Below are 72,089 nucleotides of genomic sequence, written 5' to 3' on the forward strand. Positions count from 1 at the left end.
ATATATATATATATATATACATATATATATATAGATAGATATAGTTATAGTTATAGTTATATATAACTAGAGTCAGACTTCAGATATATATATATATATATATATATATCTGAAGTCTGACTCTAGTTTTTTGTTGTTGTTGATTTTTTAATGGTCCTGGGGCCTAGGCTCTGTCCTTTAGCTTCTCTGTGCTAACAGCTAGCACTCTACCACTTGAACCTCAGTGCCACATCCAGCTTTTCCTGAGTAGTTCATTGGAAATAAGAATCTCACGGACTTTCCTGCTGGACTAGCTTGGAACTGCAATACTCAGATCTCAGCCTCCTGAGTAGTTTGGATTACAGGTGTGAGCCACTGGTACCTGGCTGACTCTAGTTTTATAAAAGAATCATTGGAATAAATAGGCACATAAAACAATGAACTCAGTAGAAGATACTGGGTGCCAGAAACTAGACATGCACAGAGATAGTCAAGAGATATATCTTTGGTGATTACATTTTATTACAGTAAAATAGGCAATAGATAAACATATAATATAAAAATAATCTTGGATAGTGAAAATTCTTAGAAGGAGAGATTAAGACTGGTGTGGTGGGGATAGTTGGGAAAGAGAAATTCTCAGGATCTTTAACGCAAACGAGTACCAAAAGGAGAAGAATCTCAACCCCAGTGTTGGGGCTGCAGCAAGGACACCCCAAGAAAAGTAATTGTAAGCACAAAGTCACAGAAATAGAAAAACGCTGGGTAAATTCTAGGCACACACCAACTTTTATTGTGTCTGGCATTCTGTAGTTATTTTAGCAGAATGTAAGCTATGCCCCGTGTCCTCTCAGTCTGATGGCAGAGACATATATAAATATACCATCACACTACAGTATGTTAAGCATTTGGACAGAAGCAAGTATAGAGTGCAATGTAAACAAGTACAGAGAGACAATGTAAATAGAAACTGCATAAATACCAGATGAACTGAATACTTTATCTGAACAGGAGAAGAGGGAACTTCTGGTCACCTTTGGACGGTTGTTTCTCCTACACATTGTAGTTCAGGTCCAATTCTCTAACTACAGTTACATTGTCTTTCTTAGGGTCCCCCTCATCATAATTGCTTCAAAGGAAACTTTAGAAGCCAGGAACCCAGGAACCTAGGTCTCAGAGACATCTCTATTCTCAATATTGAAGGATGTGGACATTCACTCTCTTGGGCATCCACCAGAGGCAAAACAAGTTTGGCTGCTGAGATTATTCTTTCTTCTCTGGACATGGATGATAAATGGGGAAACTGAGCTACCATGTGAGAGTTGGGGGCAGGGATTGTGAGTACACAAGGAGTCAATACTGAAGTGCCCGCAATAGTGGGCACTTGGGTGTTGCTGAAAAAACACATGGTATTATGAAGGATAATGGCACATTTCAGGAACACAAGTACTTTCTGATGGTGACTACTGTGTTTGTGTGTGTGTGTGAGAGAGGGGGGGGGAGAGAGTGCATGGACATACACATTAGGGAACATTTGCAGTGAAGGGAAATGTAATTGAAAAGTGAGTTAGGTTAAGTCTATTATACAAAGTATATTTTGAACTATTTTCTTAGAACTTTACCTTTGATCTTGTTGACAATGTGGAATCATGAGAGGCTTTTAAATAAATAGAAGAGACAGATGATAGGATGTGTGTTTTTGAATGGCCAGCTGTAAATGAAGTATAGGAAAACATTCTGGAGGATTAAAACCGAGGGTTTGGAAGACCAATGAGAAAGCAATAGCGATCCCTAAAGAAAGCAAGATTGCAATACTAAATTAAGACGATAACACTTGGAATAAGAATGGAAGGCTAATGAATAAAAAGAACAAGTAGAGAATTTAGTGATCAGTTAGGAAGGCATCAAAGCAGCAAAGGTCATAGACATATCTGGTTTGGGTATGAATTGCTGGAATGAAGAATACATACAGCCAGGTGCTGGTGATTCATGCCTGTAATCCTAGCTACTCAGGATGCTGAGATCTAAGGGACACAGTATGAAGCCAGCTGTGGAAGGAAAGTCTGTGAGACTCTTATATCCAAGTAAACAAAACACACACACACACAAAACCCAGAATTAGAGCTGTGGCTCAAATGGTAGATAGCTAGTATTGGGTGAAAAAGCTAATGGAGAGTGTTCAGATCCTGTGTTCAGGCTGCAGCATGAGCATGCACACACCCATCAACAAAATATTAGAGTCTCCTAATAAAATCACAAGTTATATTGGAATCAATTGAAATCAAGAAAACTGATGTAATAATTATTGCTCTGACCCAGCTGTTAGCTGTCATTCAAGTCAAGTGGGAACCCTTGAATAATAGAGAACATGTATTGCCAGAAAGTACAAACAACCCCCAAGATCTCTGAACCACAACCGGATGAATTCTCTAGTTAACTATTTGGCAGAAGCTAAATTCAGGCATCCACAGAGAAAATGTATTTTGTCTTGTAGATACACTTTCCTTGGCAAAACTTTTTAGTTTGTATACAAGGATTGTATATTTGACATATGGTTGATTTAGGAATTATTGTTTTGCACAATAATTAGATCAGATTTGCATAAGACCCATCAATCAATTATATAGTTAGTAAACATTTGACCAAAATCAAAAAGGCTTATACCCAAATTAGACATGCAGTGATTGGATTTAGAAATGGTTGTACAGATTCTTTCTGAAGTTTTTGTTGCTGGTGTTTATTTTGTATTTTGTTTTGTCTCCATGATTCCATTCAGTTTTCAATCTCTCCTGGGGAAATTAGCTGAACTGCCTAACTTAAAGTTGAAATCCTTTACAGTTTGTGTGGTTGGCTCTATAAATGTCAAGCAGTGAGAAAGAATCAGAATTGTAATGGTAAAGTAACTCTGCATGGTATTCACCAAGAAAGATGGAGTCAATCCTTTCAGTCAGCTTGCTTTTGTGTGTATTTAATTATCTATACATAATTTCATATTTCAAGTACGTGACACTTCATAAAACAGAATTTGACATAATTTAAGCACTTTATATATATATATATATATATATATATATTTAATATTCCCAAAGATAAGCCATAGTTACAGAAGCAAAGTCTCTATTTTCTTTGGTAGAATACGTGTGTGTGTAAATACATGTGTGTGTGTGTGTGTGTGTGTGTAGTTTTACTTTATTTCGAAATGACAAATCATTTGTACATAGTAGCAGGATCATGCAAAACTCACAATTTTGTGAGATTTCCTTTAGTTTCTAAATGATTGTGAAATTATAAAATTAATACATGATTGTTTAAATCCCAAAGTATAAAAAATATAAAAATAAAAATAAACAGAAAAGCCCATAATTGTTAGAAACATACATTTATTTCATGTTTATTCTCCTGTTATAAAGCTATAGATAATATTTACCAAAAAAGCAACGTACTGATTTTCTTTTCATTCTTATCTGTATCTAACAAAATATCTAAGCATTTCTTTCTATAAATAATTCTAGACCTATTTCATTATTTTGGAGTCTGCAAATACTATGAAGTATAGAAGTTCCATGGAGACTAAGTTGCTACTATAGAAAATACTGAATAACCTCACTCATATATTTTTGCATACATTTATGTATAGTACATTTCCTTAGAAGTTGAGTTTCTAGATCAAAATAATAAGATATTTCTGACTTTGACTGGTATGTCAATTTCTATTCTTACTGGTCATAAATAAGAATGCCCATGTGTTTTTTAGTGCACTGTTTTCAGTTATTTTTCCCTTTCAGTTTATTTCCTTTTGTCACTGTTTTACTTCTGTACCCTTTGCCTTGTATATGTTTATCTTATTTGAGGACAGGAAAGGGAAGCACAGAAACAGTGGGACAAAGGGGTAACTAATTCAGCAGTGATATTCACTAGACACTGTTGAAAATGAAAATGAATTGTACAACTTCGGGGGAGGAGGAGGAAGGACAGGAGGGAAAAAACAGGAAGAAAATGAGGGAGGAAGTGACACTATTCAGAAACAAATCTACTCATTGCCTGGCTTACATAACTATCACCCTTTTGTACATCACCTTTAAAAGATAAAATAACATAAAATAAACACAACTTTCCTTTAATGCAGCATTCTTAAGAAGCTTTGGGATCTACTCTTCCAATAAGTGAAATATAGTTCCCTTGTAGTTCCTTCTGCATCTGGAAAATGGTATTTCTTTGTGGTTTGGTTTTATTTTTTAACTTGGGTTTTGTGTTTTTCTTCTGGAAGGAACCATATACTTATATCATTTGCTTGATTTTCCATTTTCTTTTTTTTCTTATTAGTAAGAATTGTTTGCTTTGCTAAGGAATGTTTTGCAAAACCTTACATATTTTGTTGTTCTATTTATATATTTATCAAATTTGTTAAACTTTTGGATTCATGTGCAGTATTTTCAGGAACTAAAATTTTCAATGAGCTGTGAGCTGTGAATCTGTCTTGCTTTATATCTTTTTCAGAAAGCATTCTTACCATTACAACTGTAAAAAGCAGAAATTTCTGTTTGTTTCTTTTATTTTTAATGTTTGTTTGATCCATCTGGAAATGTTTTGGACATAAGGCTTGAAGTAGGGATCTAATTTAAAATTTTCCTAAAGCTAAATTATTCATATTACTCCTGCCCTATGGTTGATCATAAACCAGAATCCCTCATGCAGTTGAGTCTATTTATTGACTTTATTCTGCTAAATATTTTTCCTTGACTACTCATGTGCCAAAACCAGATTCTCTTGGTAATTGTAGACATGTAATCTACTTAAATATATTGAAAGCTTTCTCTCATTTTTCTTCCTCCTTTGGATACTTTCCAGGTATTCTGTAATACTTTATCATAAAATATTTAGACTCAACTTATGTGGTGACTAAAAATTGAAATCTTGTCAATAACATAGAAATTATGGTAAATTTATAGATCAATTTAGGATCACAAAATATCAGTGCTTTACTCACCAAAAGGATATTTCTATTTTTAATAAACATACTATTTATTTATGGTCTTCAAAACTCATTTTAAAATTTTCTTTCCATATAGCTTGTATAATTCTTAAGTTTATTCCTATGTATTTTTATGGTTCAACCCCATATTGTAAATGAAGTCTCTCCTTCAAATATATATTCTGTTACATTTGTATATAGGAAAATGGTTTTGTCTGATTTCAGGTAAATTATTAAATTGATACTTAAATTTCAATATGCTTGTCTTAGATGTCCTTATACAAATAAATGATGTTTGACTCTACCTTTCCAATTCTCGTGCTTCTCACAGGTCTCCCTTTTCTCCAGAAAACAGGGATTTATTTAGGATACTTTTGCCATTCAGAAATGTTCAACATTTATATAGAAAAATCTGCTGGCCTATTATTATGAGGCTTCCAGGTTCTGTGTCTTGCTTCAGATGATCTTTCCATTCCCCAAATACTGAAGACATATTCCATATTTTCTTCCAATATTTATAGTTTTCATTTTACATTGAGATCTTTAATCCATCTGGAATTTGTTTCTATATATTGCATGAGATAAAAATCTAACTTTATTTTTTCCAGATGGATTGCAACATTTCCCAACATCATTTATAAAATTGGTCATCCTTTCTTCACTGGTTTGAAATGCCACTTTAATCATATTCTAAATGGATCAGTTTTGTTATTTTTAAGCAAGAGCTTCAAAACCAAAAAGGAATTAAATTACAGTAGAGAACAAAGACATGAAAAGTGGGCAAAAAATAGACATTGAGAAAAAGCTGTGTACACCTATTTAATGAATATAATAAAATACAAAGGTCAATCATAGAAAAACAGTACAAATGCTTCAGAGAATACATTCTTAAACAGTATCTAGTAAAAAAGAATCAGAGAATGGACATTTATCAAATATAAGGCTGCAGCACTTAATTATTCAAACATTATTTAGATGTTTCAATCATACAGAAAGCTAAAATTATTTGAAGTCTCAAAGCTGTAAACATTTTCCAGCTGCCTAGATTAATCCCTAATCAGATATAGAGAAGATCAAAATGTTCCCGAAGTAAAAGCAAAGTCTAGAATTACAGAAAATTAGTTGTCTCTTTTTTTTCAACCTTGTAACTTAACTGTTAGGTCTTAACATCTGTGGATGTAGAGGTTTGATCTTTGCTATTGTTTGTCTTTTAGCAGAGGAAGTGATAAACAGTTGTTGTTGATATTAAATGCTGAATATGATAAGAGCCAATGCTCAACTCTAAAGCCTGGTAGAAATTCTAAGGAATGCACCTACAATTTGTACCTTCCTAAAACATTGAAAAGTTCTGTTGAATAATAACAATAGCGAATCCTCCTATTTCCTGGATGTGTTTTTATGTTGGACTCAAGGAACTACAGTAGAATCTATGGTATATATTTCTAAGACTTTTCACCAGAAGCTTAGAATGAACCAATGCAATTTTTCAAATGATATCACTTACAGTTTAAGTAGAATTAATAGTATAATCAAAGATTCTTACTAATCTTACCATGCCATCAATAGGGGCAAATAAAAAACACAAGATGGTCACAAGGCATGTTTCCACACAATATTGTTCAACCATATTTTCTCACAAGTGGAATGTTCTGTTAAGAAATCCTGTGATCATACAAATGTAAGAACAATAGAAATGACAACAACTAAATCCCTTTTTTCAGTAGTTGAGAATTGGTATGTGTTATGTGAAAGTTAGAGGTAGAAGGGATAATGTGCATCCATTATAGGAATGATGTGAGCCACTTATTACAAATGCAATGTAAACAAGTCCCAGGATGTTTGCATCTGGCAGATAAATGGTATTTAGTCATTTTATAGCAAACACGTGTATGTCTTAAAACATTACAATGTTTAGCAGTCCATAATGCAAATGTATAGTTCAATAATATAAAAGAAAAAATTAGAAAAAGAAAATATTGAATGCTAATAAAACACGTTTAAAATGCATGTAATTAACTGAATATATTTTTAACTTTTCATCACGATATGTCTTGAACTAAGGGTGCATTTCAAATAAGCTTAACAAATGCATACATATATGTGTGTGTATATATGTATATATATGTGTGTGTGTATATGTGTATATATACACACACACATATATGTGTGTATATATATATATAGAGAGAGAGAGAGAGAGAGAGAAAGAGAGAGAGAGAGAGAGAGAGAGAGAGTTCCTATTATAAATGCAGCCAGCCAGATTAAGGAAATGGGAAAACTAACTGGAGGTGGGGTTAAATGCTGCCCTTAGCAATTTTTCCTGGAAAACCTGAAGTCAGACCATGTGTCTATATTTGCCACGGTTAATTGCCACGATGATCCTGGATACTCTTTGACTTCTTAGCTCTCTAAACAAAGCCAGATTTTGGACAGGCTTTTTCTTTCCCAGGCTTTTGGAGGAGTGCTAATTACAAAATACTTTATTTAAATACCAGAAACTCATTCATGAAACCAAGCCAAGTCTCTGATTTAAAAGCATTTAAAAATATCCTTCCAACAGCCGTACTACTTTATACTTTATTTTTAGAGACTCAATGTTTGTTTTGCTGGAAGAAAAAAAATTAAAACATGAAAAGTGTGCCATGAGCAAATCTTCGATAATAAGCATCACATACATGTTGTCGAAGGAAATATTCAACATAAAACAGCCAATATAAAAACAGCCACTGCTCAGGCATCTTTATAAATAGCAGTTACTATTCTGCCTTCTATTGCTAAGCATTTTAAATAGCATACCTTTAAAAGCTGTCAGGCTCTTTACCTCATATAATTAAAATTTCCTGAACTTAACTTGCATAAAAATTATTATGGAAAATTGAAAATACATATTCCATTCACTTTATGCATAATTTTGCAATCATTATATTATTAAAATGGGAAACACAAGGAAGAAAAGACATACAATTTATTGGAAAAGATACATTATTCAGTATAAAGAAATTGGTCTGTAAAACTTTCAAATATCTTGAATGGATACCATGTCACACAGAGATTTATAGATAAAATTATCCCAAATAGTTATCAATAAGTCTCAGCCAATTAGGAGCATATCCTGCACTAAATGTCCTTTTAGGACATGAGTATAAAAGAGGTTTTGTAGCCGGGCTTAGGAGGCTCACGCCTGTAATCCTAGCTACTCAGGAGGCTGAGATCTGAGGATTGCGTTCAAAGCCAACCCAGGCAGAAAAGTCCGTGAGACTTTTATCTCCAATAAACCACCAATAAACCGGAAGTGGTACTATGGCTCAAGTGGTAGAGCGCTCACCTTGAGCTGAAGAGTGCAGGGACAGTGACCAAGCCCAGAGTTCAAGCCCCATGACCGACAAAACAAAAAAAGAAGAAGAAAGAAAGAGACTTTGTGGGGAGGAAGGGTTTGAGGGAAAGGTAAAGGAGATGATTCTGAGGGGTGAAGAGAATCAAAGTGTGTGTGTATGTGTGTGTGTGTGTGTGTGTGTGTGTGTTGTGTACAGTATAATGAAACTCACCAAACACTATTTTTAAAATGTAGAAGGAGGGACTAAGAAATATAATAGAAAGGATGAACTTGTTCTAAGTATACTGCATGCACCTATGGAATTATAACAGCAAAATCTATTACAATTAATGAATCTAATAAAAGAGTTTGTTTTATAGAAAAATAAGGAAAAAGAAGAAAGAGAGAGAGAGAGAGAGAGAAAGAATGGAAGAAAGATCCCACTGAATTCCTGAGCACTCTGATATAAGAGCAATGATGCATTGAACACAAAATAACAATTCCGGAGCTCTCTGCCCCTTGTAATTACTGCTATGCAACCAACTATATGTTTATAATCTACATTTAAAAACAAAACTCACTTTAAAGTGTTCTGAAAGACCTCCTCCATTCAGAAAGTAGGGAGCATGAAGATAGCGATTGGCTGTGTTAACAACAATGGGAACTGAGGCCTTAATTCAGCAGCAGAGCAAATGCTTTGATTCTAGCTCTGCTGTGACACGTGATACAGCTCATCATCAGCGCCCTGGATGGGGCTCTGCCATCTCCATCCCCACCCCCATACCACCCCGGAGTTCCCGAGTGCCAAGCATGGCTCCAGCAGTTAGGGGAAGTTGGACCAACTGCCGCCATGTTTTGTTGGCGGACCCCAGAAACCATGGTAACACTTAAACATCCTGAAGTCCTTTATTTGCTGCTTCTGGGCTTCTCACATCGGTTCATGTCATTGCATTTGGCAAGGCAGAACACTTTCAAAGTGGGATTCAGCAAAAACCCGATGACCCAGCAAGTCACACTGAGGCTGGAAACTGTGACCGTGCTTACATTTTACCAGTATTTCCTAACTTGCAACCAGGAGATATATACCTGAAATGCCTTGCTGTGAATTTTGTAGTACCCAAGCCAAAAAGCAATGAAATTTCTGTAACAACATATGTGTGCCATGACAGAATTCCACACCAGCCCAGAAAAATGATTTTCCTGGGTAGGCCTGTGCAGGGATGGAATCAGTTTCTCTGTGATAGGAAGCTGGGCAGAGATTTCCACCACTTTCTAGCTGACAGGTGAGGTAATTTTCAAGGCACTTCTCACTCATGCATTCTGCATTCACTGGATGTACATTTTCGATGTCCAAGAGACATTCCAGGAAAGATCGACAGTGGACCCAACGTTCAAAGCTTCTATATTCGCAGGTAATCAACACAACAGTATGTCCCGAATCTTTCCAGGGCATAGCAAGGTAACCTTATCCATAGTTTTTCAAATGGTTCAATTCCAACAAATCACTTAGTCGTTGAACAAGTATATCTGATGCCATCCCATTAAGTTGATGTCATAGCCACTAATCAAAGTTCCTTCCATTCAATTCCTTGATTTGGGGTTTAAGATCACTTTTGCCATTGCTTTGAAAAATGGTTATAAACTAAGATTGGTGGAGAGAGGAGAAGGGCAGGGCAGGGAAGGACAGGAAAGGAAAGGAAAAGGGAAAGAGAGAGACAGCGGTATCCAAAGAAGGAGCAGAAGGCCAAACCTATTTGAAGGCTGGTTGGAATAAGTACTTAGGGTGAGGAATGGGAGTCAGATGTCACTGGTGAGGTCTGCAAAGGAAGGGACAGACCTTCCCTTGCCTCGCCCTCCCAGCCCCTGCGCTCACCCTCTGAAGATTGAGCCTGTCTGCTGCGCTCTGTTTTGGGGCCCTGGGAATGATCTTGCAAGGAAGCGCGGGCTGCCAGCGCCAGCGCCACCAGTCGGTAGATATGCAACACCACCACAAGGGAATTCTTCACAGCAAAGAACACGAGCATATGATTTATCACTTGGAAATAGATCATCAGTATGAGACGCACAACCAGAAAGGGGCCATCTTGTATAAAGACGCTGATGCCAATGTTCCACAAATCCGCACTGTACAGGCAAAAAAACAGAATGGGGAATCTCCTAGCACTCGCAGATGAAGGGCACGCTGCATGCTGTACTGCAAATGCAAGAAACAAGGCATCACATTACCTCTCTGAAATGCAGAAATCCAAGTTGGATGAAACTGGATATATCACTACCAACGAATGTTCTACTTATAAATGATGGGAATTTATTTTGATATAGAATAGATTTTAAAAGAAGAACAACAAAAAACAAGAAGCCCCCTCTAACTCTGCAAACCAAATTAACTGATTTCCATCAACTTAAAACAAATCATTAATATTAATTCTAGTTCTCATTCTGTGGAAGGCCTAATTAAGCAGACTAGAGAGAACAAAGCAGAGAACTGTCTGATTCAGTCGTCCTGATGGAAGGCCACTGAGATGTGAACTGAGGACTTCAAGTCGGAGAGACTGGCTGCCTTTTTTCTTGTAGTGAGATGTTGGTCAATTTAGTTAATCTTCTGGGGCCTCCATTTGTTCCTTTTGAAAACTGGGATACCCATATTTGTCTACTCATTCATTCCTTTCGTTTCCAGTAAAATACCCACCTGCCTTCTATCATGCTCTTTCAGTTATAATGAGTGACTTGCTTGATTGATACATGTGGTAATGGACCAAAGTCATGACTCAGATCATTCCAGATGTGCTCTTCCAGATTTGCCTATTTACTTATTTTCCAGTTTTATCTATCTACTAGTTGACCCACTCATACATTTAAATAAACTTTGTTGAGAAAAGTTAACTGTTTATATGCATATTCAACTTTACTTCTTGCTAAACACACTTTCTAAAGATAGGGAAGGAGCTCAAATAAATGACATGTGATTTCATTTTTACTTAATTTCTTATGCTTTTGTTTCATGATTTACAAGAAAGACTAGTTATAATTAATGATTTTCCGGTTGAATAAGAGGAAATTCAATCAACAGATGAACTTTTTTTTAAATTTCTAAACTGTAAATTCAAATTCAGGGTCAGGGGCAGAAAATAATCCTTTTAGAATAATGGAGCCTTCCACTTGGAGTTTTCAAACAAAGAATGCTTTCGTCTACTGGAGCCTGCAAATATTATGAAGGTACTTTGATATGGGTGAACATAATGTACTGTTTGTTGGAAAATACAATAGTCATTTAGTCAGAAGTAACATTTGGTCTTTGTTTTTCAAACAGCTGCATAACATTATCACCTCTGAAAGTTTACAAAATTCTTTCTTAAATAAAAAATTTCTAAGCAAGGCTATAAACCACAAGATATGAGAAAAAAATGAGGCAATGACAAAGGAAACACTAGCATAAAATCAGTAACTTTCCAAAGAAGTCAGGGTCAAGTAAGCCTCCCCAAGAGTCCACCAAGCATATTGCTCAATGTGAGTGATGGCACCTACTATTCTCTCAGTAGGGCAGCAGATGAGCTAATATTTTACTGGATGACTAATGGAGAATTACCAAATCAAGATTTGGAGAATTCCCAAGCCAAAATTCCAGGATAAGACAAACTTATTGTTAAGCACTCTGGTTAATACAGTTCAATTGAACTTCTTGTGATGATAAAAAAAATATTTTACGTATCTATCTAGCCAATGTGGTTGCCATATGTGACAAGTCAACACTTGGAATGTGGCTAGTATGACTGAGGAACTGACCCTTTAGTCTCAATGAAATTTCAAGAGACACATGTGGGTACCATTTTGGAAAATGCAGCTGTAGATCATCTTTCTTAAGAAATGCCCAGCAAACAGTTTATTTCTCCTTGTAAAATTCTAAAGATTTATATCTTCATTAAATTAAGACCAAACGGCCACCACTGAGGAAAAAAATTTAGCTTTCCATAGATAGTCTTGAAATTGCTATGACACATGGATCTGACAAAGGAGTGAAAAATGATCCTTTGTAAATGTCAATTGATAACATTTGGATGCAAGAACCTTGACAAGTATTTTATAAACTATATCTTGCTGAATCAGCAAAAGAACCGTTAACCCAAGATGCTATGATTATCATTCTTTTCAGGAGGAAAAACTGAGACATAGATATCTTATCTACTTTTCAGGAAGTCTTATAGAACATAAGTTATTGCCATTGTTTTAAGTGAATATAAAACAACATGATTAGGCCAACTCTCACAGAAAAGACCACAAGATTCTACCTCCAAAATAACCAGGCAAAAGCATGGTTGGAGGTGTGGTTCAAATGATTGAGCTCTCTCCTAGCAAGTACAAGTACTTATGTTCAAACCTCACAACCAACAAAAAACCAAACTGTGATTATCCATTCAAGTGTTTGAAGCTCATACACATCTAGAGTTTCAATTAACTTCTAAAGCCAAACAGGAACATTAGGATACCAGAATGGCCACCTTCTCGATTTCTTCTTAGCTTTGATGTTATTTCTAATCAAGGATTGTAATTTCTATTTCTTTGTGACAATAACAAATATATTTACCTGCCAGGTCAAGGGGAAATTGCAACATACTCCAAGTCCATATAAGGAGGATAGCACAGACCAATCCAGGATTATTCCTAGAATGTAACAAATTTTTCAGTTAGTAATAAAAAATATTATCATATGCACAACAGGGAAATCTCACTCATGGCAAGGCATCTTATTAACAAACCTCTTGTGAATTGACAAAATATATTGGTGACAATAAATTTGTGAAGAAACCAGTGGATGAAATGATGGATGAGAAAGAGGTAAAACAAATATCTGAGGCTTAAGAACACAGAATAAGCATGAACTATGACAAAGCAGCTTAATCTCATATTGTCATCTTTAATTTTTCATGGAAACCGTATGTGAGAAAAATGCTAAGATGGGAAAGTTGGATGTCAACATTGATATTCAGAGGCCTGATTCTAAGAATTTCATAGTTCTCCCAAAATTCCAAAAGTATGATTGAAAAGATATTGCCTAGAGACAAGATGATGCACAAATTTTAAAAGCTCAGAATGATAAAGACCATCCATAGGTAGGGAAATGTGGAGAGAGAAATTCCATTAAAAAGATACACACCATGAACATAGCTGGTAGGCCAGGAATAGGCATGTTTGAGTTACCATTTAATTTTTTCTGTGCCTAAACTGGTGCCTGGAAAACAGTTGGCATTCAACATATATTTGCAGGCAGATGGAATGAACATACAAAAGATAGGCCTATGCCTGGGAAACTTCATAAATATCACAGATTTAGGAGACTGAAGTCTTTTGAAGACTAAAGTCAGAAAGAATTAAGGTGACTGAAAGGCAAAGGATAGCAAAGAAGTTCCAAAGTCACATTTATTTCTATCAGAAACACAAAGGAAGTTACCAATTTACAGTCATTGTTATAACAACAGATTTTGTTTCCATCTGTCAAGAGGGACTTTTGATTGGAGAGGGCTAGAACATTATCAGAGAAGAGTAATTGAAAGCAAACTAAATGGAATGATTGAAAGGGATATCTATGGATGCTTCAAGTGTTGGGATCTTGAAAAATTAAATCTCAGAACTCTGAGAGAATTTGTAAATGAGATTTCTAAGCCGTCACTATCTATCTTGGGAGTTAATAGTAGAGACAGGCTGATGACAGAAAAACTGAAGTCTCAGCTTTCAAAAAGAAGCAGAAATATATCTTAAAGTACAAGAAGTATGTTACTATTAATGCTTAGTTAGATTACATAAGTGGTTCTCAAAGGATTTCTGCGAGCCCTTATAGGTGAAGACAGTAATTACTAAGAATGAGTACAGGTTCTCTAAGAACAATTGTACTCAAATAAGTTTATTTTTCCTTGTGTTTTAGAGACAGAATTACCAAGAAGGTGATACGATATAAATTAATAATAGACATTTGGATTTAAAATCACTCCCTGTAAAGCATGTCCCATGGTGTCCTTATTAGTAAAATTTTAAACAATATTTTATATGTGAGTATAGTTTGGTGGAATTTTTTTTGTAACCTGAAACTGGAACTCAGGATATTGCACTCTTCTTTGGCTTACTCACTCAAGGCTGGCACTTTACCAATTGAGCCATACCTCTACTTCCTGTGTTTTGCTAGTTAATCGGACATGAGTTAATGGATTTATATGCTAGAATTGGCATCAAGCCTTGATGACCAGATTTCAATCTTCTGAATAGCTTGGATTATAAACATGAACCACTGAAGCCATTTTTGTTAGATAGATTTCAAACTGTAAATGACTTCCCAAAGGGGGCCCTATAATGAATTGCTATAGGCTCTATCTCTGATTCCAATCTACTTCGCATTTCATCAGTGACTTCATCTCCAGTACTGATGGAAGGCTGTGCCCATGCATACATATAAGATGGAGCTTGGATAGAAAACCAGCACCCTGGAAGACACAATCAGAATTCCAAAAGATGTGAATGAATTACCAAGTTAGAATGGGACAGGACGGCAGACATGGTATTTCCCAGAAACAGCTATGGAAATAGGTCAACAGTTCTGGCTCCAAGTGATCAGAAATGAATTGTCAATTACCTCTCTCTATAGTGCAATAGGATCCAGTGCTCTAATCCCACAGTGATCACTTATCAGCTACATCAGTATGACCAAGTAGTTTAGCATCAATCAGCATGCTTCAGATTATTCATCTGTATTGTGAAGATGACAATAGCAATAGCTATCGGATCTTAGAAGAGAATTTAAGTATATTTTACTACATTTAACATGTTAAGATCTCCTTTGAAATAGCACTTTACACAAGCTAAATATGGGAGAGCCATACTTTGAAAATAAACTTTTCAAAATGTATTTAATTTTGAGACCTCCTCACATTTTTGCTAATAAAATGATATTGATAGAATGACAGCATCTGACTCTCAGTGTTAATATTAGGCCTAAACAACCCATGCACCTAAAGTCTTTACACACATATCAAGTGATAAACATTACTCAAAAGTATGATTCATTAGCATATTAACTATTATTACCATCATTATTTCAGCGTGCTCCTAGCTCTAATATGCTCAAATCTAACTAGACAACATATAATATATAAATATATAATGAATGTATTTTTATATGATACACACAAAAACAAACATACATACAAAAGATGAAAGAATGTGGATATTGGGAAAAATTGATAAAAGTTTCAAAAATAACTTTGAGCAGTCTGAAAAATTGTAAGCTGGCAAATATGGATTATAAGATTAAACAGTGAAATCACTCAAGAATGTAAATAAATCACTCTGCTCAAATTGTAATCAGTGAAGATTTATGAAAAGAAACCTGGGATGGATTTATCGACCACTAGCCCATATGTATAATCCAGCTTCAACAAGTCACCCAAGAAGCATGGGAAACAATGGACTTAAACCCATAAGAAGTGCAATTATGCCCTTTTATAGATCACTTTTCTTCTTGGAAAACCAAGAGGATAAATGACTAGCATGTGGTAAATCATTATATTCAAACTGGCAAGTAAAAAACAATCAAAATAAAAGCTCTATTTTGCCAATTTGCTCAACTATTTCCTTTGGGAAGTATAAGAAGAAATATTCACTGAATATAATTAAGCTACTTTTAAAACAAATCATTTCATAAATATAATAAGAAAATAAAATATAACAAGAGAGAGAAAAAGGAAAAAAGAGTGTTGTTATCCTATCCTGAAGGAAATATAACATCAAGCAAAATAATGAAAAAGAAAACACAATGTAAACACCAGGAGTTTCCTTTGTGTAGCCAGACAAATACAATGATTATCAGAAACCCTATGGAAGTCTTTTTTTTCCAAATAAATGATCTCTGCTCAGGAAAAAAAAGTTCAGAGTAGCAATAACAGACCTTTTGCACATGATGAAACTTACACATTAATAATAGAAGCCTTGGAAGAAGAGAAGACAAAGCAGATAAAAGTATTTAGAGAAATAGTGGATAAAGTTTCTGACATAAAAAGCATAATTTACAGATCCAAGCCCAATAAAACCCTTAGAAAGGCTAAAAGCAAAGAAATCCACCCCAGTCACAGTACAAATTAGTCTATGTTGAGAAAAAGAAATCTCCAAAACAGAAAGAATAACTTGATTCATTATATACAGGGGTACAATGGAACAACAAATAATGACTAACATCTGATAAGAAACATGAAGGACAGAAGGCAATGGAATGGTTTGTATGTGCATGTTTGTATGTGTGAATACTAAAAGAAAACTCAAACCTGTCAAGCCTTCAAACCAAGAATTATATATCCAACAAAACTATTCTTCAGACATGACAGCTAAATAAACATATTTCCAGACAAAGAAAGACAGGTTTCTTGGTAGCATATTTGTCTGATGAAAAGAACTACTTGAAGTTTTTAGAAAGAGAAGGAATCACATAAGCCAGTAAAGTTAATCACCATGAAAAAATGAATAACAATAAAATGGTAAGCATGAGTAAACAAAAAACATGTAAATATGTTGCAAAGCCATATAAGTATTTTCTTCTTTTAAACGCTAAAAATCAAAAAGTTGTAATGAACAATAGTTATCAAAGCATACTATGAGGTTAATATCATAAAAATAGTTTATAATCCATGAGTAAACATTGTAGCATAAAGGATGGGTAAAATGGAGCTAGGAGCCACAAATCAAATGAGGCATGGAGCTACATTCAAATAGAGTAACATTGTTATGCCTTCTTGAAATCAAGTTAGTATTAACCAATGACAAAGTGAGAACAAGTAAATATGCATTCTTGTTAAGCATGAGTAGAGTAGGTCATATTATAACGCGGGTCTATCAACTTAAAAATATTGAAATAGGGCATGGGAATGTGGCATAGTGGTAGATTGCTTGCCTAGCATGCATGAAGCCATGGGTTCAATTCCTCAGTACCATATAAACAGAAAAACCCAGCCAGAAGTGGTGCTGTGTCTCAAGTGGTAGAGTGTTGGCCTTGAGAAAAAAAAAAATCTCAAGGACAGTGCCCAGGCCCTGAGTTCAAGCCCTAGGACTGGCAAAAAAAACCAAAAAGAATTTAAATTATATTCTCAACCTATAATAGAATTCTTTGGAAAACAAATACATTTTTTCAATACCTTCTTTACCATGCTACAATTACTTCCTTCTTAGGTATTTAGCATGCATGTATTTAATCCTAGGTAGGTTTTATTTATATTTCCATATCCCTAACACTATAGACATCTAGTATGTTATGTGCCCTTGCATGATTTCTTCACATTTTTCCTATAATTGCACCGTATCTAAAATTTCTTACAAGTGTTTAGAAACATGCAATGTAAGACACTAGACAATTCTAAGACATTAAAACTACAAAATTGTTTCACTTTTGTAAAACATTTTGAAAATAACAGTCCCCATCAGATCAGATTCTTTTTAAAATAATATGTCAACTGAATAAGCTAAAAGAAAAATTGGTATGAACAAAGCAAGAAGTGATTTTTGTAAAGATAGCCCATGGTTATAAATATAATTTGTACCATAATTGAGATATTAAGTTTACTCAATAAGTTAGTCTGTTTTGCTCAGCTTTATGTTTTGTTATTTGAGAGGCGCAACATAAAGTAAACTGCAGCATTAAAAGCCAGCCTCATTCCAATTTATTTTTATAGCATAGTGCCAAACAACCCAAGCTTAAAGTACATTCAGGCACTGAGACTTAAATCCCTAATGGGAAGAAAGTAGTTCCATAAACAGATGTGATCATGGATTCTGAGTTTATTTGCTTGTGGCAAAAATAAAAGTACCAACTCAATAAGTTTTAATTTATAGGCATCTACACCAGAAAGCCTTTGGGCGCTTTGAACAAAACTGACTAAAAATAAAATTTAGAACAATAAAACTTCATCTGCCCCACACACCATTCACACAAGGGAATGCAAATTCTCCAACTAGAGGAAGGAATGATTTCTCCATGTCTTTTGGAATCATAGCTAAGCTATGCTCTAGAATTTTGTTGTTTTTGTTTTTTCAGATTTCACAATTGACCATGCTCCTTACACATGGGAATATGAAAAGTGTACTAGATAGAGGTACCACTCTAAAAGTTTTGTCAATAACCAAGATCCTTCCTACTTATGGTCATGCCAATAGTCAGAACTTACCTGTTCTTGCCTACAGGGGATATCATATATTCCTTTGTCTGGTAGAAACCTCAAAATCTCATATATATAAAGATATATATTCATCATATGTACACACATATAGAGAGAAATATGAACATACATACATTTATAGGCTGTGTTGGATCCTAGTGTGTATCTAAAGGACAGCAAATTCCAATACCCTAATGTTGAACATATGATATACTAAAAATTCCCATTCTTGCCAAGTATGAAAAGCAAACAAAGAAATGCATGACTCTGACCTTGAAAAGATATTTTCTTCGCAGGGCTTACCTCACATTATTTTCTTTCAGAGTCTCAGTGGTAAATTCCAAGATGTCAGCTGCTGTTCCCACAAACATGAGGAGCAGTTCGGAGAGTTGGTCTCGAGTGATGGTACCTCCAATGGGTAAAAGCCATCTTCCAATGATCAACATTAGCAGGAAAGTCTGATGGAGGCCCAAGGTCCAGACTGTCTCACATACTCTAGATAAGTTATTTACAAAGAGTCTAGCCTGTTCAACAGAAATGTCACACACCGAGAAGTGATTAGGAGCTACACGCTAATGCGGAGAGATTTTCTTTATTGTGGTTTTCAGTCAAGAGTGTGATTTGTAAATGTTTTTAGGATTTTTTCTTTAGCAACTAATGACAGTAACATTCCTTTCAGCTATTAAGCACCAAAATAAAAACTCAAACATCTAATCTGGTCACTAAAATGGGATTTAATTTAGCAAGGAAGCAATTTAATCCTTTCAGTTGCACCATAATGGCAAATGATACTTAAAAAGGCAATTGTGTAATTTTTGGAAATTGTTACTTACTTTATAATACTCTATAACAAAGTACAATATATACCAGGATTTTACATCATTTAATAACAAAATAACAAAAAGAATCTTACAGTTTCTTGTTCAGGTTTTTGAATCTGGATTTATTAACCTGGCAAGATTACTTTAACCAGGCTACAATCTTCCTTTTGCTTATTGTTGCCTTAAAACTCTATTATATCCTACCAGAAAAATTAATATTTATTTGCCTAAAGAAAGAGAATAATTATAAAGTTGTTATTGTTATTCTGAATTGTTAACATATTCAGCTATACATAAGTCAATGAGCAAATTTTATGCTGCCCCTATTCTTAGACTTTGAGAAAAATTCTACATCCCAGTAATATGTGTTGAATGGCATTTCTTTCCAATTTACCATCTACATATGTTTCAAGGAATACTACTGTCCCTCTAAGCTACAACTTTTAAAAACTACAAGGTCTTAGATCAGAAGAGATTATGACAATGATTCCAACTCATTTATGCAAATGACTTAACAATGCTTATAAAAAATCATTTACCCTTCTTGATCACTTGATAATATCTAATACACAAGTACATGAAAGAATAAAAGAAAACCAGGATGTTAATCTGATGTGCATACTTTTTATATTTTTGATGAAACCTCATATAGATCTTATTTAATTCACAAAGAAAGCACCTTAGCAGGATAAATATTCTATTTTCTGATGAAAAATGAGGGACACAGAGACTAAGTAATTCCGTCGAAGTGACATAGATAAGCTGTGCTTAGAAGTGAATTGGTATGGGGGTGGGGAGATGGGAAGGGATGGGAAGGGGAAACAAAGGAGGAGGCAACAATGCTTAATAAGAAATGTACTGATTACCTTGCCCATGTAATTGTAACCCCTCTGTATGGTATTTTCACAATAAAAAAAAGAATTGAATTGGTACCTAAAGTTCCTCTATATCAGAGAATCAATAGCATAACTTCTTGAAAACATGTTTCATTGAGAGGACTCTGCCTTCAGTTTTTCCCTTTACCCCACTGCCAAATATCAGACATGTGAACAAAAAGGAAAATATTCTCATTTGGCTAAAAATCTTTTCTATGTCATGTAGAAATGCTTCAAAGTTTAATAAAGTAGATGTCCTAGCCTGTTCAATAAGAAAAGAAAAAGTAACCAAAGGACTAGAAAGGAACGAAAAATAAGGCAAACTTTGTTCACAGATAACGTCATTGAACAGAAAATCCTAAAGAATTGACAAAAAATACTTGCTGAACTAATAATCAAAGTTATAGAATAAAGTTAAAGAATAAAGAGGTTACTTTTTCTTTATTTATATATGAGTGAAGAAGTCGAATTTTATATTAGAAACACAGTAACATTTGTATTAGCAATATTGGGTATAACTTTAACAAACATGTTGGAACAAAAACACATATACACATTTGTGTATGTTTATACATTCAATATGAAGAAAATTACAAATGCTGAAGAACTAAATCAACAAATAACTAGGGAAATAGTTTCTGTTTAGAAATAGGAACATTAAAAGTTGCCCTGATTTCGGTTATTCCTAGCTTGTTCTATAGATTTAATATAACCTTAATCAGAGTATCTGATTAATACCAGAGTTTCTGGTATATACCAGAGTTTCTGGTATATACCAGATACTGTATCTGATTTATACCAGAGTATCTGGTATAAATTGAAAAGTGGTCTCTAATATTTGTATGTAGCAAGCTGGTTCTACCTGACTGCAAGACTACAGTTATCACTGCAGCATGGTCTATATGAAAGAGTAGACAAATAGATTGATGGAACAGAACAGAAAGCGTAGAAATAACCTCCCATAAAACTGCAAGTGATTTTCCACTGATTAGCAAAGTGAGAAAAAAATCTAGACACAGAGCTTACACTCTTCATAAAAATCAACCCAAAGTAGAACATAGATACAAAGATAAAGTTTTGGAAGATGAGAGAGAACCAACATGGCTTTGTATAGGGCAAAAACTTTCTATACACTATATCCAAGAAACTATCTGAGAAACACATGAATCATAATTTGGACTTCATTAAAACCAAATGTTTCTGTTCTGCAAAAGACTGTGAAAGAGAATAAAAGCTAAGTCACAGACTTGGGGAAAAAATTGCAAATGACACATTTGATAAAGGACGGATGTCAAAAACATATAAGGAACTAAAAAATATCAACAGCAAGAAAATAATGTGACTTTTAAAAAGTTTTTATGTTTGTGGAGTAAAAAAACATATTAGGAACCAAAAAACTCAACAGTAAGAAAATAACATGGCTTTTAAAAAGGGTCTATGTTTGGGAAGTATTGCTCAGTGGAAAAACATGTGTTTAGAATGTTCAAGGCCCTAGGTTTAACTTTCGATATACACATTCTACAACAAAGATCTGAACAGATGGCCCTTTCAGAAAGGTATCTAGATGGTAAGTATCATATAAGAAAATGTTTCATGCTATATGTCATCAAGAAACATGTAAATTCAAACAACATTGTTATGTAGGTAGAATACACTTGTATGTATATAAATATACACACAGATAATTAGAACAGATAAATAAATGAATTTTATAATTAAAATATTGAAATGTAAATTTCATTATATGAATCTCCAAACAAATATTATATGAATTAAATGTTGCTTACATATATTTAAGATCCATGTAATATATTTACATATACCTATCTGGCAAGCAAAAAGTGTTTAACAATGATCATATTTTTGAATTCCTGAGCCAAACAACTAATTTGTAAATTTCCTTATGGGAGAATAATCTGATAAATGGATAATGTGTTCTCCTAAGTAGTTCTACCACCTGCTAGATGATATGGTGAATGGTGGGAAACCCCTCACCGTTTCAATGATATCATCCACTCCATGGATATGTTCACTTGGTTTCCGGGTTTGATTGAAGTCTTCTTTCCTGCTCATGTTCTGTGACATTCCTTCAGACTGAACATTGCAATGCTAAGAATTGTGGAGGGAGCAATGTAAAAAAAAAAAAGCATCACAAAGAAATAGAGTTAAAAATGGCTTGCATGTTTCCAAGAGATTATGAGCACATATATAAAGCTGATATGGGATGCATTAGCATTTCCAAAGATTAGAATATGAGACAGAAAACTTTTTTATATTCAATGTGATAAGTGCTAACTATACATCTCTAATTTTTCCACAGGCCTGTGAGGATGTATATGTTCTGAGCTATCTCAGGGCAGGGCTGTAGAACTTAAGAATGGTAACCAAAGTTCTTTTTCTGAGTCCTGTAAAAAGTATAATACAAACTAACAATGACAACAGCACAACATGTATATTCCTGGTCAAAGCATTTATTTTATGAGTGCTTCTTAAAATAGCATTCTGCTTAAATGAATAACCCAATTACTTTCAATCTTGCCTGTCATGTATTATAACAAGCAAAAAAAATTAGCATGTTCGTGCTCTGTATATTTGAATGTCAGTCTAGAAGTCAATTTAGGTTTATGGAAAATTCTACAATTGACCTAAAAGAAATGACATGTTTTTCCTTCTTCTTTCTTTACTTTTTCATGTGAATTTCTGCAAAGGACCCGTGTCCTTTGTAGATAGAGTAAGGGCATGAGAAAATATATTAGAGAAGAGACAGCACCAGAAAATGTTGCAGCCAATGCATATTTTACAAGCTGGCTTTTTTTTAAGGTTGGAGATTTTTTTCTAACATCTGCAGTGCTAATATATTTGTGAAACACACACACATATATACCACCCCCACAGTCACCATTATGCTTTTATAATCACACATTTGTCTATAGAGAAAGTATTAAAAAGAAAAAAATGTTAAAGCTATAAAAAGTTTTTTTTCTTTTCTCGTCCTTTTCTCTTCTTTATGCTGGTTATTTCACTAATTATTCTATGTGTTACTTTGAAAAGTAGAAAAGAAAATCTTCCAAGAAGATATATTTTTCTACTTATCACACAAGTAACCAGTACTAAAAGAATATTTTTAAAGAACCACAGACATAATCTCTAAAGCAAAAAGCACAGCCAGAGTTCATACTGTGGGGTTAGGTATAGAGTGTGTGCCCATGTTGTGCACACCTAGGGTTACAGGGAATTATATTGGATATAAAACAATTAAATATTTAACATGAATCCTCATTACAGACTAGTTTTGTGACTAAGAACAGAATGGTTAAAATTTAGCCACTTCTTCATGAGTATGAAAATGTATCACATACTGAAAATGGTAACCTTGTTATGGATTTAGAAATGTTATCACTAAAAATTTCATTAATACCTTGGTATTTAAGAATTTATTAAATGGGAATAAGCTAAAGCTATATTATGCTGAACATTTCACTGATCATTCTACATTTTCCTTAAAAAGAAAAAGTAGAAAGTAAAATCTGCCAAGAAGATATTTTATGTCATTCTTTTGTGCAATATGAGTTAATATAGAATAAACAGCATTGTAGTCCATATTGTGATATTAATACTTATCTGCGCCTTTTCTATTCTTGTCATGCTGTTATAGATTGAGGATACTTTTTTAAGTAGCAGCTATGTTAAGACTAAAATGAGCAAGTGATTTGATTCATTAAGCTTAGCATGATTATTTTGTTTCATAGTTACATTGTTTATATTTACCATTGTATGGGTGATTTTGTGAAGATGAGTTTGGTACCAACAGGTGGCCTTCTTCTCTGAGCTATGTCTTTAAAACTTTGAATAGCTTAAAAAGTACTCTTTGAATTGAAATAGACCATGACCCTCATTGAGACCAAAACGGTTCCATTACTTCAATTGTGATATTTCATAAACAGATCTTACTAATAGGGCTGGGCATGTAACTGTGTGGTACAGCACTTGGCTAGTATGCAGAAAGCCTTGGTTTCAATCCCTAGCACCACTCAAAAACAATAAACACACAAGCCACCTTGTAATCCAGTCTACACACACCACTAATACTTAAGGTCACAATGATATAGCCATAGCATGTAGACTCAACAGATTCAAGAATACACGTAGCATATTGATCATCTAGAAGAAATATCTTCATGAAATAGGTTAGGCTGTTTTCATAATGCCAAGTAATAGGTTAGTATATTTGGGATGTAGAGTAAATGGAAAATATGTAAAAGATTAACTCTTTTCCATCTTGGAAAACTCAGATCATTTTGAGGCAAAACCTCTAAAATATATTGCAAAAGTTAATATGGCTTAGTGCACTAAATGTCCATTAGATTCTAATCCCCAGAATTGCTACTGATTGGCTATGTGGCCTTAAGAAAATTACTTAACCTTTTTGAGCCTCAAGGTCTTCTTCTACAAAATAGAACTTTATGTACCAGTAGTCCTACCTTACGAAGTCATAGGGTCTATAAATGGTAAAATATATTTGATAATGCCTTCAAATATGGGGTACTAAAGTGATTATTACAGCTGAAATTTCCTAAATGAGTGAATGGAGAGAATTTCTGTATGTCCCTTTATTCTGCCATTTCTCATTTTATTAAATATAACCTCAATACATTTTTGTCTTACTTTATCTACTTCTATCTCTGTTCACCCTGCCATTTTAATCTCTGGGCATTCATTTTAATTTTCAGTGTCAAATCCATTACTAGTAAAGGTTCAATTTCTTCTCTAGTAAGAAAATTAGAGAGGTACTGCCTGGGGCTCCAAAATCTTTTTTAAACTTTTTTTTTTGGTTAAAAGAGCTTTTTTCATTGAGTGCTATTTGTTGTAATGGAGTTTGACCTGTATATCAATTAACTGTAAGATACATTTATAGTATAAAAGCATTTGGGGAAATGAATTGTTTTTGTGGAAGAGAGGCATGTCAGGGAATTGGATGTGCAGAGGAAAATTGTTGATTTAAATCACCAGAGCTTATTTCCATATAGTTCCTTAACTCCTCGTGGTACTTTTTAAAAAGCTGTAAGAACTTGAATAAACCAATCTGCAGTGATAAAATAATACTCACTGCAAACACACACAGCCTACGACTATGAGATTTTGTGGTGAAAGTGTTTTCTTCATGGGTACATGGTTGGTACTTGCTTGGGGGTTGTTTAATAAAAAGCCCATAGTGCTAAATTCCCATCTGTTTCTAAATTTGGGAGTAAGCATTTCCTGATAAAGTTTGGCTGTTTATACCACAAATTTAGCTATGCTATAAAATGGCCAAATACAGTAAAGTGATCTATTTATGGTCAGATTCTCACAACTCTTGTTGAAAGCATTTAATAAAGAAAGAAACAAAGACTATATAGTAAGTAAAGATCTCTTCTGTACCATCATTGTGTACCTCGAACCATGGAGTCCTCGTGGAATCTGATGAACTCTTTTCTTAAATGGCCTCCCAGAGTTGTATAGGAGCATCACCAGCAAACAGTGGTTTAACCCAGCCTAAAGCGTGCTAACTTGAAATGTCCATGTGGGAAACAGCTCAATAATAATAAGTTCTTTGTAGGGCTGGGAAGGTGGCTCAGGGGTAGAGCCTTTGCCTTGCATGCCTGAGGCCCTGAGTTCGATTCCTCAGCACTACATAAGCAAAAAGAAAAAAAGCCGGAAGTGGTGCTGTGGCTCAAGGGGTAGAGCGCTGGCCTTGAGCTGAAGAGCTGAGGGACAGCGTTCAGGCCCCACGACCGGACCCACCCCCCCCCAAAAAAAAATAGTTCTTTGTAGAAATGAGGACCTTAGCTGAGACAGTTTCTTCCCAGGTCAGGAAGGTCGGATACATTTATGCTTACCTTTCCTCCCATGTCCCATGTGTTCTAAAATGCTTCTCCTTTAATTTCATTTCTCTATAATACCATTCTTAATTCACAAGTACAGCAAGGAGACCCCAAAAGCGAATCTTCAATCATCTGAATAGCCCATATTTAAAAACACCCCATACAAAGCTGTATTTACACTGCAACATACAGATTAAGAATTTTTTTTTTCTTTTTCGTTGGTCGTGGGGCTTGAACTCTGGGCCTGGGCGCTGTCCCTGAGCTCTTCAGCTCAAGACGAGTACTCTATCGCTTGAGCCACAGCGCCACTTCGGTTTTCTGGTGGTTAATTAGAGATAAGAGTCTCACAGACTTTCCTGCTCTGGCTGGCTTTGAACAGTGATCCCCAGATCTCAGCCTCCTGAGTAGCTAGGATTATAGGTGTGAGCCATCCTCACCCTGCTTAAGATTTTTTATTTATTTATTTATTTATTTTTTGCTTATGGCGCTCCACCATTTTACAGAATGTCAGATGACTGAGAACTGCTCATACTTGACATGTCCCAGGAACACATTGAATTTACAAAGGTTAAAACCAAACCTCCTCACTCCCTCTATATTCTAGCACTGTTGTAGGAAAGGGAAATAACCTTAGAACAAGATAATTAACACAGAGGATTAATTAACTATGTACTCTTAAGTCTGAATGAATTGATGCTTTCATTGATTCTTAAATTTTTGACAGATTGTGGAATCACATTCTTTTCCTGATAACCTCTTATTTATTCAGTTCTTGATATTAGATGAGTGCATTTCTAAAATCAGTTAAGTCATACTGTTAAAGTCACTTATTGCTGAATATTCCATTTCCCTGCTTTCCAAGAAGTAAGTACCTGGTTCTCATGATGCATTTCCAGGAGCCATAAAGATGGAACAATGCTAATCAGATACAGAAATATGGCTGGAGAAAACCTGTGAAAAGGAAAACAGACAGAGTTATTTTTACAAAAAAAGTATATATATATGTATATATACATAGAGAGAGAGGGAGAAGAGAAAAGGGAATTGAAGGGAAAGGTAGGGAAGGGAGGAGAGGAAAAGAGATGAAAAGAAGAAAGAGAAAGGAGGGGAAGGGAGAAAAATGCTGATTACATTAAAGTCTACCCTTTTTATCTCAAGTGTTTATTTCCATGAGAGTAGAAGAAAGCACTATGTGATTTCTGCCATATGGATTGTAGAGAAACATAGTAACTGTAAAAGGCACTAGCAGCTGTCATTCTCACTGAATTTCTAATCCAATTAATCGATGTTAATTTTAATATGATTTAATGGGACATTGCCAATTAGTTTCAGGCACAGCACTGGGTATATTATGTTTAAGATGTTTTACAAAAAGTAAATACAGCAATAGTAAATTTCAGACTTATTTTTTCAACATTTTAATGGCAGGAATATTGGCTATATTTCTCAACATAAACCTAAAATTCTGAGAATTCCAATAATAATCCTCTAGAACACAAAAAGAAATTGCAGGGCAAAGAGAAGGAATGAGAAATAAAAATAAAAATTTAATTGAGATTTAGCCTACTCAATTGAAAGAAAATAAATATAACATGCTTTCCAAATCTATTTCTTTAAATTGCATTTTGTTTTAGATTGGACTTGACAGAACATTTCAGTCAACATTGTAAGTCAATGACTTTATTAAGACTTTTATTATACACTTGCATTTTTTGAGATGAACTGTTACCCAAACAATATTATTAGAAATGAGAGAACAGTAAATAAATATAAACGAAAAGGAAAATTTTAAGATGGATTTTTAAGGCTATTAACCCTTTCCTGAACCCCTTTCTGAACCCTTTCTTTCTTGAATTTTTGAGGAGAGAAGGGGAGAAAGGGCAAGAGACAGGAAAGTCTGTTTTTTTTAAAAAAATCAATATTTAATATAGGTACTCCCATATCTTTGATTTCCTGCCAAAACTAATTTTGAAACGAAAGGTTATGGGTCGAGATCTTATTAAAATCTGGCTTGGAAGATGGTTAGATTTCAAGGAAATATCAAAAGCCTATGCTGAGCAAGCTCTTTAAAAAAGAAAAAAAGAAGAACAATTAACTCGGACGTTACAAATCAAAGGAAACAGGAGGAGGGAAGGGTAGATTTCCCCAGGAAATGTGTAAATTTTTGTTCGGATTTATGATGTTGGCTGGACCAAAACATCCCTGACTCCTTCTGGATTAACTTTGAGATTAACTCTCTTCACAACACCCTTACAACAATAATCTGGGGGAAATATTGCACTGAACATATAATAGCTCTTGAAAGAATTAAAAATAAAACAATGATCCTTAGACCCTTCTATGTGTAATAGATACATACTTATATATATATATGTATATACATATTTAGAAAATGATACTTTCCCACTTCAAGATATTTCCTCTAATTAGAAAATTGGTTATGCAAATCCACACACATACACACACACACCCTTGGAGATTTAAGATTTTGTGTGTTGACTAATATAGCAACATTATTATCTTGTAATCTTATATTTAAAGCATCCACATTTTCTTAAATCTGCTTTGTTTTCTTCTACATCTTATCAAGCTGAACAGTAAGTACTCTAACTTGTGTGTATTTAAAACAAAGCAAATAAAAATAAAAGTTGGGTTGTAGATCTGTGGTACTGTACTTAGTAGGAGACTTGGATTTAAGACCCAAAACTAAAAAAGTAAACCAACAAAAAAAATCAGTTTAAAACATTACCCTTTACTTCGATTCTTTGAAGTATTTAACATTAAAAAATGAAAATGGCTAGAAAGAAGAAATAAGAATCAAACTGAGGGCCCAGGAAGTAATTATACTCAACTGAGTCACGGTCTCATTTGACTGGCCTGGGTCTCTATTCTGAACATGGTGCATTAGACCCTTCCAGTTTGGCTAATCTGTAAAGAGGGGCTCTAAACTGGCTTTTTAAAAAACTTCTCCCTAAATAATGTTCTTCTCATGCTTGTGTAACCATGAACATGTTAACATCCTACTTGTATTCTTAGGGGATAGCAGGACTTAATCTTAACTACATTGCTTGTGACCTAACACATGCTGTCCGATTTCCTAGTACACTGCTTAGCTTTCCTTATGCATGTTCCTTGAGGGCAGATTCTGGTGTTCTCTATCTTTAGATTCCTTCTCTACCCATTTCATCTTCTCTTCTCACCCATGGTATTGCTAGTCTTCAATTAATGTTCATTGAACAAATACTTGAATGTTGAGATGCCCACATTTTTTCATTAAAATAAAACTAAGCAAATAGAAAGAATAGAGGCTTTGCTCAGATATAAATCATGAGTAGGTGAATAAAAGCTTTTCTAGTGCTTGTGGTCCTCGGCCCTAGATGTCCACCGCCCGAGGGAAGGATTGGCAGAGGCTTACAGCTTCCTGAGTTCCAGAGAGAAATTATTCTAGGTTTTAGAAGCCAGAGACCTATGACTCCAGCACTATGATTAATACTATTTATTAGTTTATTTTTATTATCTTCAAGTAGTTATTACAAAGGACTCGCCATTTAACAAGGCAGTTTATGAATACAATGCATCTGAATCAGAATCACTCTGTTCAATATTGTTACTCACCTTTCCTGACCTAACTTTTCCCTCTCTTTCTTATTTTTGTAGCATATACATTGAATTTCTAAACTGAATTTTTCCCCATCCCCCAACCCCGGCTCTTCATTTGTCTACCCATCTCCTTTTGGCCCTACCCTACCTCTTGTAAGGACCAGTTTCCTGCTGCTTATTTTGTTGAGTCGACTTTGCCTTTCAAAGGAATTACACTATTTGATTTCTCCCTTAAATCTACCATATTTCAATTAATTCATGTGTAACCATTTGCATATCACCAAAGGTGTTTACTTGTAGGCCTATTCAAGCTTCTATGTATGAGTGATACAACTGCAACCTTTGTCTTTCTGGACTTGACTTCACTGAATCTAACTTTTTCCCGGTCTTTCCCTTTCCTTACAAATGATAAATATTACTCTTTCTTTCTTTTTTTTTTCCGGTCGTGGGGCTTGAACTCTGGGCTGGTTGCTTTCCTGTACTCTTCAGCTCAAGGTGAGTGCTCTACTGCTTAAGCCACAGAACCACTTCCAGTTTTCTAGTGATTTATTGGAGATAAGAGTCTCACATAGTTTCCTGCTGGGGCTGGCTTTGAACCATGATCCTCAGATCTCAGCCTCCTGATTAGCTAGGATTCAGGAGAAGCCACTGGCACCCAGCTTATTCTTTCTAATAGAGGATTAAGTCCATTATGGCCAGGAACCAGTGGTTCATGCCTGTAAACCAGCTATTCAGGAGGTTGAGAGCTGAGGATCACAGGATCACAGTTCAAAGCCAGTCCAGGCAGGAGCATCCATGAGACTCTTATCTCTAATTAACCACCAGAAAACCGAAGTGGTGCTGTGGCTCAAGTGGTAGAGTGCTAGCTAGCCTTGAGCTGAAGAGCTGAAGGACAGAGTTCGGAGTTCAGAGTACAGGCCCAGAGTTCAGGCCCCACAAACAAACAAACAAACAAAAAAGTCCATTATGTATATATACCACATTTTCTCCATCTATTCATCCATTGAGCAGCATCTGGGCTGATTCCATATCTTGACTATGTTAAAATGTGCTACAATGAAGATGGTTGTGCTGGTCACTTTACTGTAACCTGGTTTGTGATTTTTAGGATAAATGTCCAGAGGATGAATTGTTGGGTTATAGGGAAGTTCTAGGTTTAGTTTTTTAAGGAACCTCTATATTGCTGAACTTACTTACTTACTGCTGAACAAACTTACATACCTACCAACAGTGTAATAAGGTTCCCTTTTGGCCACATCTTCAACAGCATCTGTTTTTGTTAGTTTTCTTGATGATGGCCATTCTAATGGGTGAGGTGGAATTTAGTGTTGCTTTGATTTGCATTTCCTTTATGGACAAAGATGACGAGCATTTCTTCATTTGTTTATTGGGCATTTTACTTCTTCTGAGACATCTCTCTTTAGAATATTAGCCCATTTATTAATTTGGTTGTTATTTCTTTGAGGGTTTAATTTTTTTAATCTACTAGCTAAATAGCTAGATAGCTATATTCTGGATATTAAGCCCTTGTCTGATGTATAGTTGACAAATCTCTTATCAGGGAAAGTAGTGCTGGAGGTATAACAATGCCAAATTTCAAACTCTTCTACAGAGCTATAGTAATGAAAACAGCTTGGTATTGGCACAAAAACAAGACAAATGGAACAGAATAGAAGACCCTGAAATAAACCCATAGATCTATAGCCATCTAATATTTGATAAGGGTGCCAAAACATAGGCTGGAAGAAAGAAAACCTCTTAAACAAATGGTGCTGGGAAAACTTTAATATTGAAACGAGTAGAAGATACAATAGGGCTTCTTAGCACAGGTAGAAGTTTTCTGAGTAAAGATCCTTAAGCACAAAAAAGCAAAGAAAGACTTGATCAATGGGACTGCATCAAACTTAAAAATTTCTGCACAGCAAAGGACATAACCAATTGATACTATGTTAATTGTTGCCCCACCAATTTAAAATAGTACAACACAAGGATTCTATTTGTTAAAAAGTTTACCCACTGTTCCTTACAGAATTTCTTGTCTCCACACAAATATTTAGTTCTTTGAGTCCTAGTTGTTTTGTAAGGGCTTTGCATTCAGGGTCTTGTACTTGCTAGTCAGGAACTCTGCCACTTGAGCCATACCTCTAGACCTTCTGTCTTATTTTGTTTTTTAGAGAAGATGTCAATTTTTGCTGGGGTCAGCTTGAGACCATAATACTACTAGCTATCCCTCCCAGAGAGCTGGCATAACTGATGTGAAGCATTATGCCTGGCTTTCTTGTGGGATGGAGTCACACTATTCTTTTTTGTTTGTTTGTTTTGCCACTACTGGTCTCTAACTGCAATTCTCCCCAATCTGTTCTTCCTCTGAGTAGATGGAATTGCAGGTATGACTGTCCCCATTGTAGATTCTTCATTTTGTGTGATTAATGCAATTTGGTTTTGGAGCCAGGGGGTGTGTTTTATAAAAATAAATAAATAAATAAAGCTTGTTCCCATATTTGTCTGTGTAATGAATTAAGCTGCATGCCTTTTCTTAGGAGTTACCATAAAATTTCACTCTTTATTTGCTGATGGCACAGGAAGAAGTAGGCACCAAAAACTTCGTTTGAAGACTTATACCATAATGGGATCTGATCCACTCAAAAATAAGTGATATCGTTTTTAGATACTGGTATGTTGAAATACAAGATATAACACTGTTTTTCATTGTCAGCTAATATTTATTTCTTTTGCTAATATTTGCTTTTTATATATTTTTATTGTAAAGATACCATACAGAGGGGTTATAGTTACATGAGTAAAGTAATGAATCCATTTCCTCTTGAGCATTGTTACCCTCTCCTTTGTTTTGTCCCAGCCATCCCTTTCATCCCCACCTCCCCACTTCCTCTCTTCACTCCCTCCCGAAAGTTGTACAGTTAAGTTTTTAACATAGTGTGTTGTACATCTCATTGTTACAATGGGTCAGACTGTATCCTTTTTTCAGCATTTTATCATACTTATTTTTATTTTTATTTTTTTTCTCTTTTTTTTTTTTTTTTTTTTTTTTTTGGTCTGGTCGTGGGGCCTGAGCTCTGGGCCTGGGCGCTGTCCCTCAGCTCTTCAGCTCAAGGTTAGTGCTCTCCCACTTGAGCCACAGCGCCACTTCCGGCTTTTTTCTTCTTGTTTATGTGGTACTGAGGAATCGAACCCAGGGCCTCATGCATGCAAGGCAAGCACTCTACCACTGAGCCAGCTTCCCAGCCTCATACTTATTTTTAAAGAGCCTAATACATATATCATTAAATGAGTAATACATCAAAGCAGAAAATTCTGAAAATCTAACAATATTCTATTAACAATGAGATAACTGCTTTGAGAAACTCAGACTTATTACAATCACAGTATCTCCTATCCCCTGTCAGCATGCTGGACTTTGCTAGTGCTAATATTTTAAACTGCAAATTACTTTGCTCAGCTACTTATTCTAAATGAAAAACCTTCCTTTATAAAACTTTCCACAATAATTTTATTTTTTGACTTCACAACCTTTAGCCTTCCTGCCAATAATATCTCAATGGCTATTTTATTTGTTTATATACTTATCTGCTGACTAACAAATTCATTTGCTTGGGATATTAATCAAATATGTTATGTGTACATGTTTTGCTATGTGCTCAACACAGAGCTCTTTAAGAACTGTACTTATTGATTTTTTCCATATCATTTCACTCAAAAGTAAAATACTATTTATCATATAAAACTGTCATTTTCAATAAATTGTAATGCTTTTACGAAATGATTATGTCATGACATTTAGCATGTTAATGCTGCAATGCATTTTATTTACTTTAACTCACTATTAGTCTAGAATTAGGATTCCATTTTCCTCTTTAAAATGACAAATACTACTCTTTTCTTATTGAAAATAATAGACATTCATTTTTACAACATAGAACATTATAAGTAAGCATATAGAGAAAAATATTAACCATTGTATCACATACTGCATTGTTAAGGTTTTCTCTTTCTGGCTTCCAATAATGCATATAGATCTGAAAATGGATAGTTAAGTGAAGCAAAAATAATGTTTAAACATTACTGTGATGTGAATAGATTTCATCTGTATTTCATTTCTCAGTATTTCTACATTATTCTGTAAGGATCCTAGACTCGAGTTTCAAAATATCTCATGTTAAATCACTTTAAGTACCTTCAATAAAATTTCTGGAAATTCAAATTTCACAGAAATCAAGAAACCAATTCAAAGTACCCTTTTCTGAGCCACGAGGCTTTGAGGATTTAAGGATTTCCTTTTTCCCTGTGCTCCAGCTAGATCCTCTAAGTTCCTATCAAGGATGCTCAGTACAGGGTTTGATATTAGTGTGCAGGAAGAAGTGGTAGCCAACACCATAGCCTCCCTGTTTCACCTACTGTTCTGTAAAACGTACAGTGAACTCAATGCCTTTGCACGATTCGCCACCTCTGAGTGCCTAGGAAGTCACAGGCTCAACTCCAACTACTACCCATATATTTTCTTAATTGGCATGGCCTTCACCAACCACCTCTGTTTCCAGAGCTTCGTTTTCACCTGCTCACTGGCAAGGGAGGCCATCCCTAAATTGCCAAAAGGTCAGGAAAATGGGCACAGAAGTAGAAAATAGAATGTATAGACTAAATACTCTCTAGCAGTTTCTAAGATCACATGATTAGTTTGCTTTATAGTGATCTAATAGACAAATAGTATCAGAAGAGAGAAGGGAACAATTTTACCTGGTTTGAAAACACCCATCACAATAGAGTCGGTCTCCCTAGTCTTGAGGAATGCTAACATTTGGGGACATACTTTTGGAAGTGAATATTAGGGTCCTTGAATTTTTAATGATTGTTGATTCTAATTTTTCATTGTTGCAACTAATTGTTAAAATAAAGTCCTATTCCTAAATTAGTATATAAACAAAGCAAAATTACTATTATACACACCTCACTTAAGATTTTCTGAGAACAGGTCTGAAGTAAGCACAGCTTTGTTACAATCCAATAGGTCACGTTTGAACTTCTTTAAACTCTGGGGGTAGGGTTCACATGGTAGAGTGCTTACCTAGCAAACTCAAGGCTGGGTTCAATGCTCAGTACCTCAGCAAAATAAATAAATAAATAAATAAACCACTACCAAACTAGTTACAGGCACAAAGGATGAATCTATTTTAAGATCTATGTACTTTTTTTCATAAAATATTTCTGAGGCAAAGAAAATCATGACATCTTCCTAAATGAATTGGTTCCTAGGAATGCCCTAGGTACCATCTTGATACTTCTTCAAGCGCAATATCACGTCCTTTCTCTGCTGTCCTGCCTATCATCAGCTATTTCCAAGTCCAGTATATTGTTTCTATCCAACAGCCTACCTTGCTGTTCCATTCCTGGCTCTGTAGCCTTTTTGCACACTTGAACTTCTATAAAATTTGCTTCTCAGACTATTGTTAGGTGCTGTACTCATAGTTTCTTTTATGTTCCACTCCTCCAAAAACACTATTGCAACATCTAGTATAATGATGCTTCTTTAATGAATGTATGTTTGTTTAATGAATAAATGAATTTAAGTCACTGCTGATTATAAGAATTTTAATGCTTCCTGAGATTGTATAATACATCATTAATGTCATGTGTGTAATGTAATTTATTTCATTCGATATAAAGACAATGGTATTTGTTTTTGTTCTATAGAAGAAGGTGTTTCTTCCCTGTACGACCTATAATAAAAACAAATAAAGACAGCCTAGAATTTTCCACTTTTTTTTTACCCTTTACAACCCATTTTCGTTTTTATACAGACATCTGCTTGAGCAGGAATGTCTTGGAGCCATATGTTTAGTATGAACTTTTCCACATTGTATTGTAAGAAAACTCATCCTAGTCCTCTATTAGTAGGCCACCTGGGATATACTTATGCAAGTTGAGTGAAAAATAGAGAAATCTGACCCTTTGTCTACAAGAGAAAACCCACCCTAAAAGCTATGTAGTTCTATTGTCTACAGGTAAAAAGCCCAATTTGGCTATTGAAGGCAAAGCCCAACAACGAGGGTGATAAATTTGGAGAAAAAAGAGCTCCACACAGGAGTACCAAGGCTTCATTCCTAGAAAGGGGAATCCTCCAAGCTCCTAAATCTTGGTTTCTCCATCTGCATGTAGGAGCAATACTAGTATCAGGAGGGCTATTCTGTAGATTGCATGGGCTGAGAATTAGCGCAAAAGTTTGGCTCAATAAATGTTAGAGCCTACCAGATGTTTGAAATTGTGTTAGGATGTATTATTATTAGTTGTGTTGCTAGGTAAGGATTTTACCTCGCTGAACATCAGTGCCTTCATCCTAAAGTAGTGATAAGATTAATGTATAGGGTCAAGAGGAGGGTCCTAATGAATATGGAATGAGCTCAATAATTGATGACGGTTACCAACTCCATTAACATTATGACCATCATCCTCATCCCCCTCATTGCCATCACTATGATTAGTGCAAAAGGCACAAGCAGTGCTTTGGGAAGCTGTTGCAGATGAGCTAAAATATTGCATGAGAGTGGAAGCACTATCATGGGAAGAAGGAAACAAAGGGTTTTACAGAAGATACAGGGACTGGCAAGAACATTGATGTAAAGTTCATTTTATTAAGGAATTTTTGTATTCTAGTAAATATGCCACTTTAAGTCAGTTATACATTATCCTCTGTACTGAGGTCAAATGAACGAATCAAAAATAAAATATAACACCTTTAAACAATTTTATATGGTGGGTTTATAATCAGAAAAAAGTGACAAAATCAATCCACACCTGGCATTTCATACATAGCAGCTACCTTGATGTCTTTACTATTCTTTCAATGTGACTTTCAGAAGCAGCACATTACATGGTACATACATTAAGAAAATTTTAACAGGAAGAATCATTGATTTTCTTTGACAAAATGACTTTTACACCTGAGACTCAACTCTCCTGATACCAGTACTTCATAGGAACTAACAGGATAGTGTAAGGCAGGCACATGGGGTGAATAAACTTTGATGTAAATTGTGAATTGGAAAAGAAGCTAAACAATTCACATTTGTCCTGATACTGCATACATAATAATGTGACTGCCATGGGGAGAAATGCATGAAATTTAAAAGTAGAGATATATTTATACTGACTTTAGCTACCACAGTAATTCCTAATTTGTTTTCCTCTCAGTGCAGAAAGAAATTCTATGAAATGATAATCACCTTGATTTTCAATTCTAAAGGTCTCCACTAAATATATGCTTGGAGACATATATGCTTGAATCATTAATTAATGATTCGATTTCTTGGAGATACTACCTAAATACTAACATATTATTACATTAGACTCATTTAGGGACATGAGTTTTCTTCCTTAATTATGACTTGAATTACTCAAAACACCTTTGCTAGTAATATGCAACCTGTGTTTCCAGAGGAATACAAATTTAAGTCACATTTTCACACTGAGCTCAAGGCTCAGAATACGAAAGACACATGACTACAAACATACCAGAAGATACTGTTGTAGGACTCCTGTTACACATTACGGCCAGCACTAGGAAGCCTAATACATAGCAGAAAGTGTTACTGGAATTACTAAAAAGCTAAGTAGAGAGTTCATGACAACCAATGTGAGCAGGGAGAGATATGCCTGATCTATCTTCTGAGGGAAGGTCCAATGCCCAAGTTGACCTTATGGAAGTCACGGGATCTCCTTCCAAACGCCTCCATTTTATCTTCTATGGGGCCCAAACAGATCAGTGGAGGATAACAGAGGAAGAATGTGCTCATTTCTCAAGTTTCTCTCTGGTATTTTAATGAACAGTTTTAGTAGATTCTGTAGAATTCCATCAGTACTCCTGCAGTGCTCAAAACATGGTGCCAAAAATTTAACTTTTTTATGCATTTATCTTGCATATCTACAGGTGTTACTTCACCATTGAGCAGTCCAATGTTAGTTAAATAATCAAAACAGGTTTCTTTGAGTTTCCATAAAATAGGCTTGAATTTAGTGCTAAATCCCGTTACTTCCTAATTTGTCTTCTTTTTTCAGTTATGAGCCATCCAGGCATCTTCTTCTTCTATTTTTTTATTGTGTAAATACCATACAGAGGGGTTACAATTACATGGGCAAGGTAATGAGTACATTTCTTATCAAGTATTGTTGCCTCCTTTGTTTCTCCTTCCCATCCCTTCCCATTCTCCCCCACCCCTTCACCCCCCTGTCATCCCCATCTACCCACCCCACCCCACCCCTGCACCAAAGTGGTAAAGTTCGTTTTTCAACATAACGACTTGTATATCTCATTGTTGCAATGGGTCCACCTGTATCCCTAGTTAAACAATTTGTTTTTTCCCTTCCCCTCCACAAATTATACCAACATCAAATACAGTGAAAGCAGGGTTATACTGTGGGGGAGGGACATACAAAGCAACAAAGAAATATCTTATAAATATGTTAGAAACAATAGCAAGAAAGAAAAAAACATTTGAGTCCTTATCTTGGGGTTCATTTTGCCTAACATCAACTTATTTGACCTGTTCTGCTTGTCTCAGACATATAGTAGATATTGCAAATAAAGGAAACCATGGAACCGATGTTTCTTTGGGCCTGGCTTACTTCACTTAATATAATTTTTCCAAGTCTTTCCATTTCCTAACAAATAGGACAATGTCATTCTTTCTGATGGAGGCATAGAATTCCATTGTGTATATATACCACATTTTCTTGATCCATTCACCTACTGAGGGGCATCTGGATTGGTTCCATATCTTATCTATGGTAAATAATGCTACAATAAACATAACTTCCCTATGACCCAGCAATCCCACTTTCGGGCATTTACCCAAATAATCACAAACAAGACCATAGTAAAGCTACCAGCACATGCAGGCATCTTCTAGCACACACAGGTTTAAAATGAGATTACGGTAAATATTTAAAAGTGAGGAAGAATTATTTTCATGTAGAATTTGAGGGCACAGGAGAAGAGACAGTGCAATGCAGTAAAGAAAGCCAACATTTATTAGTCATAGAAGAGTCTTGAGGCACAAGAACACAGTCTGTCGCTCTAGCTTTGTTCTTCTCCATGAAGCATTCATCCCATGCATGGCTTTCTTGTACTTCTAAGACCCCAGCTCAAATGTCACTTCCCTAGCCAACCTATCCCAGTGGAACACTCCCACTCCATTCCCTCACTACAACTCATTCCACTTAAGTATTCATACTTTTTATCACAATTTATTAACTGGCTTAATATTATCTGTTAGCTCACTGGCGTATTGTCATTTACATCTTTCATTATTTTCTGAATCCTTTGGTCAAAAGTTTTTTTTTTTTGAGGAAAGAAACTTGCCTTTTTTATTTACTTCCATTTCCCCCATTTCTACAACACATGAAACAGTAGGCATTTCATATACTGTAGTAGAAAGGAGAGTGATATAGAAATCTGTCCATGGTTTCCAGAACTAGCCGATTAAAGATGTCCTCCCTCTGACCATCTCTCTAGCAGGCTTATTTCACCAGTTTTACCTACTGTGACTTCAATGATGTACATTCCTTCTCCTTCACCCAGAACCCCACATCCTTATCTCTCCAGGTGCTTAGGAGTGCAATAAACAAGCATGAGAGCTTGGAATCTAGCCTACTATTTTTCTCCAAATTACTGACAATGTGATCCTGGGTGAAAAGATGTAAAAGTTCTATGCCTCATTTTTTCATCTTTGTTATTGTTATTTTTAATGTACTATGTGATTTCCTTTTTCTTCTGTGGTTTTTGTTTCCCTTATGGTTTATCCCCTGTTGTCACTATATTTGATGTGGGTATCCTGGGTATTGTATATATATTTATCTGAATTAGGGAAGGAAAGGGGAACAAAAAATGGTGAGACAAAGGACAAAGGGGAAGCCAATGCAACAGTGACACTCACAAGACAATATGTTGGAAATAATCTGTACAACTTGGGAGGTAGGGGAGAGAAAGTGGGAAAAATCGAGGGATGGGGTAACAAGTTCAATAAGAAATGTACTCACTACCTTACTTACGTAACTGTAACCCCTGTTTACATCACCTTGGAAATAAAATTAAAATACAAATTAGAAAGAAACAAGGGCTGTAGTGGTGGCTAAGTAATCAGTGGCAGAGCACCTGATAAGCAAATGTGAAGCCCTGAATTCAAACCCCAATTACATCAGGAAAAAAATGGATTCAGGTATTAATGACTTGTACTTATTTCCTAGCTACTCAGGATGCTGAGATTTCAGCATCGAGGTTCAAAGTTACCCAGGCAGAAAATTCCATGAGACTCTCATCTCCAATCAGGCAAAAGAAAAAGAGGAAGACAGGAAGGCAGAAAAGTAGGAAGGAAAGAGGAAAGAAGGCTGGAAGGAAAGAGGAAGAAAGGAAGAAAGGCAGGAATGGAGGAAGACAGGCAAGCAGTAGGAAGGCAGGCAGGCAGGGAGGCATGAAGGCAGGCTGGAAGGAAGGAAGGAAGGCAGGAAGGCAGGCTGGAAGGAAGGAAGGAAGGCAGGAAGGAGAGAAAAGAAAAAAGAAAGAAAAGAGGAAATAAGGAAAAGAAAGAAAAAGAACCAAAGAAAGAAAGAACCAAAGAAAGAAAGAGAAAGCTTGAAGGCATGGCTCAAGTAGTACAACACCAACAATAAACATACAAAGCCAAGCTGGAGTGTGCGGTCCTTAGTTTAATCCCTAGTACCAACAAAAAAAGTTTGTGTAGAGACAAAAACAGAATGATTGCAGGTTGGGATAATCTCTGTGTGATGCTTACTTGAGCACAGTTAATACTAAATATTCTTAATGATCCTTATTTCCACCTTTCAAAGCACTCAATAAAAATGCTATTTTTAAGCTTCATATTTGTTTGCTTTCTGTGTCTTCTCTCTAGTCACAAAGTGTCTAGCATTGTATCGTGTTTATTTATTATGCAAGTCAGCCAACGGTTGTTTGATTAGATTTAACAAAGGAAAATGGAGAGGGGAGGGGAAGAAGGGAGGGAGGGAGAAAGGGAAGCACATAGATAAGTTATTATCTATTAGCTTAAAAATGTTATTCCTTGTATTCAGAAAATTCCCATGAAAAAAATTCAGCATTTAAACATCTGTATTTTTGTCAGTCATTTCTACTTGAAATTCAATTTAATCTCAGATATTCCCTGCTTTCAAGTGAATAGGCTTCAGATTTGTCACATACTTGGTCAGCTTTCTATCCCCTGAGGAATATTTTATCACTGTTGGCTTGTAATTGACTTTACCTAAATAGTAATCCACCAATCCATTGGATACTTGTCCAGTCAACTGAAAATAAAATCATGATAAAATAAAGCCATGTGATACTAATTTCCATCCTGTAAAAATGTAAGTGAATATGCAGGTGAAAAAATGCTAAGTGGAAAAAATAGCCAACTCTCCTCACATACATTTATTAAATTTAACAAGGGTTCTGTCTTTGGCTCTCTTTCTCAATCCTATAGATTCCAGCATATTAAATTCTCCAACTGGCAAGTTAATAGTGTTGATGTAATGTTGCTTTTCCCTGGATAGCTGAGCTCAGCAATTCTAGCTCCATTTTCCTTTTCCAAAGAATAGCTAAAGAAACATTTCTTGGACACATGTTACATGTGTGCTACATTTCTGAAAATTTAGATCACATTTTCCTCTGTATGGATACGTGTTTGGTACCATAATTTCTATAGATTTGAATTTAAGGAGTCCAGGTGTAAATTTTAGCCAAAAGAAAAATTTCAAAGTAGCCCAAAATAACCCAAAGGAAATTAATAGATTTAATATTCAAGCAAAGGGACTTTTTCATTCTACATGTATGTACATTTTCATCTGCCTTAAATTTCTAATTTTCAATTTGAGAGAGCAGCTAACGCTGCCTCCTCTTCCTCTTCTTCTTTCTCTTCCTCCTCCTCTTCTTCCTCCACTTTTGCTGCTGCTTCTGCTTCTTTTGCTTCTTCTTCTTTGACTTGCAGATGCAGTTTCCAATTTACACAAAGATAAATTTCTCTCCTATGTCCATTTTTAAATGGCCTATAACATCTGTAACTTTGTTGCTTTTACTTTCCTGATAATATATCATGAATCTATCTCCAGGGGTTAGAATCTAGCTTATTATTTTCAATACCAGTAACATATTCCGTACTGTGAATACTTCATGATTATCCAGCTATTACTTTGATGAATAGATGTACATGTAAATATTTTTCTATGTAGAAATAGCATAGATATTACTAATAATATTTACTCTATTAGATTCCATTAACCTACATTTTGTAAAGAAAAGTTGTTCTTATCATTCAAAAGCCAAAAAATATTTCTCCAAAAATTTCAACCTAGAAATGAAATGTGCCTCGAATCAAATCCCCTTTCATTGCTATCATGTTATTTCAAGAATAATTACATATGCTTTCATATACTTTGAACAACCCATTCTCAGATTGTTCTTTTTGTATGACAAAATAGTGTGGGGGTTTTAGTCACTACAAAAATGGCTTTATTTGCAAGCCATATCAACTTTTTTCCTTTGATGATTTTCAAATATTAGTTAAGATGTTGAGCCAACATTTTCTTTTAGTTTCTGTTATAATGCATACTATATAACATCATGGGTCCGATTTTCTCATAAAATATTTTCCTCACTTTTCCACCCTGAACCAACGTTTTTTGGCTAATCTCTCCAGAGAACATATTTGACTTGCACATACATAAAATGTATTTAGTTGATATAAGAATAAGAAGAAAACAAAGGAAAATCTTAAGATCTAGAGAAAATTCATTTTTATTCATGGACTATCAACATATATACTATCTCAAAGGGTTCTTCAACAACCCACCAAATAAATATTTATACATCCAAGACCAAGGCTCAGAGACACTGAGTACCCTGTGTAAGGTTTCACAGTAAGTAAGTAGGAGTGCTTGTATTTTACCTCATTATCAATCTGACTTTGAGACCCCCTCCAATTCTAGACATTAGTATATTGCCAGTTCTCTGTTATTTGATTCATTGACCATCACCCATGTGTGTTCCAACCACTTTTTCTTTCTTGGTTTGCAGTTCCATGTCTGCCTGATTCAATAGTCAGCCATGACACAGACATGCAGCTAAAGTTCCTCTGCTACTGTATTTCCACACAACTGGGATGGATCTGATCAAGTCTTGGAGAGAGAGAGAAAGGTTACTTCAGGTCCTGCTGAGCTGGCTCCTGTTCTGAGGTCAATGTTTATCCCAGAAAACTGGTGGTTGGTGACAGGACTACTTTACATGGAACATTTTCCAGCTTGAGATTTTTTTATTCTCCAGTTCTGGAAGAGATGGCTACCCTCATATACTACAGCTATTCAGTTCAGACTGAATCAATGGCACATGTCATGTTGTATGAACAACACTATTCTCCCCTTTCATGTTTGTAGCCAGGAGGCTTACTTGGGAAGCCAATACAGTTTTCCTCAAACATCACCAAAAGCCACGGTGGAAAGTACCATGACTGCTTCATAGTTAATAAACTGTGCATGAACAGAGAGGACTGGCGTAACAATCCAAAATTTCATTCTTGATAATTCTAGAAATGTTAACAGTACAAAACTCAAGCAAGGAGAGTCTAATCATCTTCAAATGCATTTTCTCTAATGGTTGTCATGAAATTAACAATGGCTTGTATCTAATTATGTAAATTTGTAGAGGGTCTTTTTTGCCCACTGAATATGATGGTCACTATAACACCAAAGTGTATGCAATTCTTAAACTGACAAATACTGTCTGCTCCTTTTTGTTGTAGCAGTAGGTATTTTTAAAGTATCAATGTATGTGAAAACACAGCTTCATTATTTTTAAATTAATAATAATAATATGGGAAGAGGCCTGATTTGGAGAAGTGTAGGATGAAAATAATAGTCTAGAAGTGTGAGGTTGGACAGTAGGGCGGAGATTCTCTGTACAGAACCCAAAAATCGTTTCCAGATTTTTTGCCATCAAGCCCAGGAAGAAATAAAAGCAGCAGGGAGGAATTGTACTTCTCACAGGTTGAGGTTAAGAGAGAATCTCTTTACCCACTGGCTCTTCTGCCAGCAACCCACACAACCCATATCTGGCAAGATAAGCTAGCCATTAGCCAAGCTCACAAGCCACCAAACCCCGACACCTGAAGCTAGTTCCTCACCCAAGAGCCCAGGACACTTGCGGATTATCACTCACAATGGAAAAGTGGCTGAAAGAAACCACAGGCGCGCCAGGGGCTGACCGAGGGGAAGTGGCTGAAACTAGACGCGCACTGCGCAGCCATGGGGGCTTCTCTCCATCCAAGGGTTCGCTGCACGCACCGCTTGCGCCAGGACCGCGGATGTCCGGTCTGAAGGCGTCCCCACACCTGCAGGCTTGCATCTCCCAAATGGACAAAGCGCAGGCAAATGGCAATCTCCTGCTCCCCCCACCCCCCGCCAGAATCCCCTATCGGGGTGGGGGGCGGCACTTTCTGCTAAGTGGACAAGCTCTTTCCTCTTTTTTTTTCTTCCTCATCTTCCAAGTTTCCAAATCTGGCACTGGGTGACCCTCGGTGGTGATCAGCGCTGCAGGCTGCTCCGCGCTGCCTTAGCACCCAAGGGTACCACTGCGTGCCCAGGAGACGCGCGCATCTCCCGCGCCTTCCAAGCTCCCAGAAAGGACAAAGGGGATCTGAATTCGAGGAAAGAAAGGCAGACTACGAAGTGGGGAAAGGGACTGCCTACAAATGCCACGCACAATACCCAGACAACCCCTCCCCTTCTCCCCGGGCTCCCTCGCTTCCTCCGCTTCCCGGGACGCTCACCATTTGTAGCCCCGGCCACGCTTGAACTTGAGCGTGAGCACCGTCTCCAGGAGGAGCAGGAGATTGAGGAGCGCCAGCAGCCAGTACCGCGGCTCATTCTTCACGACGGTCACTCGCCAGACGCCAACCAGGGAGTGCAGCACGAACAGCAGCCTGGTGACCAGGGCGTTGAGAAGGTCCAGGCCCCACATGCCGGTCAGTGTGCGTGCGTGTCCCGCGCCTACCCAGCACCCGCAATCTGGCCCCCAGGGCAGGAACGTGACAGCACTGGAGACCTGCTGCTGTCTGGAGTCCTGCCTCGCCCTCCCCGCGCCCAATGCCAGGACAGGAGAGCGCCACTCGCCCCTCCCCCCAAACTTCCTGAGAACTCTTCAAAGAAGAGGAGGGGGATCCAAACCCAGCTGTTCTCCACTGCTGGGGGTGGGAGGGTATCAAGGAGTCCCGGGCTGTGTAGACCAGCCTCCTGGGTGTTAACTCTCCAGTTCTGCTCATTCCCCTCCCAATCCTGGGATGGGAGGCAGGTTTCCATCCCAGTCCATTATCCCCACCCCCAGCCCTCCACTGGAGGATCCATTACCTCCCCTCTCCCCCCCTCCCCAACCGCCAAGACTTCCATTGGGGAGGTACCCCCCCACCCCCTTTCCAGGAAGATGGAGGTAAATTGAAGAGGAGGTAGGTGGACTGAATGTCAAGGGGCCAGAAAGGCCGAGAAAGTACATCACCTCCCTCCTTATCCACGAGAAAATATCCTTGAATTCACTCCCACATTTCACAGCAACATGCTCTCATGGTGATTCGAGGCTCAGACACGGGGGAGCCAAAGAATTCGCTGTCCAAGGCATTTTCGAAATGTAGTTTCTGACCAGTTTGAAGAATTGAAACTTGCCAGGACCAGGGAGCGTGAGATAGCCAGAGACACTGCTCTTCCTGAGAGTTTCTTGCCCCTCACTCAGCACAGGGATGATCCGGGTCACTTTTACTCTCTGACACAGTGTTGTGGAGAGATATTCTTTATCCCTCCCTATCTCACTCCAGCCACTATCCTCCAAGAATGGAGGGTAGTGAGGTAGGGAGGCAGGAAGGAGGCAGAAGACAAATCCAGGGCTGACATTAGGTAAGAGTGATGGACAGAGATGGGACTCTTAAGAGGATGACCCATGAGTTAAACTCTGGTCTTCAGAGGATCCAGAAAAGAGGAAAGTGAAGTCAGAGTTTTCCAGAGCACCTTCATGTTTGTATTTCCCCGTTGGGTGTCTGACCAGCTGTAGCACTATTTGTTTAACTTTTCTTTTTTGAAAGGAACACAGACTGTCATTGGGATATATTTATTTTTAAAAGAAACTTTGAATCACTTGTAAATGGAAAGCGAGTGTGCTTGGCTACAGATGGAAAGTAATTACAAAAGTAATTAAAATAATAAACGGAACAAGGTGATTGGAGTCTTGCTAGGTTTTAATTACTGCCTCCAAAGCTCTGTGGCTCTGCTTCCCTCTTTCTTTGCTGCAAAGGAAGAATGTTAAAAGTAATAGACTATTAACAGGAAGGAATATTCTCCTGTTCACTTCATTCATGTTGAAAGAAAAAGTAATGCCAATAGTTTCTTTTGTTAGGTGTATTTAATTTTCAACCATTGCCCCACTTTCTTAAAATCAAGGTGGCAAACCTCTTGAGTTATGTGACTACCTCTATTAGGTGAAAAGTGAATCCCAACTACTTAGAAAAAGTGTGGAAGTTATTTCCAGTGCTGAGATCTGGGAGACACGGTTTATTTATGTTTCCTATGGTTGTGCCTTCCTCCCCAGCATCTTACAGGAAACTCAGCAATAATTTCCTGGGGCTGTTTATTATAGTGCCTCTTGCTGTATTCTGCTGGCACCGACAGCACTGCCTATGCAGTGAAGCAGACAAGCAGAGCACGGTGGACATAGACTGGGGACAGCGGTGTGAGGTCGACTCAGAGCCCAACTGGCTGTCTAGAGTCACTGGTTCATTTACTTATTAGGGTTGGGGCTTCTGTATCCCAGTTTTCTCATCTGTAAATTGGGTACTGAGCTTATCTACTCCAAAGTCCTTTGGGGAACTGACAAAATGAATCTATACAAAGTACCTGGCACGTGGTACGTTGTTGGCATTGGTTGCTAAGACTAAGAGAAGTGGCTGCTTTTAAGTGATCTGAGAAAAGGAAATGTATGGATGAAGCAGAGAACCCCAGCATTCTTAAGGCTTGTCAAAGTCCTCTATCCAGATACCATCAGGAACACATCTGGAGCTGAACAGATTGGGTTTACTACTTTTTGAAAGACTGAGACCCACTTCATGATGGTACTGTGAGACATCACAGTAAGAAAGTGTTAGAAAGGTTTGAAAACGTGGGGATGATTTATTAGAAAGCATTTGGGCTTGAATTAGGTAATCTTGGATCTAAAAGTCAGTATGACTTCACTGTAGGTTGAAAATGGGTTAATTGTGTGATTAGGTGACTTGATAAATCTTAATTTAGAGAAGGAAAATCTTGGTCATTTTACAATTTGTATAATGTTCCTGTTTTGATTATGTTGAGACATGATGGTAAAGCATTTCTAATATGTATCTCCAGTTCATCACAATCACCAAGATGACCTTGGCCAGGTGGTCTGGGAGATTCTTATGTCTAAAAGGAAGCTGAAAACTTGGGTATGGTAGTCTCTGTCTATAATCACAGTTACTCAGGAGGATTGCCAGTCCAGAACTTGCTTGTAGAAAAAGAAGCAGGGAAACCCTATCTGTAGAAGGAAACAAAATATGAAGGCATGCATTGTGACTCAAGTGGTAGAATTCTTGTTTTGTATGTGCAAGGCTCTTGGCATAATCCCTAGCCTAACTGATGGTGCCATGAGGGCTAGTTGTCTGCTATCAGTATAGCTCTTCCTGTTCCTTTTAGGAAGGACTCTGTAGGAGAAGGGGTTACAAATGGAAAGGCCCATCTGACCTTTTTTAAAAAATAATTCTTTGAATGAGCCAGAAAAATAAGAAAAAAATCATTATTATTTCCTGTTTTGAAGGATAGGTTCTGTTGCGCCTCTATCTCAAAAACAAAACTATCATTGAAGAGAATTTAAAGGTTATTTCTTTTTAATTTTCTTCTAAACCATTTAAAAGGACTGGAGGCATTGGGAAATATCTTGAGACCTCCAATCTAATAGCCCAATAAAGTTTATAAAGAAAGAAGGGGGAGCAATTAAAAAGAACAGTGTACTGTTTTTGAAAAGGCAATCTTAGCTGCACATATTCAATTCCCACGGCACAGGCTGCTTCACATCAAAGCAGATCTGGGTTATCACATGGTCTCTGGTGACCAATAGTCACCAAAACACTCCTCCCTATTGGATATAAACGACATCATTGCTTGTCAGGCTTCTCTTTGAATTAGCATGATTTGGGTTGCAAGTAAGGGACTTTCTCAAGCTAACTCAAGTAAAGGCAGATTATTATTTCCAAGGAAATGCATGGTCCAAAAATAGAAAAGGAATTCTTTAGAATCAGAACAGGAAGTATAATTACAGAGCCTTAGGCAACAAGAACTCAGAGGCCAGTATTGGACTTTAGTGGCACCAGGGATCATCACATGGCCTCTGTTAGTAAATCTTTGTGCAACAATTTTGACACTGTGGGCTTCCAGCCAAATTTCTTCATATTGAGTTCCAATCTCTGTGAAAAATAGTTTGATTTCTTCCTTTACCTGCCAGTACCAGGTTATGCTTGGATCTAGAACTTCCTCCTAGAGGCTTTAGTGTTGAAGGCCTATGCTCAAGCTGGTAATATTATTAAGGACTCTGTCCTCTGTGATGAATTGATCCATTACACCAGGTCATACAGTGATGCATAGTAGATGTTATCCATGACTGCAGTACAGCCATCGGCAATCCCTATGCAAAGTGCAGCTTTCTTTGTTGTTGTTGTTGTTGTTTTCCAACCATCAACTTGACATTCTAGGCATAGCAGTTTGAGCAGTGGTAGAATGACAGCTGGCAGGCAGGTTGACCGTGGGTTAACATACACATAGCATACACCACCAGTGCCAAAGACATTCCTGACTAAAGTCATTTACACATCGGTATGTTTTCTAGCTAGAATGATAACCTCTTGGTTGTAATTCTTTGGTGTTTCTTTTTGTTTAGTTTTGTACTAGTGTTGGTGATGAAACTTAGGCCTTGTGGATGTGAGGTAAGTCTGAACACCATCACAACGTCATTTTGGTATTTTTTAAGTGTTTAGGATTGTGAGAAATTTTTTATCATGAAATTCTTATCATTTGATTATGCTTAGACTTTTTTTTCATATGCTCTTTCTAGCACAGTAATCTTGTGTCATTGTTTAGTTGATTCTTTATTAGTTTTTATTTTTGGATAGTTTCTTCTCTTCTGTTTTTGCTATTCCCTCAAATGCTTTATCATTTTCACTTTTGTCATTTTCATCCATGTTCCAAGTAATATTTCTGATAGTTATCTGCTAGATGTCCAACTAAGTCTTTAGATTATTTTATTATTAAGGTCCATTAATAATTTTTTGGTCAACTTATTCTGTAACAAGCCTCAATTATTAACGAATATGTCATTTTTCACAGTAGCTTAATCTGGTTTGGTAGGTGATAATATCTTTTAAAAATAGTTTGAATAATATTACTTATCCTCTTGAATCATTTGTCTTTATGTTGTTGTTCAGCTAATTCAATTCCATTCTTGAAACAATTTCCTGACACTTTTACTCCAATCACATTTGAAAATCAGATCTAGACTGACTCCATATGTATGTATGTAAGTGCTCTGAGCTATTGTTTGCCCACTGAATGGGCAGTGGTCCTGTATATGGGTCCGGAAAGACTTGTCAAGTTGGTTTCCTTTTGTAGTTTAGTGAAAACGAGTGGGCAGGAAAGTTAGATAAGGAAAGTTTCTCTGAGCATCAATGCTCACTTAGTATATTTGATTCAGTCCTTAGTGGAGCAGAATTGACTTATGTCTTTTGCCCTATACACCAGCTCTAGTTGTGAATATCCATATCTAGTCACAATAGTGCTCCCTTTATGTCTGTATCCTCAACTGGGTACCTCAATCCCTACCTCCACCTCTTTCCTGGTACTGGGAATTGATTGAACTCAAAGCCTCATTTATGCAAGACAAGTTGTCTACTACATCATCTGTGCTTTTAAGATGTTTATTTGTACTGACAGAGAGGAGAGAGAGAGAGAGAGACAGAGAGACAGAGAGAGAGAGACAGAGAGAGAGAGAGACAGAGAGTAGAGAGAGAGAGAGAGTATCTCTAGCTTTTCCTGGGCTGGTCTTCAACTATGATCATTCTGTCTTTTCCACCTGATTATCTGAGATTATAGGTGAAGTGCTTGCCAACATATCTAGCTAATCCTTTTCTTCAAAGATCAACTCTCAGGCTTTAATTTGAGGGGAAGTATTGACAACGAACTCTGAATAAGGAAGCAGAGAAAATCTCCAGCCATTTCTATTGTTATCAGTATGATTATTGACAAGACCATGAGCACTGCTGTTCTTAATACTTTCTGGTTATAGCACCCGCTTCTTGGCAACTCTCACAGAAGGAAATGTGCTCACTTCTCTATCTTTGATTCCACTCTGGTGTCTCCATTAGCCCAGAATCAGTGTTCAATCTTGTTGGAATTCCTCTAGATTACATCCTGGCTCCTCAGGATTTCTAGCACTGCTTTAGTTTTCTTGGTATTGAAAATATTCATTTTAGCTCCTGGTTAACAAATTAGAAACAGAATTTTTTTGTATTTCTTGGTGGTTCTTTAATATGTGTGTGAAGTAGAAAATGTAACTCCAACTATTTTATATCTTATTTTCAATGGATTAAAAAACAACTTTACAAAGTTAGCAATATCTGTAATGATTGCTGTTCTACAAAAAAAGAAACCACTAAAGGTTAGTAATGATTATACGTATTCAGACACTTCAAAAACAACCAAGGAAAAGAAAAACTCTAGGTAAAACTCTCTTTTCCAATTCTCTTCCTTCAAGAATTGGCTGTACTTTTAAGTGACTGTTGGCAAGTTGTCTAATCCCTTTGAGGTTTGGTTTCTCACCTATTCAAAAAAAAAAAGATAGTACCTTCATGCTTATGGCTATGATTAAAACTAGTTGATATTTTTAAAGTGCTTAGAAAAAAATGTTTGGAATGTAGCAGGCACTCAACAAATATTTGCCGAATAAATAAATAAAGATATAAGCAAGGGTTGAATAAACATCACAAAACAAAAATGAGTTATTTCCCATCTGGTACCATCACTGACTATTCTTCTAAGGCCAGCTGCTTGTGAATGATGAGATAAAGAATAAAGTTAGCAAATTTCATGAGTAAAAGCTCAACGCCTTATTCTCTTATGTGAAGGGAGATCATTGAGCAGCAAAAGCCCTGATTCATCTTCCATGCTAAAAAAAAAGGGGGGGGTAAAAAAGACTAAGCATGCTGATGTTCTTCCCACTCTGAATAATGTGAGACTCATCTCCCAAGAGAACAAAGCAGTTATAATTTTGGCTTTAAAGTCATGTGACTTGATATGAATCACAGCTCCTGGTATAGGTTGATTATGGTCCTGTCCATACATGTGTGGAAGTGCTAACCCCCAGTATCTCAGAATGTAGCTGTATTTGAAGATATGTCTTTTCTTCCTCTTTTTTGCTTATATTAATTGTAGTAACTATGATTGTGACACATTCAGACATGTGGTCTGTGTGTTTTGTCATTGTAAACCTGCATGCTACACATGCCTGCATGCTATACATGTGGGCTGCATACACTCCAAGCTTTCGTTTCCTCATTTAAATGGTGAAGGTAGCAGTAAGATTTAACATATTATGTGAGCATTTTGTTGATTTATTTTGTTTATGCTAGTCACTATTGGGGTTTTGAACTCAGGACCTAGCATTCTTCCTTAGCTTTCTGTGCTCAAAACTGACACTTTACCACTTGAGCCATGTCTCCATGTCTGGCTTTTTGCTGGCTAACTGAAGTAAGAAATGCTGAATTTTGTCTGCTTGTACTTGCTTTGAACCATCATCCTCAGATCTCAGCCCCTTGAACAGTTAGAATTACAAACATGAGGCAACAGGGTAAAATTAGGATTTAACAGTGTAAAATTATCATTTAGAATAAAACTTGCTTTATAGTAAGGGCTACGTATACTATCTATTAGTATTCTTAATGCTAATTTTATCACAACAATTTATACTTGTGTTTGTAATATGTAATTATCCAACAAGTGTGTTACTGTTTTGTCTCCAGATAGGCATCTTCAAGCTTCTCCCTATCTGACTGAGATATGACTAACATAGCAACAAACCCAAGATATTTGTTTTTATATTCATAAGCTTACTCCCTCCATAACAAAATAACCTTTTAAATGACTCTTAATCTTTTGGGGTCAGTAAAAAAAAGGCTGAATCTAAAAGAAATAACAAAATAACCAGTCTTTATTTTAAAATTCACTTTCAGCATAATTTAAATGATGATATTTTGTTTGCATAGGCTGTCATATGTTATTTGATTGGTTGATTGGCCAATTTGATCTAAATTTGTGCTAAAAAGCCTATGATTATAGCAACAGTATAAAGATAACTTGTACCATTAAAACATAAACAGTGCTATCCCACAAAAATAGGATTATCCTGAAGGCATTGTATGATTTTGCTTCTTATAAGCACTGATTTTCTATTTAATTTAGAGGAGATCAACCAGGAACTGTAAGAGCTCAATGAGGTAATAGTCACAGCACCTTATCCTCAGACTCAATATCCTCTACAGCAAAATGGAGGATGTCAACCTTATCCATTTCATGATCATTAAAAGAATCACATGACACAATAAACATGCAATTTCTCTATACATGGAGAGCAGGTTAATATGACCAGGGAAAAGTCCTATGGATAGATTATGCCCCCACTATATGAGCTGTTACTGGTACTCTGCCTTTCAAATTCCTTTTCAAATTCCTCAATATTAGTCTCTTCATAAGAAAAAAACCAAAAACCATGAGCCAGAAAAGCTCATATTGCAGGACATTTTGCAGGATATCATATCAATATTTTGTAATACTGCCAAGGTGGTGAAGAGCCAAGACTGAGAAACCCTCATGAAGCTATGAAAACTGAGGAGGCCTGGTAAGTATGTGTTAATGTAGTACTTAGGGTGGAATCCTAGAACACTGAAAGGCATAAAGACATTTGTAGCTATGTAAATGAAAATCAAATAAGGGGTGGAATTGGGTTTGTAAAGTAAAAAATCATAACTAATGTAAGTTCCATATTTGTTACAAATCTAACAGGATGATGCCAAAACATTAGCAAAAGGGAAAAATGCATGAGAATATAAAGAAACAGTATACTATTTTCACAGGTTTTATGTATATCTAAATCTATTATAAAAGTTAAAGAGTTTACTATTTGCCTATAATCTTAGCTACTCAGGAGGCAGATATTGGCAAGATTGAAGTTTAAGGCCAGCATGAACAAAATGCTATCAAAACTCAATGAAACATATGAGGTATAGTGGTTTACTCCTAAAATCTCAGCTACACAGAAGGCATATGTAGAAGCATCACAATTTAAGTCCAGACCAGACAAAACAAAGACCTGCTCTAAAACAATAAGGCCTGGGGGTGTGGCTCGAGTGGTATAGTGACAGCTTAGCAATCACAAATGACCTTAGTTCAAAGTCCTGCCCAACCAGAAAATATTGAGGTATATCTTTAAAATGTAACTAATTTATAAATACATTTGTCCCTTGGTATCCACATGGAATTGCTTCTAGGATCAGGATACTAACATTCATGAATGGTCAAGTTCTTTTTAGTAAAATACTGCAATATTTCCATATATGCTATTGTACCTTGTCCAGAACAATTTTAAGTTGGCTATAGATTATGTATAATACAATGGCATTATACTGAATGCTGAGAAGGCAAAATATTTGCACCTGCTCAGTGCTGATGGATCTATCCTATTGTGGGCCAAATACATAGTCCAAAAATATGATGTGAGGCAAGGAATGTTCTAGCATGTGCTGGACAGACTGGAAGGTCCATGAAATAATGAGAGATAAAGGCAGGCTGTGCTACTCAGCACTTCATTCCGAAGGATTTAGTGTAGTGATTAGAAAACACAAGTTTTGCTTATTGGAACTTTCTGGAATTTTTAAAAAAAATATTTTTGATCCTAGGTAGTAGAATCCACTAATGAGAGGAACCACATGAAGTGCTAACTACCTAAGATTTTATTTGGTCATTTTAGTTTATTTGAAAGTAGCTCATAGAACAAAAATTTGACTTAAGAAAGGTCAAGCAAAGCAATTATTATGCACTGTTTCAGAGTGCTTTTAGACTAGCATCATCTTTCTTCTGTTTTCCATGTGCCTAGTCTCTGTTTCATTTATCATCACCATCATCATATAATATCAGAATCATTGTTTTGATGCTGCAGTGTCTACATTGATCTAGCCTTCTTAATTTACAAGCTGAAGTTCAGTGTTCTGAAGTTCTCAATCTATTTGTTTTTTGGAAACTTTAAGAATGTGAAATAAAGATAGTCTAGGGAGAAAAAAGTGAAACAAACCAGGCATTGTGGATCACCCCTGCAATCCTAGCTATTTGGAAGGCTGGAGGATCAAGTTTCAAGGTCAGCTCAGGCATACATGTAAGACCCCTTTCAACCAATATCTAAGCAAGATGGTGTATGTCTCACATCCCAACTGCATGAGGATGCTAAAATTAGGAACATGATGGTTCTCAGAACAAATGATCAGAAAAGTCTGAGGTTTCATCTCAGCAGTTAGATAAGTGCTTGTGGTGGTGCATACCTGTTACCTCAGTTATGATAGGATGTCTAAAAGCTGTGGACATCAGCCATGCATACACTTGGACAGGAAGTAAGATCCTATCTCACAAACATCTAGTGCAAAATAGGCTAGAGGCATGGATCAGATGTACGGTGCCTGTCTACCAAAGCCTGAGTTCAAGTCCCACTGCCAAACTAAATTAGGCTGTAGAACAAGAGATTGTTTTATTGAGCAAAACATGTTATAAAATATGCATGCATACATGTGTAGATGTGTATACATTAGCATGCATATGTTTTAATACAAATAACATGTAAACTCATATTTTCTTTTATGGATTTCTTTGCCTAAATTTGTTGTAGTTTGTTTATTTGTTTTTACATTCCAGTGTGAAGGCTAAGACCAGAGCCTTGTTGTTTGCTAGGCAAATATCCTACCACTGGGTTTGCACCCAATTTGTGTGGTCTTCCTGTTTTGTTGTTTATATTGTTGGTTAATATTTGTGTTCATGAAATATACCTAGATTCAGTAATGAAAGAAAGTTTGACAACACATCAAATAGGTAAAACTATCTCTTTTATATGACAGACCTGCTCTAGGCATTGTGGATTATAGGTGAGTAAGCTTGGGGAATTTACCTGGAAGATCTCAAAACCCATATCAAATCAGCTCTATATCATAACATCAGGCATATGTGCTGAGAAAGCTCTAAGGAGAATTGCCCAAGTCCGCTAGGGGATGGCCCTTAAAGATCCCTTCTTGGAAGAGCAACCACTTAAGATATCTTAAAAGATGAATGAGGGGTTAGGCAAATGGTGCAAAAAGGAGAAGAGATTCTGGGCATAAGAGATGTCTTGTTCACCGACTCACCAGAAGGAAGGGTGTAAGTTTAGATAAGACAAGAACTGAAGGACACAGGAAATTGGCATGAGTCAGACCTGTTGACCTGAGTCATCACAGCAGAGTAGATAGGAGGCCATTTGCTGATAGTGAGGGTGGAGGTTGGGTGGGAAATTTGAGAAGAGTGGTAAGGATTTTATCTCTGAGCAGAGAGAGAATAGAAGCTACACAACGGGTTAATCAGCAGTTCTGAGCACGAATGTACAAGAACATGTCATTTCCACCATCTGCCTTCAGAAGTCCAAATGTATAGAAAGTTTGGAGAAAGCATATTAACGCATTTCTCTAGGATTCCATCTTCTTAGCCAGGGGTGGCAGAGAGCTCAGGGATCCATGGAGGCTGATATCAGTTGTTCTCCTCTCTGCTGTCAGTTCCAGAGCTGGTAGGGCAAAAGAGGAAGTAGAGAAATCCAACACATGGAAAGAAAATGGTGACTCCAGGAATTCTGGTGCCTCCCCATAAGGTTCAAGAAACTTAAAATCTCTTGAAATTAAATGTGGTAGGAAAGGATATAAATCCTGAGCAAAGTGTTAGCATAACTGAAAGGAGAATCTTGAGTGATAAGAGAGGCAGAGGACATTAAAACCAGATGCCATTGCCTTCCAAAGTGGATGTCACTTAGAAAAGGACTGAGTCTCAATTTGGATGCCAGAAGAATACATCCTGGCATATTAGAGGTGTTTCAAAATTGCAAAGTCAAAGAGATTAAAAACATGCCAAGGAGAGTGAAGTTGGATAAGGATACCATTTGTTTGGTGACCGTGGACTGCAAAGTGAGAAAAATGATTGAATGAGATTGCCTCTAAGATGGCTGTTTTCAGCAACAGCCAGAAAGGTCCTCCTATTTTAGGTCCTAAGCCTCCCTTCCAAATATTTTAGAGTATTTCTCTAACAGATTACCATACACTAAAGAAAGTAAAATCTCTGCATTGAGTGGTAGGTTTACAAGTGCATACAGGGGGCAGAGGTTTAATGGTACCTTTGTGCCCAGTGAGCAAGGCATCAATGGGGGTTTGGTACAGTGAAGGGTTTCCATGAAATCTGAGGTATCAGCAAATCTAATATATCCAGGCCTACACTGAAAACGCTAAATGATGAAGATCACAAGCTGTTATCCCTACAAATATATGTTCTAAAAACAACTGCCTTTTGGCTTTAATGACTCCTTAAAGAGCCAATCTATTGTCTGTGGGCAATACATGAGGCAAATACATGATAGAAAATAAGGAGAGAGGAAAGAAATTGGAATGAGTAAGGGACAGAGGAGGAGAGGTGAAGAGAATCAGGATAAAGGCAAAATATATCAAGTGAATTCCATGGCCCAGGGCTTGTAGTGAGTTTATGAAGGACCATTTGTGTCTTTAGCTCTCATTATGTCTAACATGTTGGTTATATTTATAAAATAGTATCATAACTACATCTGGATCTTTTACACCAAAATGAATGTTGACTTCCATGCCAGATTGATTTATATTCCTTGATAAGATGGTAAAGATTTATTTTGATTTGCACTCTTACAGCTTAGATTATTATTCAGACTTTATTTTGCAAATTGGTGCTAACCCAAAGGCAGTCAAATCAAGAGTTCACATGCCAAGTTTTGGTCTGAACAAATTTTGCATCCAATATAAAGTTGGCCACAAAAATGAGGAGATAGAATAATAGAAGAGAAAATTAACTGTTTTATGCATTTTGAGGGCAAAAACTGATATGAGTACAGTCCTTGTGAAGTGTGGCTAGTTAATATCTGATAATCCCTGATGTATTTCCCTATCCATTTGTAAGTTTCCTCTCCTGTTTAATATCAACAGCTATTCAGCAACACTGTGTTTTGCACAAAGAATAAAATTTATAGATTCCAAAGACAAAGCCAGAAAATTACTCTGTTCTTGGCATCCATCCTTCCTGGGCAAGAACTACATATTTTCTTTCAGTTGATACTATGTTTAATACAGCTCTGTGATTGGTTAGATTTCGATTGAGCTGAATGTGTTTTGGTTTGTTTCTTTTTTATGACTCAGTGACAAAAGGAAACATGAAACCTTCTGCTTAACTTTAATCTGAGAACTTTAGTTTCTTCTGTGTGATTTGAACAAAACTTGTGAAAGTATCTTCAGAAGACTACAGCTCAAAGTGGTGGAAGAAAGGTGAGAAAAGGGTATATGGCAGGTAGTTCATTCAGCCCACTTTCTTCTCTGGTCTTATTGTATGATTTTTTCATTCCCTTTTAAACCTTTATTGAGAAGGCAACTCTCATGGCCTAGAGTCCTTGGAAATTGGCAGAGCAGAAAAGAAATGACCACAAAGATTTCAAATTCTGAGGGGCAGCGTGGAAATAATGAGGAGAAACTTAGGATTCCTATTGTTTATAGAAAACAATTTGATTACCCCTATGTTCCCCACTCCACATCCACATCTATATAGTATTATATAAATTAATATTAATCTAGACATCACTTTGAAATGATAGGGTGACGTACAAAAATGATCTGTTAGTAAGTAATTTAGAGATGAAATCATTGTATCCATTTGTGTTGACTCAGGTCTGCTGGGATTGGTTACAGGAATACCCAAAGTCCTTTACTTACCAGTGCCACCTTGTCTCCCTTGTGGATTTCAAGGTTCATAAGGGAAGTGGGAAAATAAAGCAGCTGACTGGGTGGTCTAAGTTGCCATTCCAGATTTAACCCAAGGACTATGTCTTCAAGTCTGTTCCTTAAGGTGTGGAGACTTTTAATACCAGATAAACCTGTAGTAGCAAATGTCTGTACACATCATATATTAATAGTACTAAATTCAATCACACAATGACAGCTTGTACTTTTTTTTTGCAGTCTTGGGGCTTGAACTTAGGGCCTGGGCACTATCCCTAAGCTTCTTTTGCTCAAGGCTAGTGCTCTCCCACTCGATCCACAGCACCACTTCCAGTTTTCTCTGTTTATGTGGCACTAAGGAATCAAACCCAGGGCTTTGTGCATGCTAGGCAAGCACTGTAACACTAAGCCACATTCCCAGCCCAACAGCTTGTACTTTTAAAGGAACATTTATATGTAATATTATCAGACACTAAAGCGACTGAGGGATTAAAAAGAGATGCATTTTTATTCCTATTTTATAAATGAGGAACTGGATTTCAGAACAGATAATGATTTACCAGAGGTTATATAGCTGAAACCTTAGAGAATTCAGGAACTATTTTACAATCATTTAAATATTTTGTAATCACTCAAGCGTGTGACTCACACGAGGAGTCAGAAAACTGTAGGAAATATCACTGAGATTTTTCTAATTCCTAAATTTTGCAACAAGAAAATATTAACATGACTAAAGAGGAAACATTTACAATGCACATGATTAAGTGACAAGTGGGAGATAACCAGCCTTTGAAAAACATGTCTGAAATTAGTCAGAATTCTCCAGAGCAATAGTTAGAATCAACACGATTCTGCAAAAATCCACAGTCTGAATCTCTTTGAATATGAAGGCTGGGCGGCCAGGAAGAACTTCTATGCCTCAGTTCAAGACAATCAGACAAAAAGAGCCGAAGTTAGTGTTAAGACTGCCAGCCTGGAGAAATCTTTATTTGGAGCAAAGTCAACGTCTTGTTCTATTTAGGTTTTCAGTTTACTGGATAAAGCCTATCTTCCTTATGAAGGACATATTGTTTTTTTCATTCTAATAGTCTCATGTTGATCTCAAAGTGAAACATTTTCAAAGAAACATCCAGAATGATGTTTGACCACACATCTAAGTACTACATTGCTTCGTCAGATAAAATTAAATTGACATTGAATTAATAATAATAACATTTAACAATAAATTAATAATAATTCCATCCTTGTCAATGTGGCAGCTTCCATGAAAAATGTCTAATCTCCATTTTTAAAATCATTCTATCCAATAACAAAAACTATCCTGTGTACAAGTAAAATCTACTCTTTCCTGAGAAGAGGATCAAAGTCATTGAATGCTATTTAGTTTTTTCCTTGATACCTCGTGACTCAAGTACTATGAGGACAGAATGTTATAAGGTGTCCTCTGCCCCAAATTTACATGTTGAATCTCTGCCCTTTAATGTGACTGTATTGGGTAATGGAGCGTCTAAGGAAGTAATGACAGTCTGAAGAAGTCATAGCATGAAGCCCTAGGGCTTTCCAATAAGGAGAGAAACCTTTACAAACTAGAGAGAGGTGCCTCCTCAGAAATCAATCTTGTTGGATTTTTGATCTTTAGAAATCCAGCCAACAGAACTGTGGAAATATGGATGTTGGTTAAGCCTCCAAGTCTGTGGCATATTGTCATGGCAGCTGAGTGACTACTACAGTGATAAAGTCCCACCTCAGGGGTTTCTCATTATTACAGAATAGGAACATTAGTCCAAGGATTGCATGTTCTCCTCTTTCCTGTTCAATGATTTGACTGGACAGAGACCTCAAAACACCAGGAAAGCTAGGTCATAAATTCATCAAAGTATTAGTGGAATTTTTTTTTTTTGTCATGCTGCTTCTAACTAGCATGGTCATACAGGTTCTGCTGGCACACATCTGTAATCCTTGCTACTCAGAACGCTGGGATCCAGAGCAAGCCAGCCCTGGAAGAGTAGTCCAGAAAACTCCATCTCCAAAAATAACCAGCAAAATATTAGGCTAGAGGGATGGTTCAAGTGGGAGAGCACTGGCAGAATAAATAGGCTGAGCATGTATAAGGCCCTGAGTTCAAGTACCAGTGTGATAACAGATGGGGGAAAATCATAGCAAGTTACCAAAAGTAGTAGAATGGCCAATAAAGAGAACAAGCAACTAATGTCTTCTATACTTAGCCCTAGAGACTCAATGGGGAAAATGCATGTTTCGTACTTATCCTAAGGCCTACTTGCTTCCAAAGTTACCACTTACCTCCTTCTAGTGAAGGATCTAGGTTCCAGGCTGGGGTAGAAAAGATAGACTAAGTCTTTCAGGTTGCTGTGGAAGGAAATTGATTTTTAAAGAGCTTACCTGAAGTTTCTAGCAGAAAACACAAATTTACCTTTTATTCTTAACTGGGAGATAGTGTTCTCTCAAGAAGATATACCCCTGTCCCTAACCTTTGGTTACCATAATGTGGGGTTAGCAGATAGTGTGGCCTGGCTATTCATCCATCATGGTTTAGTGTCAACTGGGTGGTAAAAGACGTTGTTTTTATCTGAAAGGTTTGCAATCAATGCATGATTAAAAGTTAAATCACACTAGCAGTGTCATTAGTGGATGTGTGTATGTGTAACTGTGCATAAGTGTTTTCTATCATGCTATGTAATCAACTTTTAGAATTTGTTTCTTGCACATAAGTGACTTTTATTTTTTAAATAACACTATTTTAAAAAAAGTTAAAGAAAGCTTTTGAAATATTTTTTATTGTTAATAAAACACCTTCATGCCCTGATTCTATAAAAAAAAAAGAAGCAAAGGGTAGTTTGTAGCAACACTAAGGTGTTTCAATTTTTCACTGTACAGCCTTCATAGATTTGGGAGATGACCTATGAAACTGTAAATAAAAGCAATGCAATTGTTCTGTGAAACAATTTCTAAACTCTCCAAAGGTGCAATGTTAGATTCATTTAATAGATTGCTACAGACTTTCCTTGGGGATACGAAGGGTGTGTTTCTCTCTCTTTCTGAATCAAAAGTTGATAATGCAGAAATATTGCACACACATCATGACCACAGAATCTTTGCTTTTTATTGACCAGTAGCTGTAGTTTGAAGAGTAACTTTCTTCAGAAAATTGTGGAGCTTCACAGCAATGATCGAAGCTATTTAGACTCTCCAAATTACCTAATGGAACAGGTAAGCTTTATGCTTTTCAAATGAACTATATATGTTTTTTCCTTTTATATTATTTCATTTGAAGCCTCTGGTACAGAACTTTCCAGCTTGTAATATTTTGTATTGAGCATGAAATTGACTGCAGTTCTTACGACTTCATACTTTCATAACTTCCAATGTAGGAGAAAAATTGGATTTTTTAACAAGCCCCAAATCCAAGAATTACACCAATGTTACCTTTGTTTCCCACAGAGCATTAGAAATAAATCACATGCCAACATGGCCTCTGCTCTATTACTAACTTCTGACAAACCAATGCCCTTCTAACAATAGCAGCAACCAACTCCCAAAGTCAAAATAAATTGTGATTGGTGAATGAAAACAGTAGGGAGTGGATTAATAAACAGTGAGTGGTAGTTTTAATAAAGACTGAAGAAGCTTACCAAGTCATTCTTCATGAATCAACCCAATCCCATTCTGAGGCAGGGATACTGATGACAAATTTCTATCATTCTGTAAGTCAGCCAAGTAGTGAATGTTTAGGAACAGAGTTATACTAAATGGAATTAATTCAAACTTTGTTATAACCACTAAAAGTCTTGGTATGGCTACTCATATAAGCCTACTAGGAAAATCATGTTCAAAGTTGAGGCTTGCACATGCTACATGGAAAGCAGACGACAATTCTCTTCAAGCTTTCAACCCTTCTCTTCACACAGACTCACTCTAGTCTTATACTTTACTGAGTTACTTATACTTCTGCCTTCAGAGAAAAATAGGCTGATTTTTGTTCCTTCAGCCCTCCTTTCTGCACATTTCATAAGATACTGTTGGCTTCTTAAACCTCAAGGAGACTGAATCCCATCACAGAAGGATCAGAGACAACTGAAAAGGGGAGAGGGTGAGGTTTAAATGGGAGACAGAGGGATAGACTGTGACACACATCACCATGGCACCAGTCTGAGGGCACTTCGGGATAGTCATCTGGGAATCTACAGTCCAGGCACTTCAGGAACTCTGGAAATCAATTCCCAGAAGCCATCTTCTAGGAACTGGCAGTCCAGGTATTTCTGGACATGATCATTTCAAAATCTGGAATCCAAATACCTCTGGATGTGTCTACCTAGGAATCCATCACCCCGTTGGCAGTCCATAGTCTCCTGAAAATTATCATCCATGGGAAAGTCAGTGAATGTTAACTAGAGCTTAGGCAGTCACTGTAAGCCACCATATTTATGTATTTATTTGATATGGCTGAACAAACACAATGGAAAGAGAGTGAACAAAAGAAATTCCAAAAGGATAGCATATAGACATAGAGATGTAGAGAAACTCTCTCAGTCCCACATTACCATCCAGTGTGTTTAAATCATCGCTCGACATGTTGAGACATGTCTAAAACGCTTGACTTATCTAAATTACAAATGTAATTTAAGCCCTGGACTGCAAACTTGATGAACACTTCGTGGGCAATTTTTCTGTTTTCGTTTATTTGTATGATATGCTTCATTGTTAATCAAAAAAAGCCAAGTGGACTTCTTTAATTTTAATCTCACATTTTTTGTAGCAGTAGAGAGACCTCTTTTTTAACTCATTTTTTAACTCATTATGCTGTCTCAATGAATTATCTTTTTGTGCCTGAGGTGAGTCTCCACAGAAATACTTGAATTTGTGGAATATAATATTAGAAGAAAAAGCAGACTGTTGAGAGCCTAGTCATGTGGGAGGTGCATAGTTAGGCAATAGGAGAGACCCTAGAAGAACAAGAGTTTAATGTCACTTGGCTCATGTTAAGATCAACCATTCCAAGAGTCTATAGGAGCCAATCAAAAAAAATGATTCTTATGCTTACTTTAAATATAAAGTTTACATATATATGTCTGCATGTATCACACATAAACATATATATTCACTCATATATATAAATATATGTGAACAAGAAATCTCTCTCTACTTTCTTTCTCAATGTCTCCTCTCAAACATGTCCATCCTATGATCTAAAATAATCTTCATCACATCTTACTGAAAGAAAGCATAGCCTCAAGAAAAGATTAAATGTTAATCTTCTATTTGCCCATGAAAGATAAGCATAAAAATACTCATTGTTTCCTTATAGCTGCAGAATACAACCTAATGAGTATGTACCATAAGTTTTCTGCTCCAGTTAAATTGTGATTTTCCTTATCTCAGCGGCTAGTATCTAGGATTACAAACATAAATCATTGGCACTTGGCTATTTAAATCTTCGTAAGCTTACCCCTCCATAAGTTATTACAGTCTTAGTTCAATAATATTTATTGAGCTCCTGTCATCTGCCAAACAATATAGAACTTCTAAGGACAAATCAGAACCAGTCTTCCTTAGGAACCTGACATCACTAATAAAATGCAAAATTTAGAAATTTTATGGCCACTCATTATATCCAGGCCTCCCACAAAACTTTTTAATTCTACGCATTTTCCTAACCCAACCTTAACATTTTGCATCATAAATGGGAAGAAGTCTCTACTTTTGAAAAGGCTTTAAGTTTAAAAATGAACATAGGGTGGAAGACAGAATATTTTAACAGAACAGGTTTAATTGGGGAAAAAAAGCCAGAGTGGAGATCAGTGTGATGTTTAGGCCTCTGAATGGTAGCAGGCAATTTTTAATCAGCTATTGTTTTCCTAGTTTTAGTCTAATCATCATTAAAGTATAATTATTTTCTTTTCAATGAATCAAAAAGAAAAGATACATTAGAATACTTCAAGATTATTATTAAGCTATTAATATCACAATGAGTAGGCCAACAAAAATACTTTGAAAAACAATAGCAAATAACTCATAAATGACAGAGATATGACTGCTAACATTTAAACTACATTGAAAAGAGTTCACCAAAGTTGCATTTTCTTTTACTAACACATTCCTTCCAATAGCAAATCCTACTTTCAAATCCTAAGAATTTACAACATTCTATTGTTACCTCTCCACTCTATGTGTTATCTAGACTATAGTCACAACCCACTAACTGGTGCTTCTGCTTATGAACTAATCCCTGCTCCAGAAGTCAGAAATCAACTTCTTGTCTACGATCTATACAATAATGACATGAATGATTTAAAAATGTAACACAACTTTTGAGATTCTGATACTTCAGCGCTCTTTTGGCTCACCATCACACTTGACTTGACCATTATCAAGAATTTTACATGAATGACTAGTCTCTTACCTGCTCTCCAATCTGCCTTCTACCAGTTTCCTCATGGTGTATTCTGCCTGACTAGATGACTTCTCCACTTCATAGTTCAGTCCTGCATCAGAACCCAAGACTTCTTCCTCCTCTTCCTGGAACACATGGCTCACGACAACCTGCCACTTTCATCAAGACTCTGCTCAAACATCTCTTTAATAAGAACTATTGACTAATGTAGCAGCTCTGAAGAAAGGGGAGAGATTGATCAAGAGGCATTGTACTCACAACCTGACATGTTGAATTGAACCTCCTTATGAAACTACTTAAGGATTATCAAAAATAAATCAAATAAAACAGCATCTCTGTCGCTCTGCAATTACTTCTCTGATTTATTTTTTCTTCATAATACAACTTCTGATATTTAGCATACTTTGTACCTATTTGATTTTCTCCTCCTATAAGAATAGAAAACTCCATTAGAGTAGAGACTTTGTTTTGTTCACTGTTAGCTCTGAAAGGCTTAGAATTGTGAACAGTTATCACAGTGGCTTCATCCCGAGAGACTGGTAGGAAATAAAGTGGTATATTTTCTTATTGGCAGATGTTTGTATTGTGAAAACGGCTTGCAATCACCATGTTAAAAAGTCTCTTCCTCATTACCATGGGAAAATAGGTTGGAGAGATGGGTAGGGGAAAGAAAGGGAATGAGTTAGGGCATTCCTAACATGGACTAAGGGTACTTTGGGTGGCACTGTAGTAGATAGTGTTTGGTAAGGGCTTAAATGTATGGAATGAGAAGAAAAGGAAAGAACAATTTTTTGGTGTGTGAGCAGGTGACTGCATTGTGATGTCTTTAGTAAAAAAAATGAAGAATGAGTGGGATGTGTGTGTTTATTGGGGAGGATAGGCTATCCCCCCCACTCCACCCCCATGATATCAACAGGAGGCAGGAAAAACGTAGGAGAATTTCTCATTTTTACCCCCTGACTTCTGCTAGTTAAAGCATTCTGGAATTACTCCTGAAGTCTGATGAATTCTGTATTGCCAGGAATTTCGTGGGCTCCAATCGCTGGTTGCTTCAGGAATAAAGGGGGTAGGAGATTTCCAGTGTTGTAAGCAGGAACTCACTATTGGATGCTTTGATTCTTTGCACTCCTGAGTACATTGTTCTTCATTAAACTTTCAGGTAACCGCTTTGAGTGTACCAGCTGCTATTTGGTGAGATCCTGACTATGACAAGGGGTGAATCCACCCTGATTTGCCTCTCAGATATCCAAGGGAAGATAATACAGGTCAAACAGAAATGAGTCTAGAGAGCCCCTATGGAGGGGAAAATCAATAATAACAATGGAGATTTTCATACAGATTCTCAATTGCCAGAAAGTAAGCAGTTTTACTCTGCCAGGTCTTTCTGCCACAAAGTTCTCCCTTCCCACAGAGAAAAATAAGAAAGAAAGCAGATGACAAAAGTTTTACACTATGAGTCATATTATCTCTCCACTCCTTCAGTTGTTTATCTGATCATAGGGAAGAAAAGTTTAGCAAACACTTTCTCCTGGGTTCTCAAAGCTTGCCTTACATTTATCTGTGTCATAGGAACATTTACATTCTTGGCCATATATTATTTAGTCTATATTATACTCTTCATAAAAGAGTTAACATTTGTCCACGAAGAGCATAAACATTAATTTATTTAAGCCATTTGTTCCTAATTACAATAGCTGTAATGCACTTCATCACAGAACAAATTCAATGATCAACATTTGTCTAGAGGGACAATGAACCAAATTATACTGCTCAGGTTTTTTTTAAACTATTTTGGAGTTGGCCTACATGACATAGATGGCCATAAATAGACCATTGGATCTATAAATACTTCCAGTTAAGTTTAATTAGTTCTCTGTGCAGAATCTCAAGTGGCAATAACTTTAATGATAACTCTGGATAAAAACAAAAATAAAATTCCACAGGCAGTTTATTTTTTAATGCCCTAAAATGTGCCCTGAAAAGAAACAAAGGGAAAAAAAGAAATTGGATAAAGGAGTAAGAAATCAGAACATAAAAAGATTAGTTGCTTTGAAAAAGCCAATATGACTGTGGAAATATTTTAAAAAATCCCTGTAGGAGATTTGCATAGAAGTCTGCCCTGGATTAGAACTTGATATCAAATAACTTAACTGAAGTCATGCAATTTCTGTGCCATTTGTAGTTGAGTTAATAGCATATGCTCCTGGAGGATTACAGCCAATGATTAAGGAAATTAGGTTTTGTTTGAATTTAATTTAGTTATATAGAGCTGCTACTATAATTTACAGCTTTGATATTTAATATTTAATAACCCAGATCTTAGAAGAATACTAGATATAGCAGTGTCATTATGCCTTGAAATATTATTCCCATAAGTCATTTATATTTGCTAGCTGATAAGAATGTTCATCAACTAGATGGACTCAGCACGAGCCCACTGATAAAGCCAAAGCCTTTATACAGGTTCCTGAGTCCCTTGTACGTTTCCACTCCATTTCCCACACCTGTAACTTACTGAATCATAATTTATCTGGCTGGTCAATTGTCATAATAAAGACACATGGCAGCTTTTCCTTTAGCAGTCAGCTGCTAGGAATAACTCAACCTCTATTTTGCTTTCGTTTTTTATATCTTTGGCTTCTAATCACTGAAAATGATAGGAATATTTTTGCAAGTATTGCCCCATTGACATTTTTTGTCTTCTTTTTATTCTTTCCTATCCGTATTCTTGACTTTCTTTATTCCTTGGTTCATTTTTCTGAGACACTCTAGTAATGATACCAGGGTTTTTTTCTAAATATATCTCTCCAGATGTTTACATTATTTTTCATGGATTCACAGAAATTGATTCAAATGATTTGATCTGTTGGATTGGCTTTTCCCTCCGTTCTGGTACTCTATCCCAGGACCTGGTACATGCTGGGCAGGTGTTCCATTACTGAGCTGCATCCCCAGCACTTTTTTGCTTTCTGAATGAATGTATTAATAGATCACCAGGAAAAGTTCCCTTGGCATTTTTCTTGCTCATTCTCTAAAATTCAACTGGGAAAATATTTTAATAATAAAGACAATAATAATAATAATAATTAGAGTATAGCGATAAACTATGTGCCTGTGTATAAATATTGACTTCCTAACTTTGGCTATATGACTTCGTCTGATTTACTTCTCTGTGACTCAATTGCAATTTTGTAAGATAGGTATAACACAATATTCTTTAAAATGGTGTGAATAGATATAAAATGACTTGAATCATGCTTGAAATATGGAGAGCATAGTGACAATGAGATGTTACTATTATCCACATCGTCAACTTTGTTACAAATGCAGCATCAGTTAGAAGGAAGTAACAGGTCAAAGTAAACACTAAAGAAACACAAAAGCATCATGTAGTAATCATAATCACTCATATAAACTGCGTGTTCAGACATCTTTTTATATACTTTTGGAGTTAAAACTTCTTTAGAATTCTTTAGTGCAGTCCTACATAATACACATTGAAACCATTAATGCAGTATTAAAAAATCACCCTTCCTAGCTCAAAAATAACCCATTTGAGGAGTCAGAGGAAACATTGCATCAAGCATATTTGATGTGTAAAATCCTTCTGTGTGTCTGAAGATAATGAGCTTCCCTATTCATGCAATGCTTATACCTCTGGTGGCTGCTAAAAATTCCATCTCCAGAACTAGAGAAATAGTGTATGTTTGTACCACCAGAAAGCATGTCTAGAATTAGATGAAGGTATTACCCATCTCAATTAGTTCCCTATTTGGCTTGAAGAGAAATCCAATGAGTGCTAACTACATAAAAATCATAGACTTCCATCCTGTAAGAATGTTAAGCACAGAAAAGAATATGACTGGAACAGCAATCTTTATCTTCATGAATGAAGGCAGTGGTTTATTATGACCTGATGAATCATGAAACAAACTTGAACAAACCATGAAATAGAAAAAGGGAATTCAAACTGAATGTTCTTCCTTTATTTACAAACTGTGTAGCATCAAATACCAGAAAGAGGTGGAAAGTGACTGACACCAAACAAAACCCTTTCCACTAGAAGGAAATGCATGCAGAATCAGCAGGATATAAAAATATCGCAGCAGGGATAATAAGAAATGTAGGGTTGCTTTTGGAGGAGGCACAGTAGTGTGTGCTTGCAGTCCAAGGTACTAAGGCAGGAGAATCATTGAAGCCCAGGAGTTCAGGTCCAACATGATAAAACTGTCTCAGAAATGAATAAGAAGTGGGAGGGAAAGAAAGAGGAGGAGAAGAAACAGGAGGAGAAAGGGAGGAAGAGGAAGAAGAAGAGGGAGGAAGATGGAAATGTTGTTTGGTAGTAATCAAGAGGAGAGAAGGATTAAAGTGGTCCAACCTTGTTATTCCTGGGAATGAGATTGCTAGTATTATTAGTTTTCTTATGAAATAAAGCAATACAACCATAATCAAATCCTGGTATATTACAAAATTATTTTCAATTATATGAAACATTTTAAATATCCATAGTTTTAAAGGCTTAGAGATTATCAGTTTTTAGGGATCAAAAATCTGAGCGAGTACTGCATTTATGCCATTTATTAGCTCTATGCTGTTGAGTTACATTAAGCTTGCTTATTTCCCTAAGGAAAATGGCGATAATAGCATCTGTATCCTGTATCTTATGGGGGTTTTAAGGATGGTAAAATGAAATAATGCTTTCAAACATAAAACACTATTAGAATGTAAATTGTGATATAATTCAGCTTTTACTTGATTTTCCATTCATGAAGATTGTACTATTTTATCATACTATTTATGACCTGCTGTATTTATTAAAGAAACATTTCTGTCCAATACATACTTGAGTGTGTGTGTGTGTGTGTGTGTGTGTGTGTGTGTGTGTGTGGCTTTCACACTAGTCCTAGTTAAAGCTCTAGTGAATTATAAATTAAATTTAATCTACTGTGCAATTGTATTTCTCACATATGTAATAATCACATCACAATGCTCTTTGCATTTCTTCTTCTGTATAGTAGGAAAGAAAATCCAGTGGTGCATTATTTCTGCTGTTTAGAGCAAGAGGTAGGACCACAGCTGGGTCTTGAATATGGACAATATCTTTATGGAGGGGCAGAGGGAAAACCACATTACTAACAGAAAAGAGACATAAAAATACAAATCACAATGACAAACCACAGACCAACATTCCAGGCAAGTTAGAGATTGTACAGAGCTTTCGCTTCCATATGAACGGGCAGGGATTTGATTCTTCTGTGAGCGATCCAAGTTTGAGCTTGAGTGTGGATGACCATCCCAGTGTTGTTAGTACGTCGTAACTGGTTTGATCAAAGAATGATTAGAATTGTAAATTTACAGCATTAATCTGAAATACTCATAGGTAATTGTAACAGATTCTGACCACACACTGAAATTAGGCTATGGGAGAGAAAGGTTGGAGATGATCCAAAAATAACTATGTTTTGACATAGAGAGGGATAAGAAAATTGAGAGGAAAGAGATATCCAGAAGATATTGAGACCTGAAAAAACTGGTACACTTAGTCTTCCATATCAGAAGATGTAAAGGAATTTTTGCTCTTATTTTTTGTAGTCTTGGGATCAAATCCAGGGTCTTAAGCATCCTAGAGGAGAGTTCTACCACTAAGCTATAGCCCAACTCAGTGAAAGAATTTGTTACCAGGCAATGGATGAGGGCTTTCCTGTTTCCTCATAAAGCCACAAGCCTTTGAGAACCATATGCTAATAAATAAATAAACAAATTTGCGGTGTCTTCTATAAAAAGAGAATCTCACAAGGGAAAAATGTAGCAAAGATTTATTTTAGCATAATAAAAAGTAGGAAGAAATAGAGGTAAGAGAGAAACATTTCCTGTTCCTATGCAGAAAATTGAAGTTAAAGACTTCAAATGATTCTCATCTACAGTTGAGCTGGGAAAATACAAATGGTCATATGTGACATCTAGAAGCCTCCAAGATGAGTGTCGACTAGTACTCTAAGTTATGGAGATGAATCTAGGCCTACGTAAGCACAAAGTGGGTTTTAGTGCAACCTTTCCCATAGATGCTCGTTTTTTCTGTCTTTATCCATTATAAAGCGTTGACAGCTTTTTACCATTTCAAAAGAGAGGGAAGATTAAGAAAGCCCTTGTATGCCACTCATTCTTACAACCTAACATCCAGAAGCAGTTATAGTGGAAGGAAATCTTAACTGCCTTTCCTCAGTTTACTTCCTGGTTGTAACTTCTCAGCCTGACTCTGGCATTTGTTAATTTGTCTCCTCACCATTGTGTCTTGCTGCAGGCTGGTGTAGCAAGAAGAAAAGGGGATCTTAAAGTTTACTTGTATCTCAAGAAGAAAGAAGAGGTTTGGAAAATGTTAAATGATACAAAGGACTAAATTTAAAACTTTTCTATAGACAGTATTATGCTTTCAGGTAATACTGAGCAAAAGATTGTCATTTCTTCTTATTCAATTCTGTTGTTGATTTGGGTTTGTTCTTCTAGTAATTGAGTTGTTGTGTTTCTTTTACTTTTTTTGACTACCAGTCATTGTAATGAAACATTATTTAATTTTTCTGCTTTTTTTTAGCCTTAGAGAATTATTTGAAACATAAACCAGTTAAGTAAAAGGAAAGGCTAATTCTAGTCATAGTAAAGAAAGTAGAATGTAAAAATCATGTCATAGATATATGTACCTACTCTCCTCTATTTCAATTCAAGGTGCTTATTTCCAGAGGCCAATGGAGTATTGTGCACTGACACCTCATGGCTGAGTTCCTCAGAATTGCCCTTTGCTTTGCTGGTTACATGTCTGTCTTAATCCCTGCTACTGTGATACCACTATATAGAACCTTTGTTCCTTTGTTCTAGTTATAATCAATTCAGAAGAATGGTTCCAACTTCATAACTCCTCATGAGTTAAGCTGAGGTCTCTTTTGCAGCTTCATGACAGTTCTACACCTTCAGTGCTGCTATCCCAGTGCATTCTCAGATGAACTTCCTACATGCAAAATTCTATCTCAGAGTCTGTTTACCTAAGCAGCACAACCTGAAAGGGTCTACAAATCAAAATCAAAATAGACATTTTTTTTAGCATAACTGAACCATTTTGTCATCAGTAAAACATCACAATTCCTTTTCCATTTGAAAAAGATTAATGGAGATGACTTTTTAAAAGTTCTATTAATTTAATCAGCTTGGCATTGGTGCAATAATAAAGAGACAAATGAATAGATTAGACTAGATGTCTCTGAAACAGAGCCTACTATATACAAGAATTTATTATATTATCAATGCCATCGACATCACAAAATATGATAAAGATTAATGGCATAACAAATCAAAGAGGAACGGAAAGATTATTCAACAAATGGTGCTAGAACAATAGGATGGAAAAATAAATTTAATCTGTATATCGTGTACTGAAATAAATCCCAGATAGATTAGAAATGTTAGTGCGATTTCACTAACAATCAAGGCAACAAATGTAGACATCACTGAGGGATTTTCACTTGTCATCTTGGTGCAATGATTTCCTGTATTGGTAGAAGAAATCGAAGTTGTTACAGCTTTTGAAAGACAATCTGATTGTTAAATTGATTGTAAAAACATGAAATTCATATATCTTTATTTGAAGAACATTTTATGTGTGCATATAGAAAGAGGTATGCATATAATTTCTACACTTTAAATTTTATTAGTGATTTTGTAGAAATGTGTGTATTTGTACATGTAAAAATTTAGATGTACATTTGTATACATGTAAAATGTAGTGAGGGGGCTGGGAAAGTGGCTCAGTGGTAGAGCGCTTGCCTTGAATGCCTGAGGCCCTGGGTTCGATTCCTCAGTACCACATAAGCAAAAAGAAAAAAGCCGGAAGTGGCGCTGTGGCTCAAGTGGTAGA

The 72,089-nt window shown here is 36.2% G+C and overlaps 1 protein-coding gene across 1 annotated transcript; it reads right to left on the bottom strand.

Annotated features, from left to right (window-relative positions):
* Positions 1-10,042: 10,042 nt before the first annotated feature.
* Tmem26 (transmembrane protein 26) lies at positions 10,043-44,636 on the bottom strand. Its single transcript, XM_013017137.1, has 6 exons — positions 44,446-44,636; positions 26,878-26,956; positions 22,140-22,253; positions 18,752-18,972; positions 12,847-12,923; positions 10,043-10,458 (listed from the first exon to the last, which is right to left on the bottom strand). Exons 1-6 carry the CDS (start codon positions 44,634-44,636, stop codon positions 10,043-10,045), a joined length of 1,098 nt encoding a protein of 365 aa, XP_012872591.1.
* Between the last annotated feature and the right edge of the window lie 27,453 nt (positions 44,637-72,089).

This window comes from Dipodomys ordii, unplaced genomic scaffold (genome assembly GCF_000151885.1).
Source record: "Dipodomys ordii isolate 6190 unplaced genomic scaffold, Dord_2.0 Scaffold34, whole genome shotgun sequence".
In the NCBI taxonomy this organism is placed as follows: domain Eukaryota; kingdom Metazoa; phylum Chordata; class Mammalia; order Rodentia; family Heteromyidae; genus Dipodomys; species Dipodomys ordii.

Excerpts from the sequence above, each read along its gene's own strand:
- Tmem26 (XM_013017137.1), bottom strand. The coding sequence starts at position 44,636 with ATGTGGGGCCTGGACCTTCTCAACGCCCTGGTCACCAGGCTGCTGTTC. Across the intron at positions 12,924-18,751 it reads CTGAAAGAAAATAATGTGAG|GAATAATCCTGGATTGGTCT; the intron begins GTAAGCCCTGCG and ends GTTACATTCTAG. Across the intron at positions 10,459-12,846 it reads ATTTCCCCTTGACCTGGCAG|TACAGCATGCAGCGTGCCCT; the intron begins GTAAATATATTT and ends TTGCATTTGCAG.